The following is a 72089-nucleotide window of genomic DNA, read 5'->3' as shown; positions in this document are numbered from 1 at the left end:
TGGGCCCTGTTCCCTATGGGCCCTGGTCCCTAGGGGCCCTGTTCCCTATGGGCCCTGTTCCCTATGGGCCCTGTTCCCTATGGGCCCTGTTCCCTATGGGCCCTGTTCCCTATGGGCCCTGTTCCCTATGGTCCCTGGTCCCTATAGGCCCTGTTCCCTATGGTCCCTGGTCCCTATGGGCCCTGTTCCCTATGGGCCCTGTTCCCTATGGTCCCTGGTCCCTATAGGCCCTGTTCCCTATGGGCCCTGTTCCCTATGGGCCCTGTTCCCTATGGGCCCTGGTCCCTAGGGGCCCTGGTCAAAATGACGTTATGTCGTCTCATGGACACTGGAACATTTGAGTCACAAGCTCATTTGATTTGATGGTGTTCCTTTATCATTTTTTACTAAAGTGAATTATAGATTTGTACGATGCTTCATCTGACTGTGATATGAATTCTTACTGGTATAGATCTTTATGTACATTACGGGATCCCCCTATGTAAGATACAGCGACTGAATTAAAATGGTCTTTCGCGCCCAGAAGAAAGAGCTGTGTTGGCCTCGGGCGTGTAGAGAATCCTATCTATGATTTATCAAGCTGCACTCATGTGACATTTCAAACTGAGAATTGATATCAGACCTTGTCTTTACCCCCAGGTCATTTCCTCAAAGTAGTCAGCAGATGCTTCTCTCAGATATGCTTTTCCTCTCTGGTCCACTCAAAGGTTGCGTCCCAAATGGCACCCTTTTCCTTATTTAGTGCACTCCTTTTGACCAGGGCCCATGGTGCTCAGGTAAAACGTAGTGCACTATATAGGGAACAGGGTGCCATTTGGGACGAAGACAAAGACGAGCCCCCATCCACAAAGCAAACACGTACTCCTGGTTAACATGATGCCACAGACAGCTGCAGGACAAATACAATCTGCACACACACACACACACACACACACACACACACACACACACACACACACACACACACACACACACACACACACACACACATACACTTAAGCAAGCCACGCACATACACACACGTACCACAACCTCTAATATTTACAGAGCCAATGACCAGAGGCTGGTAGGCCATGAGTGAGGGTTCAAATTAAAGTCTTAATTTCCTAATTACCAGGTCAGCGGGGTAGGAAGTGGATCTTATAGATGTGGCGGCCATGTTTTTGTTCTCTAATGCAATTGGTAGAGCTGACATGCGCCCCGCCATGACAGCTGCCCGCTAATCAGAGGACATCACATGTTCCCTGCTCTTCCTGTACATGTTAAAGCACTTCAGAGAAAGGGTTGGTCTGTGTCCTGGGGGATGGCACACTGTCAAAGCTGGAGTGGATGAGACTGGTTAACAGCCCAGAGAGACCGACAAAGAGAGACAGAGAGAGACAGAGACACAGAGAGCGAGAGGGAGAGAGAAACAGAGACAGAGAGACAGACAGAGAGACAGACAGAGAGACCGACAGAGAGAGACAGAGACACAGAGAGAGAGAGAGGGAGAGAGAAACAGAGACAGAGAGACAGGCCATGTGCAGCTCATCTGATTGACCCTACCTCCCCCGGCAGAGCAAAGGTCACGTTCATTAGGAACTAAATGGGAGGAATAGTTTAAAATGGAAGAGCATTGTCCAATAAGAATTTCTATTTCCATTTTCGTTTGACAAATGCTTTTGCTCTGTTTGCATTGCTTTCAAGACCTATGCTTATAAATTTGAGCAGCACAAATCGGTGGCATAGTCTCCAGTTTAGTAACAAACCACTCAACCCAAAAAAATCCAGAGCCCTTCCAAGGATCTTTGGATGGCGAGTAAATGGAAAACACATTAATAAATCTAAAATGAAATGACAGTACCACTAAGGTTTGAATACAGGCTTTTCCAACAGTGTGGGAGATATGGACTTTATGTAGATAAAACATGTGCTTATTATGCCTCATTCATTTCCATGTATGTCTCCCTCCCAGCCTCTCTCCTTCCCTCTCTCTCTCTCCCTCCCTCTCAGCCTCCCTCCTTCCCTCTCTCTCCCTCCCTCCCAGCCTCCCTTACTACCCTCTCTCTCTCTCTCTCCCTCCCAACCTCCCTCCCTCCTTCCCTCTCTCTCTCCCTCACAGCCTCCCTTCTGCCCCCTCCCTCTCCCCCTTTCCCCCTCTCTCCCTCTCTCCCAGCCTCCCTCCTGCCCCCTCTCGCTCCCTCCCTCCTAGCCTCCCTCCCTCTCTTTCTCCCCAGCCTCCCCTCTCTCTCTCTCTCCCTCTCTCTCTCCCTCTCTCCCTCCAACCCTCCCTCCCTCCCCTCCCCTCTCTCCCCCTCCCTCCCAGCCTCCCTCCTTCCCTCTCTCTCTCTCCCCCGCTCTCCCTCCCTCCCAGCCTTCCTCCTTCCCGCTCTCCCTCCCTCCCAGCCTTCCTCATTCCTGCCTTCCCTCTCCCCCTCCCTCCACATGGGTATTCTCTCCCTCTAGGAGAAACTCCAGCCACCCTGTGTGCTGCTGCCTGACAGCGCTCTGTCAAATCTAGCCCTGTCTTCTTTCTCTTAGTTTCCATAGAAACGCCCGGTTGTGGAAAAGTACAAGTGAACGGATAGCATGAAAAGAGCAGTACGAAGAAGACAAACACGGGCAACAATAATTAGTTCGGGGCTGTGCACGCCGCGATGCGAGATCTGCCAAAAACGGCAGGTGGAGGAAGGTTCTGGGGTGGTTTCACTTTACAGTGAAATGTTGTTGCGCTTTCGGACAGACTGTAACCAATGGACTATTTTGACCTTCCAGATTCAGTGATATTTTATTTAACATGGAGTACAGCTATGAAATGACATGGTCAGTTATGTCAGGGTTTTGTCTCATTCTTCATCTCAAAGACTTGGGAAAGACGGCTAAAAAAACAGTCCATGAGTTTACGATGTTACTATATGACTGTATTTAGGGCATCTTCAGAAGTCGGGAGGCACTAGGGACATAATCATTAATAATGAATTTCAAGGCCCTATTTCAAAGCGTCCTGGAGAATTCTGATCAGACATTCACAGTGTTTATCCACCGCTGCCCAACTCTGAGGGATACAGGAGGCTGAATGGAGCACCGAGCGGTGGAGAGATACCTCTCTGTGATTAACTGGTTTGGTCTGGCCATCAGCGGCCCTCTGGAGCTCTGCTCGCAGATCTTCGGTGGTGCCTCGCTTGAGTGGCCGTGGCGGCAGGTGACGAAAAGCACTGTGAGGTGTGTGAGAGGCTGATTACATGCTCCCTGGTTTCTCTGAGAGAGAGAGAGAGAGAGAGGCACATAGGGAGACTAAACGCTCCCACCCAGGGACATGGTGACATTGAGAGGATCTCTCTCTCTCTTCCTCTCTCTTCCTCTCTCTTACTCTGGCATATCCCTCTCTCCCTATTCTCTTATTTACTTTCTCTCCCTCTTGTTTGCTCACCCCCACTCATCCCAAAGCGTCATCTCTCCATCTCTTTCCCTTTTCACCCTCCCTCTCTGTCTCTCTCCCCCTCTCCCTCCTCCTCCCTCTCGCTGTGTCCCCAACCGGCAGACTCACTCTGGGTATCACATGGGCAGCCATCAGCACTCTGAAGTGCCACACACATTTTCCCAAAGCGGTGTGAATGAGATCATTGTCCTTCACCCCAATGCTGCAAGCGGAAGAAGACAGGAGGGTATGGGAGGGGTCGAGAGAAGAAGACAGGAGAGTATGGGAGGGGTCGAGAGAAGAAGACAGGAGGGGATGGGAGGGGTTGAGAGAAGAAGCTAGAGGGGATGGGAGGGGTTGAGAGAAGAAGACAGGGGGGATGGGAGGGGTTGAGAGAAGAAGACAGAAGGGGATGGGAGGGGTTGAGAGAAAAATCTAGAGGGGATGGGAGGGGTTGAGAGAAGAAGCTAGAGGGGATGGGAGGGGTTGAGAGAAGAAGACAGGAGAGTATGGGAGGGGTTGAGAGAAGAAGACAGGAGGGGGTGGGAGGGGTTGAGAGAAGAAGCTAGAGGGGATGGGAGGGGTTGAGAGAAGAAGCTAGAGGGGATGGGAGGGGTTGAGAGAAGAAGACAGGGGGATGGGAGGGGTTGAGAGAAGAAGACAGAAGGGGATGGGAGGGGTTGAGAGAAGAATATAGAGGGGATGGGAGGGGTTGAGAGAAGAAGCTAGAGGGGATGGGAGGGGTTGAGAGAAGAAGACAGGAGGGTATGGGAGGGGTTGAGAGAAGAAGACAGGAGGGGATGGGAGGGGTTGAGAGAAGAAGACAGGAGGGTATGGGAGGGGTTGAGAGAAGAAGACAGGAGGGGATGGGAGGGGTTGAGAGAAGAAGCTAGAGGGGATGGGAGGGGTTGAGAGAAGAAGCTAGAGGGGATGGGAGGGGTTGATAGAAGAAGACAGGAGGGGATGGGAGGGGTTGAGAGAAGAAGACAGAAGGGGATGGGAGGGGTTGAGAGAAGAATCTAGAGGGGATGGGAGGGGTTGAGAGAAGAAGACAGGAGGGTATGGGAGGGGTTGAGAGAAGAAGCTAGAGGGGATGGGAGGGGTTGAGAGAAGAAGACAGGAGGGTATGGGAAGGGTTGAGAGAAGAAGACAGGAGGGGATGGGAGGGGTTGAGAGAAGAAGACAGGAGGATATGGGAGGGGTTGAGAGAAGAAGCTAGAGGGGATGGGAGGGGTTGAGAGAAGAAGACAGATGGGGATGGGAGGGGTTGAGAGAAGAAGCTAGAGGGGATGGGAGGGGTTGAGAGAAGAAGACAGATGGGGATGGGAGGGGTTGAGAGAAGAAGACAGGAGGGGATGGGAGGAGTTGAGAGAAGAAGACAGGAGGAGATGGGAGGGGTTGAGAGAAGAAGACAGGAGAGGGTGGGAGGGGTCGAGAGAAGAAGACAGAAGGGGATGGGAGGGGTTGAGAGGAGAAGACAGGAGGGTATGGGAGGGGTTGAGAGAAGAAGACAGGAGAGGATGGGAGGGGTTGAGAGAAGACAGAAGGGGGTGGGAGGGGTTGAGAGGAGAAGACAGGAGGGTGTGGGAGGGGTCGAGAGAAGAAGACAGAAGGGGATGGGAGGGGATGAGAGAAGAAGACAGGAGGGTATGGGAGGGGTTGAGAGAAGAAGACAGGAGAGGATGGGAGGGGTTGAGAGAAGACAGAAGGGTTGGGAGGGGTTGAGAGGAGAAGACAGGAGGATATGGGAGGGGTTGAGAGAAGAAGCTAGAGGGGATGGGAGGGGTTGAGAGAAGAAGACAGATGGGGATGGGAGGGGTTGAGAGAAGAAGCTAGAGGGGATGGGAGGGGTTGAGAGAAGAAGACAGAAGGGGATGGGAGGGGTTGAGAGAAGAATATAGAGGGGATGGGAGGGGTTGAGAGAAGAAGCTAGAGGGGATGGGAGGGGTTGAGAGAAGAAGACAGGAGGGTATGGGAGGGGTTGAGAGAAGAAGACAGGAGGGGATGGGAGGGGTTGAGAGAAGAAGACAGGAGGGTATGGGAGGGGTTGAGAGAAGAAGACAGGAGGGGATGGGAGGGGTTGAGAGAAGAAGCTAGAGGGGATGGGAGGGGTTGAGAGAAGAAGCTAGAGGGGATGGGAGGGGTTGATAGAAGAAGACAGGAGGGGATGGGAGGGGTTGAGAGAAGAAGACAGAAGGGGATGGGAGGGGTTGAGAGAAGAATCTAGAGGGGATGGGAGGGGTTGAGAGAAGAAGCTAGAGGGGATGGGAGGGGTTGAGAGAAGAAGACAGGAGGGTATGGGAGGGGTTGAGAGAAGAAGCTAGAGGGGATGGGAGGGGTTGAGAGAAGAAGACAGGAGGGTATGGGAAGGGTTGAGAGAAGAAGACAGGAGGGGATGGGAGGGGTTGAGAGAAGAAGACAGGAGGATATGGGAGGGGTTGAGAGAAGAAGCTAGAGGGGATGGGAGGGGTTGAGAGAAGAAGACAGATGGGGATGGGAGGGGTTGAGAGAAGAAGCTAGAGGGATGGGAGGGGTTGAGAGAAGAAGACAGATGGGGATGGGAGGGGTTGAGAGAAGAAGACAGGAGGGGATGGGAGGAGTTGAGAGAAGAAGACAGGAGGAGATGGGAGGGGTTGAGAGAAGAAGACAGGAGAGGGTGGGAGGGGTCGAGAGAAGAAGACAGAAGGGGATGGGAGGGGTTGAGAGGAGAAGACAGGAGGGTATGGGAGGGGTTGAGAGAAGAAGACAGGAGAGGATGGGAGGGGTTGAGAGAAGACAGAAGGGGGTGGGAGGGGTTGAGAGGAGAAGACAGGAGGGTGTGGGAGGGGTCGAGAGAAGAAGACAGAAGGGGATGGGAGGGGATGAGAGAAGAAGACAGGAGGGTATGGGAGGGGTTGAGAGAAGAAGACAGGAGAGGATGGGAGGGGTTGAGAGAAGACAGAAGGGTTGGGAGGGGTTGAGAGGAGAAGACAGGAGGGTGTGGGAGGGGTCGAGAGAAGAAGACAGAAGGGGATAGGAGGGGATGAGAGAATTGAACCGAGAGGAGGAGAGGGGTGCGGAGATGAGAGAAGATGAGTGAAACAAGGGAGTAGAGGACAAGGGAGAGGAGAAGGGGAGGACAGAGGGAAAGAGAAGATAGGAAGGAAGGGATCGACAAAGAAGAGAGGAGAAGGGAGGGAGGAAGAAGAGAGGGCACCCTGTTCACTACCTACTGGCCACTGTTTAGAGCCCTGCTAATAGCAGACTGAATGTATCTCTATGGGGGAGGCTTGGCCTCCGTCCCAAATGGCACCCTATTGTCCCTATCTAGTGCGTTACATAGGGAATAGGGTGCCAGTTTGTACAGCTGGTCCTCATGATAAGGTTTGGTGGTGGAGGCTGGAGCCATGGCCCCTCATTAACAATGAGCAGTCTTATAATCTCCCAGGATTCAGTCTGCCACTGCTGTTACGAGGGGACAAATACTCTTCCCTTGTCCCTTTGATGAGGTTTCACCCCCACTTCCCACCCACTTCCTCTAGGCCTAAATACAGTGTGGGGGGGGGGGGGGGGACATGTAACCATGTTGAAACTTTGAAACTCTGCCACATGGACAGGTAACTGTAGCAATGTGTGTTTGTGAGGCAGACTGACAATGACAACTAGAGAGAAACAAGGACAACTAGAGAGAAACAAGGACAACTAGAGAGAAACAAGGACAACTAGAGAAAAACAAGGACAACTAGAGAGAAACAAGGACAACTAGAGAGAAACAAGGACAACTAGAGAAAAACAAGGACAACTAGAGAGAAAAACAAGGACAACTAGAGAGAAACAAGGACAACTAGAGAGAAACAAGGACAACTAGAGAGAAACAAGGACAACTAGAAAGAAACAAGGACAACTAGAGAGAAACAAGGACAACTAGAGAGAAACAAGGACAACTAGAGAGAAACAAGGACAACTAGAAAGAAACAAGGACAACTAGAGAGAAACAAGGACAACTAGAGAGAAACAAGGACAACTAGAAAGAAACAAGGACAACTAGAGAGAAACAAGGACAACTAGAGAGAAACAAGGACAACTAGAAAAAAACAAGGACAACTAGAGAGAAACAAGGACAACTAGAGAGAAACAAGGACAACTAGAAAGAAACAAGGACAACTAGAGAGGAACAAGGACAACTAGAAAGAAACAAGGACAACTAGAGAGAAACAAGGACAATTAGAAAGAAACAAGGACAACTAGAGAGAAACAAGGACAACTAGAGAGAAACAAGGACAACTAGAGAGATACAAGGACAACTAGAAAGAAACAAGGACAACTAGAAAGAAACAAGGACAACTAGAGAGAAACAAGGACAACTAGAAAGAAACAAGGACAACTAGAGAGAAACAAGGACAACTAGAGAGAAACAAGGACAACTAGAAAGAAACAAGGACAACTAGAAAGAAACAAGGACAACTAGAGAGAAACAAGGACAACTAGAAAGAAACAAGGACAACTAGAGAGAAACAAGGACAACTAGAGAGAAACAAGGACAACTAGAAAGAAACAAGGACAACTAGAGAGAAACAAGGACAACTAGAAAGAAACAAGGACAACTAGAGAGAAACAAGGACAATTAGAAAGAAACAAGGACAACTAGAGAGAAACAAGGACAACTAGAGAGAAACAAGGACAACTAGAGAGATACAAGGACAACTAGAAAGAAACAAGGACAACTAGAAAGAAACAAGGACAACTAGAGAGAAACAAGGACAACTATAGAGAGAAACACAAACCCTTGTGTGTGAACAAGTAAACAAAAGCTCATTTTTGTTTTCATTTATTTTGACAATATAGTCAATTTTGACATTGCAGCTGTCCTTTCCAAGGGGAAATTGCTCAGTTCTGCCTTCAGGACAAGACAACCTGCATTCACGCTAGGCTAGCTACTAGCATCCCCGCTGGGCTAGCTACGATCAACATTATCTCCCACCCTATCACATACAGAGCTATATCAAACATGGCTAGCGCCGCTAACCTTCTGTGCTGAGCCTCTGTTTATGACAAGCCTTCTGTGCTGTGCCTCCGTTTATGACAAGCCTTCATTGTTCCCAAATGAGAGTTTATCAGATGACTGACAAAAAAGCCACATGACTCCTGTTGGTTTCTGGTTTCTCTGAAACGGGCTTTGAGTTTGTGTCAATGTTTCTTACTGTTACCGACTTAGCACGCCAAATAACATTAGTACTCTACTTCCTCCTGATGCTATTCCTTAGCAACAATCACTTTTAAGTCCCAGAACTAACCAATATCTACCCATAAATAAAACAGTAATAACACTTCCTGGTATTTTTCACGAATGAAGCAGACAACAACAAAGCAAGAGGGACCAGAAAGCCTTGCCTCAGGCTGTCCTCTGTCCACTAAGTGTTTACCCTGAATACAGGACACAATGTCATTGGGAGGGACGTATTACTCATTCCGCTATCATACACTCATAATGTATCTGTATACACTGACAAACCACAGAATTACTGTTGCATCCGCTCCTGTGCTGAGTCATAGCAGCCTAATGTTTATTGACTGTTCATTCAAATTCCTGTCCTGTGGCTCAAAAGTTGTAACACTGATTAGGGTCGATTATCTTGGGGGTCTGCAAAAGGAGAAAGCAATGATGCAGGAAAAGCAGGGCAGATTTAGCAGCAATGGGGTAGGATTACTTCCCAGCAAAAACAGTATCTGGTATTGTTCAAGGTCGAAGTTCATATATTGTCGCCGAATGTTATGAACCGTAGTTACTAATCACAATACATGCACTGACTGTACTGGAGGTTGGTTTCGTGGTCAACACAGCCAAGCTAAACCACAGGAGGTTGGTGGCACCTTATTAAGGAGGATGGGCTCGTGGTAATGGCTGGAGCGGAATCGTTGGAATGGCGTCAAATACATAAAACATGGTTTCCAAGGGTTTGATGCCATTCCATTCGCTTTGTTCCAGACATTATTATGAGCCCTCCTCCCCTCAGCAGCCTCCTGTGGGCTTCACATGCCCAAAGGCGGGGTTCGAATCCCCTATGTGCCAGTTTACAACTGTCTCCCCTACCTGACCACCTGTCCTCATTTCTGATCTATCTAATAAAACCAAAAATACATTTGCATACTGATAGATAGGGTTGCAAAATTCTGGTAAATTCCCCAACATTTCCAGGTTTTCCAGAAATCCTGGTTGGAGGATTTCCTTCTTATTTCCTCAAGGACAGGTCCTTTTTCTCTCACAACCAGAAGCTGAGAGATGTGGAGGTGTATTTCCCAAGATGTTTAGGCCTACAGAGATGGGAGAGTCAATCATCTGAGAATCTGTTGATGTGGAGAACCAGTCAAGCCAGGCCTGACTGCTGTCCGCACTGTCAGTAGCAACACTATGAGTTATAGCAGCTATCTCTGTCATGAGAATTGTCAATCCCAATGACAATAACTGACAATCAATAGCTCTGACCAATCCCCGAGGTTTGTAAGACCATGGGTTTAATAATAATTAGTCAAAGACTCAGCTTATGCAAAAAGATAGTACAGTTTATTCATGAGAACGTTCTGAAGTTCATTATACAAAGACATCCATTTTATAGCTGCGCAAATACTTCCACACAAACAGTAGAAATCGTACCATAGGGAACCTTCTGTCTGTCTATGATGTTGATGATGTATTTCCATCATACCAAAAGATGGAACAATGAAGCATTAAGGTGCAAAACACACGAGAGGTTTTTTGAAAGGCAGTCGTGAATAAACAATCTAATTCATGCAGTTCCTGCTTCCACCACAGACACAATTTTTCCCGCAAAGTGCACAAATTTCCATATACACGCACGCCATTGAGAGGACACAGTCATTACTCGGTCAGTGGGTGTGCTTGATAGATGTGATTTTACCACATGAATTCACAGGTGCGCTGGATTACTCTGCCGCCCCTTGCAGGTTTTCAAGTGGTTTATTAAAGCCCTCCGAAGGCTTAAATGTCAAGGATAATTTAATTGGGTATACATCCAAAATTGCACCCTATTCCCTATGTAGTACACTACTTTTGACCCTATGGGCCCTGGTCAAAAGTAGTGCACTAATAATGCTAAATTCCTGTATTTTTTCAGTTGTGACACAACCTGGGTAAGTTTAGTGTCTTTAATTACAGTGTGACTCTCCCGGCTTTAGGATGGAACAACTATTTATAATTTAAGTTTTCAAATGTCAGCCGTGCCAAGTTATAGGGTTTGTCCCAAATGGCACCCTATTCCCTATGTAGTGCACTGCTTTTGAACAGGGCCCACTAGAGATTCTGGGTTCGAGTCCAGGCTCTGTCGCAGCCGGCCACAGCCGGGAGACCCGTGGGTGGCGTTTGGCCAGCAGGGATGTCCTTGTCCCATCACGCACTAGACACTTCAATGGCGGCACAGTGCATGCTGACATGGTGTACAGTGTTTCCTCCGACACATTGGTACAGCTGGCTTCCGGGCTAAGTGGGTATTGTGTCAAGAAGCAGTGCGGCTTGGTTGTGTTTCGGAGGACGCACAGCTCTCGACCTTCGCCTCTCCTGAGTCCGTATGGGAGTTGCAGCGATGAGACAAGACTGTAGCTACCAATTTGGATACCAAAAAATTGGGGGTAAAAAAAATACAATAAAAAATAAATAATAATCTAATAGCTAAATGATCCATAGTATGACCATCATAAAACAACTCCATATATTAGCATAGTAAGCCCTCCCACAACAGCTTAGACCCCTAGAGGTTAAAGGAAAATCCCACCCCAAAACTATTATTCAATTGCTGACATAGTCCCAAAATGTGTTGCTTGTCAGCAATCAGGTTTTCAAGATATGTAACCTTCAAAATATAGAAATCCTCCCTGTATGATGCATTTAGCATCATATGATGCTTCGTTTTGCATCATATAACTCAAAACGCATCGTACAGGGAGGATTTCTGTTTTTTAAAGGTTACATATCTTGAAAACCTGATTGCTGACAAGCAACACATTTTGAGACTAAATCAACAATGGAATAATGAAACAAATACCAAAAGATTGTTTTTGGGCTGGAGTTTTCCTTTAACGGGGAACAGTCAGCAGTTTGAATCCAGAAGTGACACAATCTATATTCCACTGTGTTGTGAACCCTTCGAGTCCCTTTTTCCTTGAATGCAAATCGCAGCTAAAACGTTAGTTGCCAAAGCACTCAACACATCACTGCATCATTTCCATCACAATTTGCCTTTGTGTTTCTCATTTGCTTGTTTTTAACGGATGTATGGATGACAGGACAAGATAATTACAGTGTAAGGACAGCAAAAGAGGAAGTGTTTGGTTCAAAGACAGGGACTACGTCCCAAATGGCACCCTATTCCTTACACAGCGCACTACTGTTCACTAGAGCCATATGGGCCCTGGTCAAAAGCAGCACACTTTATAGGGAATAGGGTGGCATTTGGGACACAAGCTGGATCAGAGATAGGTTTGTTGGAAGCGTACTCCCAGGTGCAGCACTGACCTTGTGAGGGAAGTGAGGAGGAGGCTAAGTTTACTTTGGCAGACGAACTGAGCCACCCTACCTCTGTAATCAGAAGCAGACAGAATCCGCCAACTGCCTCCGTGTGTGTGTGTGTGTGTGTGTGTGTGTGTGTGTGTGTGTGTGTGTGTGTGTGTGTGTGTGTGTGTGTGTGTGTGTGTGTGTGTGTGTGTGTGTGTGTGTGTGTGTGTGTGTGTGCACTTCTCCTGATAAACCCTTATTTGTCCCCGCTTTGCTGAATCACCACTTTCCTACTTGCTGACAACAATGGAAATTTGAGGAGGAAAAAATCAAACATTGTCAGGTTTTCCTACGCGACCGTGGCTGTTGGTCTCCACAACAGCCTGGAGAGAGCACACAAATATGCCGCCGCCACACATACAGTATATTTACACTATATATACACAAATGTTTGTGGACACCTTTTCAAATTAGGGGATTTGGCTATTTCAGCCACACCGTTGCTGACAGGTGTATACAATCTCCATAGACAAACATTGACAGAAGAATGGCCTTACTGAAGAGCTCAGTGACTTTCAACGTGGCACCGTCATTGGATGCCACCTTTCCAACAAGTCAAGTCGTCAAATTTCTGCCCTGCTGGAGCTGCGCCGGTCAACTGTAAGTGTTGTTGTGAATTGGAAACGTCTAGGAGCAACAACGGCTCAACCGCAAAGTGGTAGGCCACACAAGTTCACAGAACGAGACCACCGAGTTATGAAGGGCAGATCGAGTAAAAATTGTCTGTCCTCAACTGCAACATTCACTACCGAATTCCAAAATGCCTCTAGATGCAACGTCAGCACAATAACTGTTCTTCGGGAGAAGGAATAATGGTCTGGGGCTGTTTTTCGTGGTTCGGGCTAGGCCCCTTAGTTCCAGTGAAGGGAAATCTTAACGCTACAGTATTCAATGGCATTCAAGACGATTCTGTGCTTCCAACTTTGTGGCAACAGTTTGGGGAAGGCCCTCTCCTCTTTCGGCAGGACAATGCCCCCGTGCACAAAGCGAGGTGCATACAGAACTGGTTTGTTGAGATCGGAGTGGAAGAACAAGACTGGCCTGCACAGAGCCCTGACCTTAACCCCATGGAACACCTTTTGGAGGAATTGGACTGTGGACTGTGAGTCAGGCCTAATCGCCCAACATCAGTACATTCAGGGGGACCAACTCCGTATTAATGCCCACAATTTTGGAATGAGATGTTCGACAAGCAGATGTCCACATATTTTGGTCACGTAGTGTATATATGTTTGCACATAACATTTGATGTTTTGTTTGGCTATGGTTTGTATCACTGGTGATACTGGCACTGTTGAGTGCAGAACATGGGGGAATACAGTATTCTGTACATCACTGTGTTTATCACCATGCATCTTACATTCTAAAGAGCTCACAGGATGGAAATGAGAGAGATGTGCAGCCCCACATCAACCACATTAGGATCTCATCTCCCATGACCTACAACATAACCTGAGCCATCTTCATTGCAGAAGGATAATAAGCTGACGAGTAGAAATTCTACTATATCCTCTTGGCTCTTTGTCTCTTATCCTGTGGAGTTTCATGGAGTTGTCAGGGCAGCGGTGTATAGTCAAGGTGACATTCCTGCCCCATAGAGATAGATAGAGGACTTTTTTAGTGCCCAAAATCCTGTTTTAGACGCAATAAAAGGGACAGATACAACGATGCGATGTCTATCTAAGTCTATGTCCTGCTCCTATCGCAGGCGTCCTGCCCTAATCAGTGAAAAGAGGCAACAGCTGAGCTGATTGACCTCCAGTGTTGCTGCTGCTGGGTGGTCTGGGAACAGGTGCCGGGTGGGTGGGGTGGGGGGGTGACACAGGGTCAAAAGAACTCAGTTCACCCCAACATTCCTCAGGAATCCTGGGTCATGTTCATCTGGGCACATGACGGAAAAATCTTTTAAAACATTTTGCAACAAATTAAAATGAGTGTTCCTTATTGGACAAGTCCAAGTAGTCCCTCACTGTTTCAGTCCTTTCTTCTGTTTGGTAACTAATAAACACAACCCTGCCTTGAGGTGGCAGAGGAGAAACATTGGCTTTTTTTAAACAAGCTTTTACTCACCCTGTTAGTTAACCCATGACATGAAGGACCAATCAATCAAATGTATATATATGGGGCAAAAAAAGTATTTAGTCAGCCACCAATTGTGCAAGTTCTCCCACTTAAAAAGATGAGAGAGGCCTGTGTACCTATTTTCATCATAGGTACACTTCAACTATGACAGACAAAATGAGAAAAAAAAATCCAGAAAATCACATTGTAGGATTTTTTATGAATTTATTTGCAAATTATGGTGGAAAATAAGTATTTGGTCAATAACAAAAGTTTCTCAATACTTTGTTATATACCCTTTGTTGGCAATGACAGAGGTCAAACGTTTTCTGTAAGTCTTCACAAGGTTTTCACACACTGTTGCTGGTATTTTGGCCCATTCCTCCATGCAGATCTCCTCTAGAGCAGTGATGTTTTGGGGCTGTTGCTGGGCAACACGGACTTTCAACTCCCTCCAAAGATTTTCTATGGGGTTGAGATCTGGAGACTGGCTAGGCCACTCCAGGACCTTGAAATGCTTTTTACGAAGGCACTCCTTCGTTGCCCGGGCGGTGTGTTTGGGATCATTGTCATGCTGAAAGACCCAGCCACGTTTCATCTTCAATGCCCTTGCTGATGGTAGGCTTTGTTACTTTGGTCCCAGCTTTCTGCAGGTCATTCACTAGGTCCCCCCGTGTGGTTCTGGGATTTTTGCTCACCGTTCTTGTGATCATTTTGACCCCACGGGGTGAGATCTTGCGTGGAGCCCCAGATCGAGGAAGATTATCAGTGGTCTTGTATGTCTTCCATTTCCTAATAATTGCTCCCAGAGTTGATATCTTCAAACCAAGCTGCTTACCTATTGCAGATTCAGTCTTCCCAGCCTGGTGCAGGTCTACAATTTTGTTTCTGGTGTCCTTTGACAGCTCTTTGGTCTTGGCCATAGTGGAGTTTGGAGTGTGACTGTTTGAGGTTGTGGACAGGTGTATTTTATACTGATAACAAGTTCAAACAGGTGCCATTAATACAGGTAATGAGTGGAGGACAGAGGAGCCTCTTAAAGAAGAAGTTACAGGTCTGTGAGAGACAGAAATCTTGCTTGTTTGTAGGTGACAAAATACTTATTTTCCACCATAATTTGCAAATAAATTCATTAAAAATCCTACAATGTGATTTTCTGGATATTTTCAAATTTTCAAATTTTGTCTGTCATAGTTGAAGTGTACCTATGATGAAAATTACAGGCCTCTCTCATCTTTTTAAGTGGGAGAACGTGCACAATTGGTGTATATATATATATATAAATAAAAGACCCAGAAGCACAGTGGCTAGGAACAACTCCCTCAAGGAAGAAATCTTCATGGGAGCATGATCATTGCAGCCCACTGATCAATGGCTAATTGTAATTAATTGGCTGAAACTTTCCATCACCTGCATGACACAGAGTCAACTGTGTCAGAATGATTAGTTAACATTCAGGTCAATCTTCCATATAGGATGCAGTAGTTGTAGTAAAACTCACCTATATCCTCCTTTGGTCTCACCTTATTGTCCAATAGTTACTTTCTATCATTACAGCTCTATAGCACTAAGGCACCTGGAATTTGTAAAGAAATTCAAGACACGTATACAATAATGCACATTACCCATCTGTACAACAATGCACATTACCCATCTGTACATCAATGCACATTACCCATCTGTACAATAATGCACATTACCCATCTGTACAATAATGCACATTACCCATCTGTACAATAATGCACATTACCCATCTGTACAATAATGCACATTACCCATCTGTACAATAATGCACATGACCCATCTGTAGAATAATGCACATGACCCATCTGTACATTAATGCACATTACCCATCTGTACAATAATGCACATGACCCATCTGTACAATAATACACAGCTTGAAGACTCACTACCTCTCTCACTACTGTAAGTGGCTCTGGATAAGAGCGTCTGCTAAATGACTGGAGTAAATGTCATGTATTGATTACTGTACATATGGTATAATGGTATGTTAATGATAAATAATAGTGTAGCAACCAGAATATGTCATCCTAAACTTCCTGCTAATATGTCATTTGAATTAGCTTCTCTCCATTATATAACTGTGAGAGTTCCTGTATGGTTGAAATTCGCTTAGCAAAGTCCTTTCCTGTTTCAACACCTGTATCACCATCCACACAAAGAGAAAAGATAACGAACAAAACCCCTGAAGGTGATCTATCCCTCAGCCTCTCTAGCCACAGAGAGAGAGAGATAAAGAGAGAGAGATAAAGAGAGTTGCTAATCTACAGTATCTACCTTCCTTCCACCTACGCAGAGCATTGCAAAGAGCAGGGAGAAAACAAAGTCATGAACAATCTGGGTTCCATTCACTAGACTGATGAGCAGGTGTACTGTCATAATGAGCACAAGGAAATTCACAGGACAGAAATTCTACATTGTATTTTTTAGATCCACATTGGGTTTTTAGGGAATCTTGAGAAGGCTAGATTTACACTGCCAATAAGTAAATATAAAATGAGACAATATGTGTTTAATCAGTGCAAAAATGAGGAGAGCTCTTTAAAAAAACAGTGTTGGCAATAACCTACATTATCCTTACTAAGAACTAAGTACTGAGTGTACTGAAAACATCACTGCAATAACCTACATTATCCTTACTAAGAACTAAGTACTGAGTGTACTGAAAACATCACTGCAATAACCTACATTATCCTTATTAAGAACTAAGTACTGAGTGTGCTGAAAACATCACTGCAATAACCTACATTATCCTTATTAAGAACTAAGTACTGAGTGTACTGAAAACATCACTGCAATAACCTACATTTTCCTTATTAAGAACTAAGTACTGAGTGTACTGAAAACATCACTGCAATAACCTACATTATCCTTACTAAGAACTAAGTACTGAGTGTACTGAAAACATCACTGCAATAACCTACATTATCCTTATTAAGAACTAAGTACTGAGTGTACAGAAAACATCACTGCAGCTCATATGACAATCAATACTTATCTAGGCGCCAATCTTTGTTGGGAGTCATGTGAATGACATTCCAGACCTAACAAACCAATTAAAGTGAGGAAGAAGAGTGGGAGAGGGCAGAAGGGCTGGGGGAGGGGCTGTGTGAGAGGGGCTGGAGCTGGGTGAGAGGGGCTGGAGCTGGGTGAGAGGGGAGAAGGGCTGGGGGGGAGGGGCTGGAGCTGGGTGAGAGGGGCTGGAGCTGGGTGAGAGGGGCTGGAGCTGGGTGAGAGGGGCTGGAGCTGGGTGAGAGGGGAGAAGGGCTGGGGGGAGGGGCTGGAGCTGGGTGAGAGGGGCTGGAGATGGGTGAGAGGGGAGAAGGGCTGGGGGGGAGGGCCTGGAGCTGGGTGAGAGGGGCTGGAGCTGGGTGAGAGGGGAGAAGGGATGGGGGGAGGGACTGGGTGAGAGGGGCTGGAGCTGGGTGAGAGGGGAGAAGGGCTGGGGGGAGGGGCTGGGTGAGAGGGGCTGGAGCTGGGTGAGAGGGGCTGGAGCTGGGTGAGAGGGGCTGGAGATGGGTGAGAGGGGAGAAGGGCTGGGGGGGAGGGGATGGGTGAGAGGGGCTGGGGCTGGGTGGAAAGGGCGAAGGGCTTGGGGTGGGTGGATGGGGCTGGAGCTGGGTGGGAAGAGGAGCTGTGTAAGATGAAGTTGCCCCTTAACGCTGATCTTGGGTCAGTTTGGCATTTTCTCCACCAATGCTTGCGGTTAGGATTGGGGAGGCGAAGCTGATCCTAGATCTGTACCTAGATTAAACTTCACCTCTGAGCCAGAGGTAGGTGAGCCAAGTAGACAAGCAGAGCTTGGAGTCAGCCAACTGTTTGTTGCTACCCAGACTTTTTAATTTTACCCAAGCTGCCCGAGTAGGGAGGAGGGTGGTATAGAGGGGAACTGTGGAATCCCAACCAAGTGCAGTGAGAGACCAAGAGCGGCCCATCGACACTCTCTTGTCTGTCAACATGACTTTATCATCGGTGAACTCCAGCACCTGGCCCAGCCAACGGCCACAGTGCTCAGGTGGTGTCAGCACACCATCAGAGGACGCCTGTCACAACTGGAGGCCTCCAGGGTGGATGGTGGTTGTCTTACACAGTGTCCCAGCCTAGCACCTCCTTCATGGCTTGATGTGGCTTTGAGCAGTCAAGAGGGCATGCACAAGTGCCGAGTGGTGCAGTTATAGAGTCGTCTCCCTTTTTGGCAGCCCCCCCCCCGCCAACATGTCATGCGGATGAGTAGAAATGGCACTGTCATCCACATTTTTCACCCCCTGTAGTATAAATGAGTTAGCTTAATCGAGAGAGGCAGGGAGACACGTGTGTTGTCGCGCCACGGATGGCAGTTTGTCTCAGTCTGAAGGCTGACGGTGAAATATTATTCTCAGAACAGCAACAGCTTCTAGATTTAGCCCAGGAAATAGGGGTGAGAAGTTCACTGGCTGTTGAAGGGTTGAGACAGGCAACACTACACACAGCTATTGAACACACATCTGCTGGTGATTTAAACGGCACATTTTCACCCCGCAAGCTGTTTCTATGCGCTACAGAGCAGGAAATCACACGAGGTGCTGTTCATTTGAAATGGAATGTATATTTCAGAAGTATGAAAATAGCTCTCACATCAAAATAAAACCCAAACTGAATAACAGTAACTTTGTAAAAAAAAAGGACCCATGTGTTAAGGACAACCCTGACACACCTGGGGGTGGTGTGAGGGGGCAACTCAACAGTCAGTCTCAGCATAGCTTCCTCAGGAAAGATGGTGATGAATTTTTAGCCTAATGACTTGCTCTTGGCAAAACTGGTTGAAAATAAGTCCTTTTGGACACTTTTGCCATTGAAAGGAAATGTTCAACCAGTTTTGCTCACTAGGATACCTTTCTATCAGTTCCCACTGAAAAGAACTGCAGTTTCTGATCTGTACAGATGTAAGACTCCCAAAAGAATATGCAGCGTTGACACACGTTGCTTCCTAAAGTCAAACCATATTCCATAGTTGTAATGCAAAAGGGTGCCAATATCTGGCACGATGATAATCACAAAACGTGAGATTTATGGAGAAATCAAACAAATAAAAGATTTGTCAACATTTCCTTCATCATTGAAGCATCCTGCCATTTTTACAGTCAACTACACTTGGGAGGAAAATGCAACTATACCGTATAAGTCTTTGGTTCAATAAAAGAATGAGGATGTGTATCATGGCCACAGATTTACAATAGGATGTGCTACTCACACCTCTAGAAATAGTAGAAGGGAAAGGAAGGGACTCTGGTACATCCTTAAAGGTGTAACACAATCAACCATCCCACCAGGATCACAACGATACTGAGGCTTATGTCCAATCATAACAAAACATTAGACTGTCCTACGGAATCTCCAAGCATAGCTTTCAGTTTCAACTCCAGCAACAACCACACTGTACATTAGTCAATGACACTGTTAAGATAAAAACATATATACACAATCTAATAAATAAGAAGGGGTGGCAGAGAATTGCCCGTTAGAATACAGCTGTTTTCACTCGTGCTGTAGCAGAGGCCTAAGCTTTGTCCATCAGTGTCCATCTGTCTCAAATAAAGAGTCTCTAATGAAAAATAGGACTGAGAAAAGACTGCTGCTGTTGTCGGGACCGAACAACAGTTAAATTATGAGATGTTTTCTGCGGGGTGTGACGCTCCTTTTGTGAGGCCGGGCAGATGCAGCAGGAGTCCATCGATCCCTCCTCTGAATGTCCAATTAACCTGCGGATACAATAAATTAGACCATCTCAGAGGTGGCAGTGCATGACACTAGGAGAAGAGGAACCTCTGTAGGCTACACCTGAACATAAATAGCGTGGCTTTCTTGAGCTGCGTTTAAACACGCAGCCCTATTCTGATCTTTTGCCCAATTAATGGGAAAAGATGAGAATTGGTCTGCCTGTGTAATCGCAGCCTAAATGGCTCCAAAGAATGTTTAGAAGACAGTGACAGCACTGACAGTGTTTGAACCCTTACTCTAAAATTAATATAATATTAAACCATTTCATTAAATATTAGTTATTTTTAGGCACAATTAAGTGCCGATGGTAACTGTACCATAATATGCCTACCAATAATAATAAATTGTAGCCTAATAATAGTGAATAATAAAACATTAAAACGTAATTAGGCAAAAAGTAAAGACCTATAATATTTGCATTGGCAAATGTAGTGTATTTTTTATGTAAGAGACTGTAATTGAGGAGGCTACAAGCATCTGGAACAATGCATGCTTATTTAACAGCATCAAAGCCTCCCCTGCCGACATCGCCGCGCGTAAACCCATATTTATGGGGTAGGTGAGCCTCATATCCTGAGCCTTGTGTCAAATATCAAACGTTGCCGGGGAATGTATATCCAAGCAATTTCCCCGCAGAGGATTTCCACTCCTAAGCGGCTAAGTAGTAATTAGTAATCAAGCCTGCTAAGACCTCTCTCGGATGTCTTACCGCACGTCGAATGTCCGAGGCGCAGGTCACGCAACGTTTGGAGAGCTCCGAATAATTTTCTGTCCTGGGAGCTGAACAACGAGGAGCTGCTGTTTCTGTCTGGTAGACTTCACCGCCAGGATGGCCTGCCTGTTTTTGTATTGCACCATCTGCAAAGTTATCTCGGCGTTCCAGCCCTCGTCCTGTGGACACCTGAAATCGATCTCCTTGCCCTCCGACATGACCACGGTGAAGTAGATGTATTTCCCTTTCCTCTCGACGCAGTCCACAGTTTTCATGTTGGAGAAGTGCAGCTCCTTGACTTTGCCAGTGTCTCCGCCGCCGTGGTGGTTGTAATGGTGCGGGTGGTCGTGCTGCTTCGGCGGGTGAAGCAGAACCCCGTCCTCCGTGAGGACGCAGTGCTTCTTCTTCCACAGCTGCAGCAAACCGTCGCTTCGCTTCTCCAGAAGCCCCTCTTTCAGCACCTTGCCGCCGTTCTCCAGCATCTTGAGAAAACGCCCCAATTTCCTCAGCAAATGCAAACACTTCTTCTTCTCCTTGCCCGTAGAGGTAAAGGCATCGGATGCTGAAATGGTCACTGCAGTGAGTGGGTTACTATGTGCTGTGGAACTCGTGGATGTGTGTGCAGGGTATTTGATACTAGTCCGTCGGCAGCGGTCGCTGGTGTGACTGATACGCACAGTTTGATTGGGGTTTCTCGAGCTTGTGGACCGCCCCCTGAGTGACATCCAGCGGAAAGAGGACTCGTGTGTCAGAGGGCCTCTCCAGCACAGTGCAGCGAGGATCAATGATATATTGATAGTATTTTGGAAATCAAATGGGCCTATACAATTGAACTAAGAACTCAAGGCGAGTGAATTTCTTGAGTCAAGTAGACAATGCCTTCAGAAAGTTCTCAGCCCTTGACTTATTCCACATTTTGTGTTACAGCCTGAATTCAAAATGGATGAAATTTATATTTTTCCCACACAACACCCCATATTGACAAAGTGAAAACATGTTTTTAGAAATTTTAGCAAATGTATTGATACATTTATTAATAATGAAATACAGAAATATTGCATTTGCATAAGTATTCACACCCCTGAGTCAATACTTTGTAATTCAGAAGCACCTTTGGCAGCGATTCCAGATTTCAGTTGTCTTGGGTATGTCTGTACCAGCTTGCACATCTGGATTTGGGGATTTTCTCCCATTCTTCCTTGCAGATTTTCACAAACTCTTAAACTAGACAGCAATCTTCAAGTCTTTCCACAGATTTTCAACGGGATACAAGTCTGGGCCACTCAAGGACTTTCACATTCCTGTTCTGAAGCCGTTCCAGCATTACTTTGGCTGCATGATTGGGGTCACTGTCCTGTTGGAAAGTAAATATTAGCCACAGTCTAAGGTGGTTTCAAGCAGGTTCTCATCAATGATTTGCCTGAATTTGGCTCCATTCATTGTTCCCTCTATCCTTACCAGTCTCCCAGGCCCTGCCACTGAAAAGCATCCCCATAACATGATGCTGCCACCACCATGCTTCACAGTAGGGATGGTGTTAGAAGGGTGATGAGCTGTGTCTGGTTTTCTATAGACATAGTGGTTTGCATTAGGCCAAAGAGTTTCATTTTTGTCTCATCTGACCACAATCTTTTGCCTTACTATCTCAGTCTTTCACATGCCTTTCTGCAAACTCCAGGCATGCTGTCATGTGCCTTTTTCTCAGGAGTGGCTTCCATCTGGCCACTCTCCCAAAAAGCACAGATTGGTGAAGTGCTGTAGAGACTGTTGTCCTTCTGGCAGGTTCTCCCATCTCAGATAAGGAACTCTGTCAGAGTGGTCATTGGGTTTTTGGTCACCCCCCTGACCAAGGTCCTTCTTGCCCGGTTGCTCAGTTTGGTCGGGCGGCCAGCTCTAGACAGTTCCATATTTTTTCAATTTCCTAATTATGGAGACCACTTTCCTCTTGGAAACATTCAACACTCTAGAAATTGTTTTATACTCTTCCCCAGATATATTCCTCATCACAATTCCATCTCAGAGATCTACAGACAGATCATTGGACAGCATGGTATAGTTTCTGCTCTGATGCACTGTCAACTGTGGGACCTTATATAGACAGGTGTGTTTCAGGTTTCTTTCTAAATCATGTCCAAACTATTTAATTGACCACAGGTGAACTCCAAGTTATAGTGACATTTCAAGGATGATCAAAGGAAATCGGATGCATCTGAGCTCAATTTAATGTCAGAGCAAAGAAGCGTGAATACTTATGTAAATTCAATATTTCTGTATTTCATTTTCAATACATTTGCAAAAATTTCTACAAACATGTTTTCACTTTGTCATTATGGGATATTGTGTAGATGGGTGAGAGAAACTATTTAATCCACTTTTAATTCAGGCTAACAGGACATGTGGAATAAGCCAAGTGGTATGAATACTTTCTGAAGGCAGAAAGTAGCATAATGTATTTGTGACATGTTTCATACAACCTGTAGAATGCTTGGCTCTCATCTCTCCACGAGAAAACAATCTGTAGAACGCTTGGCTCTCATCTCTCCACGAGAAAACAATCTGAAGAACGCTTGGCTCTCACCTATCCACGAGAAAACAATCTGTAGAACGCTTGGCTCTCACCTATCTACGAGAAAACAATCTGTAGAACGCTTGGCTCTCACCTCTCCACGAGAAAACAATCTGTAGAACGCTTGGCTCTCACCTCTCCACGAGAAAACAATCTGTAGAACGCTTGGCTCTCACCTATCTACGAGAAAACAATCTGTAGAACGCTTGGCTCTCACCTATCTACGAGAATACAATCTGTAGAACGCTTGGCTCTCACCTATCCACGAGAAAACAATCTGTAGAACGCTTGGCTCTCACCTATCCACGAGAAAACAATCTGTAGAACGCTTGGCTCTCACCTCTCCACGAGAAAACAATCTGTAGAACGCTTGGCTCTCACCTATCTACGAGAAAATAATCTGTAGAACGCTTGGCTCTCACCTCTCCACGAGAAAACAATCTGTAGAACGCTTGGCTCTCATCTCTCCACGAGAAAACAATATGTAGAACGCTTGGCTCTCACCTCTCCACGAGAAAACAATCTGTAGAACGCTTGGCTCTCACCTCTCCACGAGAAAACAATCTGTAGAACGCTTGGCTCTCACCTATCTACGAGAAAACAATATGAAGAACGCTTGGCTCTCACCTCTCCACGAGAAAACAATCTGAAGAACGCTTGGCTCTCACCTATCTACGAGAAAACAATCTGTAGAACGCTTGGCTCTCACCTCTCCACGAGAAAACAATCTGTAGAACGCTTGGCTCTCACCTCTCCACGAGAAAACAATCTGAAGAACGCTTGGCTCTCACCTCTCCACGAGAAAACAATCTGTAGAACGCTTGGCTCTCACCTCTCTACGAGAAAACAATCTGAAGAACGCTTGGCTCTCACCTCTCCACGAGAAAACAATCTGTAGAACGCTTGGCTCTCACCTATCTACGAGAAAACAATCTGAAGAACGCTTGGCTCTCACCTCTCCACGAGAAAACAATCTGAAGAACGCTTGGCTCTCACCTCTCCACGAGAAAACAATCTGTAGAACGCTTGGCTCTCACCTCTCCACGAGAAAACAATCTGTAGAACGCTTGGCTCTCACCTATCTACGAGAAAACAATCTGTAGAACGCTTGGCTCTCACCTCTCTACGAGAAAATAATCTGTAGAACGCTTGGCTCTCACCTATCTACGAGAAAATAATCTGTAGAACGCTTGGCTCTCACCTCTCCACGAGAAAACAATCTGTAGAACGCTTGGCTCTCACCTATCTACGAGAAAATAATCTGTAGAACGCTTGGCTCTCACCTCTCCACGAGAAAACAATCTGTAGAACGCTTGGCTCTCATCTCTCCACGAGAAAACAATCTGTAGAACGCTTGGCTCTCACCTCTCCACGAGAAAACAATCTGTAGAACGCTTGGCTCTCACCTATCTACGAGAAAATAATCTGTAGAACGCTTGGCTCTCATCTCTCCACGAGAAAACAATCTGTAGAACGCTTGGCTCTCACCTCTCTAGGAGAATACAATAAATGGGCACTTCCGTTGAGCTGTCATCTGGCCCTTCATTTCAGTGGTGAGACCGTAGATACTGTGTATGTATATGTGCTGAACAAAAATATAAACACAAAATCTAGTGTTGGTCCCATGTTTCATGAGCTGAAATAAAATAACCCAGAAATGTTCCATACTCACAAAAAGCTGATTTCTCTCAAATGTTGTGAACAAATTTGTTTACATCCCTGCTAATGAACATTTCTCCTTTGCCAAGAAAATAAATCCACCTGACAGGTGTAGCATATCAAGAAGCTGATTAAACAGCATGATCAGCACCTTGTGCTGGGGCAATAAAAGGCCACCAAAATGTGCAGTTCTGTCACACAGCCACAGATGCCTCACCACTGCCCAGTCATGTGAGATCCATAGATTAGGGCCTAATGACTATTTCAATTTACTGATTTCCTATGAACTCTTGCTTTTATATTTTTGTTCAATATACAGAGTATATGAAACATTAACACCTGCTCTTTCCATGACAGACTGACCAGATAAAAGCTATGATCCCTTATTGTCACTTAAATCAGTGTAGGTTAAGGGGAGGACACGGGTAAAAAGATTGAGACATTGTGTGAATGTGTAAGACATTTAACTGCCTTTCAGCGGGCTATGGTAGTAGGTGCACTAGTTTGAGTGTCAACTGCAACGCTGCTGGGTTCTTCACTCAGTTTCCACTGTACCAACGGTCGACTTTTAATAGATTCAATAGAGAACTTGTAAGCATCAGTCCACACTACACCTACTGTAGTCTGTACATATGACAAATGAACTGGTCATCTCAATGAGCTACACAAAGTGTCAGAGCTCAGTGTTTAAATATCAAGCAGCTCATGTTGAAGAGACACTGCAGAGACAAGGAACAAACGCAAAACACGTTTAACCAATTTATTCATGAATATACATACAGTTATTGAGTACATTTAGTATTTGTAGCATAGCATTTAGCTTTGACAACAGCTGCTCAAGGAGTCAGACAGAATCCAGTCGTCCCTAGAACAGTCCAGACGTAATCTCCTGACTGCAGCAGTACTCCCTAGAGCTCCACTAGCGGCAGCAGCGAGGGCGCCACCACCCAACATACACCGACATGACTGTTTCCACTAAAGGAAAAGGTGGGTGGGCTTAAGCTACTTCCTTTTATTTCCATTCCCTGACTAAGTATTGCTCTTACATGCTTCAGTGTGACCTGCTGGGTGGGGTTGGCTACAGAGGGCGGTCAACAGACAGGACTTCTACCAGAACTCATTGCCACCTTTCCTTCACAGTGATAAATTAGCCGTATGCTCAGGGACCAGACAGGCACGAGCTTAACCTCGAGAGTTACAAGGCTCAAAAGCCACAACCACATGCCAACATAAGCCTGAATTTGGTCGTTTTCGTCCTCGGAAGGGAACCCGTTGCGAACCTATTGCTATCAGAGTACACAAGTCAAGTGGGATTCCCAAATGAAAGAGTAATGCACTTGGGAGAATCATGTATTACAGGGAAATGTTTCATGGCGCAGGAGAAAGCCCACAGGGCATCGTCAGGGCGCAGTATGACAACGGCCACCTCCAAAGTACTGCTCACTTTGATTTGCACACGGGCTACTGGACCGACAGCCAACCATAGAGGACACCACTGATACATGACTAAGTAGTACAAAGTGCTATAGAAAAAGACAAGTAAACTGTAGGCCTAACAAGAGCCTGAAGCAGATTGGGCATGGGGTGCCCCCTGCTGGCGAAACCGTGGAACTGTCCCTCGTCAAATCATCTGGAATGTTAAGGAGTGACTGGACAAGACCAAGATGCGTGCTGGAGGAAAAAACACTCCCTTAACACAAATTTAAATTCAGAAAGAACAGTAAGTATTTAATAGAAACCAATAAGTTGCAGACTCAGCTCATTAAATTTAGCAGCTAACACATGGTTCTGTTTCTTTAACAAATCAGACCACGTAGTCGAGGTAATATTCATCCCAAGAGAGCATTCAAACGTCCAATGCCTGTCAGTCTGCAAACTGGAATGTTTTAGAATGACAACTTGATTCAGCCCAAACAAGTGGCCAATAACCACTTTCCCTGCTCTAAATGGCATGCTTGAGTGGCCAAATGTGCACAGCGATTCAAAGTTTTTCATTAGCCATGACTAAATGCAGGGTTTTGCTCTGACCGTGCTCGAGGCCCACTAATACAATGACAAAAGAACTCCAACTCACAACCTGAACTGACCGGTAACTTTGGTAGCGCGAGGGAAAAGGAATAGGTTAGCTTTCTCATCACCTGCCTCAATGCAGTCTAACCACAGCTGTTGTCCAAGAGCAATACAACAAAAAACTTCACAAGAACCCAAACTAGTTTAGCAGTGAGAGAAACAAGATCATGCTTTCAGGGAGTTTGTGGCATTCTAACTATTTGTACAGGGGGGTGGGGGTCTAGTAAAATACTATGCATATCGAGACACTGCTCACATTATATTAGGAGGTTTTTGTAACAAAAATCTTGAAACCCTTTATTTATTTTTTTTATTTCTACCAAGAAAAATACAAAACATTATAAGGCGTAAGTAAGTGTTTTATTTGAGAAGCTGTTACAGTGCAGTTGATCCTCAAAGCCACAGCCTTCACTGCTGCTTGCACTCGGCTGGGGGATTTGCGTCTTTCTGCAAGAGACCAAAAGAGAGGACGTTATAGAGCTGAACTGAGAACCGAACATACACACTAATCACCCTCTCACACACACAGGTTTATGCTTCAGACATTTTTCTATGTCCATTTGAGACAAACACTGACAGGGTATAGGGCAATGTCATCCTGGCACTTAGGCTAGAGACTCCTGAACAGTGACCCAATAATAATCCATACTAGTATGTTCTTAAAGTATGCCACTGGGGGAAAAAGGCAATGTGCGTTGGTATCAGACCAGTGTTGGGGGGGTGAATACTACCCATACTACCCAAATTCAAGGTCCAAGACACCATCAATGGAGATGGGAATGTGGAGGTGAATATTCAAAATTTAAATATTAAACTTTAAAATGTATTGAGAGCCTTCACTACTGCTGCATAGAACCCCCACAGTGTAAATGCACTAACCCGTAGTGCTCATAACAGTGATGGGGAGGGGGGGGGGGGGGGGTGCACCACTGATGTCCTACAGACGCCTTTCTTTCCGTGGGGAGGAAAACTAATAATCTATTGGCAGCAATGCAGGGAGCGGGCCATAAACAGACCTACAGGGGTCAACAGCTCTCCAGGACAGAGGGGTGAACCTGAACTTCAACTCTAGTCAAACATTCACTTAGTCGTGCATCGATGTCAGTGGGAGACAGAGTGAAAATTCAACTGAAGTGGAAGTTTGGATTCACCCCACGCAGACGTAACAATTCAGGCATGTCCAATGGGAGAAAGACAATTAACAAGCATCCTTCCAGATGTAGACTACAGTCTCTGGAGTACAAAAGTGAAGAATGAGAGCATGAACAGAGCGATGGCTTAAGACTCAAAAACATCAAAATCCACAAAACAGGTGTGGCAAACGATCTATTATTCTCCAAAAGAATGTAGATATTGGTGTCACAAAATATTTTGTACAAAGACAAATAGGGTCAAATTGGAGGAAAGTTTAACTAGCTTCAACATACAGAAGAGAAAACTCAAACGCATCACCCACTACAGTTAGAGGGAAAAAGAAAAAAGCCACTATGTTAGTTGTAAGTGCAGGTGGAGGGGGGGGGGGGGGGGGGGGGGGGGTGCAAGGAGATTGAGGAATGGAGGTGTCAAAATGAAAAGGTGCAGGAGGGAGGCGGGGTGCGGTAAGCTGACAATTCACAAGCTGTACCTACCAGGAGAGGGTTATTTTCTACAGACATCACTTAAACCTAGTGAGGAAAAATTTAAAGAGTATAGCTGACAAAAGGTGCCATGTGATTGGAGATGAACATTAATGAATTAAAGGCAAAAAATAGGCAGAATACAGAATTCAAGAGGCTTTATACAGCAAAGAGAAGGAGTACTGTTCCCATTCACCCAAACAAAATCAAATAAAGCTTTGGCATGCAGAGCTATGAACCTAAAAGTCAAAACCTGAATAGATTTAGTATCCGATTCCAATTTCCATGCAGTCTCAGTTTAGCAAGGATGTAGACAGCAAGTAGAAACATGCTTTCAAGGCATTCCATTGAAAAGAAAACGTGGAAAAACACATTCCCCATGACCAGACGCTCACAAAAGGGTATTTGATTAGGTTCTTGAAGTGATATTGAGACCATTTAGAAATACCACTCTTTACCATCACTCTCATTCTAGAAGTTTCCAGGACACAGAATGAGACGAGTCCTGGACTAACGCCTCGATCACACCGATAGCGTCATTGAGCAAAATGTTATGCAGCATCATTTTGATGTGCAACAAAAGTTCAACATTCACCGTCTGCTACCAGTTCTGTCAAGCCATCTAACATACATTCCATAAATCCAACGTATCCACCACACAGAAAGCACTGAAACATTACTGCAAGGCCAATGCAGCGTGCCACTGGAAATAAAATGTACTTGTGTACCAAAACACAAATGTAGACTGCTTTATAGTCCAGGACAAGCCTTAATGTGTGTCTGGAAATCCAGCCCTTACACAGGAGGCAAGGGGACAGGGAAACGGTTCGGAAGGCTGTGTGTTCTGAGGCGACGTGGGATGCAGTAGTATATAGACAGAGAAATCCATCATGGCGGCTGGTGTTCATGATGCATTTGGAGTAGCGGTACACATTCTATTCTGTATGTTGAAATCTGATACTTCTGATCATTGGTCTCACATTAGGTCATGACAACATCAACAGTAAGCTCTCCCACCCACCTTGGGGTCATAGTCAGGGTCATTCTCCTCCTCTCCCTCCTCCTCACCCTCCTAGGAGAACAAAAGAGGAAACTGTTAAACACTGAGACAGACAAACTAGCTAAGGTCAATAACAGGAGTGGGTTAGTGAGGACCATGGCTAAGGCCAATAACAGGAGGGGGTTAGTGAGGACCATGGCTAAGGTCAATAACAGGAGTGGGTTAGTGAGGACTGTGGCTAAGGTCAATAACAGGAGTGGGTTAGTGAGGACTGTGGCTAAGGTCAATAACAGGAGTGGGTTAGTGAGGACCATGGCTAAGGTCAATAACAGGAGTGGGTTAGTGAGGACTGTGGCTAAGGTCAATAACAGGAGTGGGTTAGTGAGGACCATGGCTAAGGTCAATAACAGGAGTGGGTTAGTGAGGACCATGGCTAAGGTCAATAACAGGAGTGGGTTAGTGAGGACCATGGCTAAGGTCAATAACAGGAGTGGGTTAGTGAGGACCATGGCTAAGGTCAATAACAGGGGTGGGTTAGTGAGGACCATGGCTAAGGTCAATAACAGGAGTGGGTTAGTGAGGACCGTGGCTAAGGTCAATAACAGGAGTGGGTTAGTGAGGACCGTGGCTAAGGTCAATAACAGGAGTGGGTTAGTGAGGACCATGGCTAAGGTCAATAACAGGAGTGGGTTAGTGAGGACCATGGCTAAGGTCAATAACAGGAGTGGGTTAGTGAGGACCATGGCTAAGGTCAATAACAGGAGTGGGTTAGTGAGGACCATGGCTAAGGTCAATAACAGGAGTGGGTTAGTGAGGACCATGGCTAAGGTCAATAACAGGAGTGGGTTAGTGAGGACCGTGGCTAAGGTCAATAACAGGGGTGGGTTAGTGAGGACCGTGGCTAAGGTCAATAACAGGAGTGGGTTAGTGAGGACCATGGCTAAGGTCAATAACAGGAGTGGGTTAGTGAGGACTGTGGCTAAGGTCAATAACAGGAGTGGGTTAGTGAGGACTGTGGCTAAGGTCAATAACAGGAGTGGGTTAGTGAGGACCATGGCTAAGGTCAATAACAGGAGTGGGTTAGTGAGGACTGTGGCTAAGGTCAATAACAGGAGTGGGTTAGTGAGGACCATGGCTAAGGTCAATAACAGGAGTGGGTTAGTGAGGACCATGGCTAAGGTCAATAACAGGAGTGGGTTAGTGAGGACCATGGCTAAGGTCAATAACAGGAGTGGGTTAGTGAGGACCATGGCTAAGGTCAATAACAGGAGTGGGTTAGTGAGGACCATGGCTAAGGTCAATAACAGGAGTGGGTTAGTGAGGACCATGGCTAAGGTCAATAACAGGAGTGGGTTAGTGAGGACCATGGCTAAGGTCAATAACAGGAGTGGGTTAGTGAGGACCATGGCTAAGGTCAATAACAGGAGTGGGTTAGTGAGGACCATGGCTAAGGTCAATAACAGGGGTGGGTTAGTGAGGACCGTGGCTAAGGTCAATAACAGGAGTGGGTTAGTGAGGACCATGGCTAAGGTCAATAACAGGAGTGGGTTAGTGAGGACCATGGCTAAGGTCAATAACAGGAGTGGGTTAGTGAGGACCATGGCTAAGGTCAATAACAGGAGTGGGTTAGTGAGGACCATGGCTAAGGTCAATAACAGGAGTGGGTTAGTGAGGACCGTGGCTAAGGTCAATAACAGGAGTGGGTTAGTGAGGACCGTGGCTAAGGTCAATAACAGGGGTGGGTTAGTGAGGACCGTGGCTAAGGTCAATAACAGGAGTGGGTTAGTGAGGACCGTGGCTAAGGTCAATAACAGGGGTGGGTTAGTGAGAACCAGGTGAAGAGACCTAGCTAGCTAAGGCCTTACCTCGTCATCAGCCTCCTCTCCCTCCTCATCGTACTGCAACAAGAGGGGACACCAGTGTTAGGGGAACACATGTGAAGGCCAGTGGCTTGGTTCAGAGGTCTGGGACAGGGATGAGGCCATTACACACAGGCTGTGGTGGGTACTCACATCATCATCGTCATCCTCGATGGCCTCCCCCGTGAAGTACAACACAGCCCTGGGGACGATACGCTCGCGGATGAAGTGGCCGATCTCAAAGTCAGCGGCGAGGACAGCCTCAGAGTCCTCATCCTGGAGGGGCAAGAGTCACCGGCACGTCAGTCAGAGCTATGAGACTCACCATTCGGCCACACCAACTTTAGTCGAAAGACCACACTGTACCAGTGGTTGAATTGGAACACAGCCAAAATGTTCTACTGCTTGAGTTCCGGCAAAATTATATTGCACAAAGAGAAATACTGAGTTACGGCAACAAAAATAAATACCTGACCTCACTTCAGTCCACTTCAAGCATTACTTACCAGATCTCCACTTTCAGGGACATCAGGCGGGGTGAAGAAGTTGAAAAAGGAGTCGTTGGGGACTGTCTTGGTGACTGTCCTGACTGTGCCACGCCCCTTGTGCTTCTGCTTCTTCTTGATGGTCTTCAGGGTGATGTTCTTGCCCTTCGTCCAGTCGATCGTACAACTGCAGGGCGAGAGCGGTGGACACCAGGGTTACCAGGAGACCAGACGCAGGACTAAACACGCCAACCAATGACTAGAGTGTAGATGTTGCTTTGAGCCCTAAAGGTTAAGATAAGCCAAAGGTGTTAATAGAACCCCGTCAACATGATGCGTTGTTAGAAAGGACCACTTATTTTGACAAACCGGGTCATTCCTCACCCATGTCTTAGTGTTAGAAGGTAGTCTGTTGTAACTGACCAAACAAGCTGACAACAGAAGGGTGCATAAACCTGAGTATCTTATATTAATTCAAACGTAATTTAAAAGGAGAGAATTTTTAATTAACTCCATCTACTGACATGACCCTTACACCCCTCATGAAACAAACATTAGTGCCTGCAACAACTGTCCCAGAGCTGAAATAACCAAGAGACATGGACAAGACTCTCAGCTTTGGATCTCTAGTTTGATCTAGCATCCTTCCTTGTCCCAGAGGCTACGATGAGCAACTAGGGGGTTTACTAAGGATGCGCCATAGGATTAAGAATCCTAATTGAATAGGATCTCTATGGGACAACAAGGAGCAGTTTGACGGAGCGTCTTACCCTGTGCAGCCCATGATCTCAGGCCCGTCGAAGGAGAAGGGGTCGTTCTCATCAGGCTCAGACCTCATCTTGTAGGTTTTTGTCAACAAAGTGTTTGTGAAGAACTCATTGGGCTCAAAGTTGAATTCTAAAGAAAAGCTCTGGAGAGACAGAAAAAGAGCAAGAAAGAGTTGAATATTGGGAACAGTGGGAATACCCAAGATTCATTGGCTTTCAATACATTGATAGAACGGTAGAGAATTGCATCAGCAGAGCAGTGCGGTGCACAGACCTACCATGGGCTGGCCAGGGTCCGAGAATTTGACTTTGATATCTTGTAAGTGCTTGAGGATGGGTTCATCATGTTCCTGTAAAACATGAACAGCAGCTTGAACATTGGTATGGTATCAAAACAGAAACACCTTACCGTTGTACTGGTCTTTCTGGCACCAACACCAAATTCTCTTTTCTTACGAGCACAGATTTAGCCGACAGCCGTTTCATTGAGGAACGTTTAACTTCCAATACCTGTGATGTGGTCTCACCTACCTCAAATACACTGACGAAGTCACTCTGATAAGAGTGGCAATTAAAATCAGTTTCCCAACTTTAGCCCCCCCAAACAGCACCTTCTTGCTGAAGCCCGGGACAAAGTCACCTGCTTCAACTCATTGAGGGCTTGTCCAGGACTACAAGTGTGCTGTATGTATACACCATCTATTTTTAGGGGTGAAATAGCCTCATCAAGCCTGTAGGTGGTGATGAAGCCTCATCTTTAGGGAGCAGCAGCAGTCGTCTGCTGACCTACTTTCCTCTACTGCTCTCTAGTCTCTTTTCCTGCTGACAGTCCTCCACTCCCTCCAACACTCTGCCCGCCTACCTGCAGCATGTCGCTAAGCAGGTCGACGTTCTTGAAAACCGTTAGCCAGAACTCGGGAACGCCTTTGGGGTCCTCCTTCTCCTCATCCTTCTTCTCTTCTTCCACCTTGGCCTTCTCCTTCATCTCCTCCTGGAAGAAACAGGCAGGAGGAAGATCAACAAAAAAGGGGATTTAATGCACCATTTCACAGATGCCTATAAACAGAAAAGATACATGAGTCCCTGGTTAAAACCTCTAAATAGTCTATATATAATGTACACCTAGCACATCCACCATTACTGGAACCAAAACAGTCAGAACCCAATAAGTCAATCATGGGTACACCCTCCTGGTCCTGTCATCATGACCAGACAGTTAGAGGTCCCCAGGTTAGATTAATAAGACACGCTGAGGCACCAGACAGTAGAGGTCCCCAGGTTAGAATAATAAGACCTGCTGAGGCACCAGACAGTAGAGGTCCCCAGGTTAGAATAATAAGACCCACTGAGGCACCAGACAGTATTGGTCCCCATGTTAGAATAATAAGACCCGCTGAGGCACCAGACAGTATAGGTCCCCAGGTTAGATTAATAAGACCCGCTGAGGCACCAGACAGTAGAGATCTCCAGGTTAGAATAATAAGACCTGCTGAGGCACCAGACAGTAGAGGTCCCCAGGTTAGAATAATAAGACCTGCTGAGGCACCAGACAGTATTGGTCCCCATGTTAGAATAATAAGACCCGCTGAGGCACCAGACAGTAGAGGTCCCCAGGTTAGATTAATAAGACCCGCTGAGGCACCAGACAGTAGAGATCTCCAGGTTAGAATAATAAGACCCGCTGAGGCACCAGACAGTATAGGTCCCCAGGTTAGATTAATAAGACCCGCTGAGGCACCAGACAGTAGAGATCTCCAGGTTAGAATAATAAGACCCGCTGAGGCACCAGACAGTAGAGGTCCCCAGGTTAGAATAATAAGACCCGCTGAGGCACCAGACAGTAGAGGTCTCCAGGTTAGAATAATAACACCCGCTGAGGCACCAGACAGGTAGAGGTCCCCAGGTTAGATTAATAAGACCTGCTGAGGCACCAGACAGTAGAGGTCCCCAGGTTAGAATAATAAGACCTGCTGAGGCACCAGACAGTAGAGGTCCCCAGGTTAGAATAATAAGACCCACTGAGGCACCAGACAGTATTGGTCCCCATGTTAGAATAATAAGACCCGCTGAGGCACCAGACAGTATAGGTCCCCAGGTTAGATTAATAAGACCCGCTGAGGCACCAGACAGTAGAGATCTCCAGGTTAGAATAATAAGACCCGCTGAGGCACCAGACAGTATAGGTCCCCAGGTTAGATTAATAAGACCCGCTGAGGCACCAGACAGTAGAGATCTCCAGGTTAGAATAATAAGACCCGCTGAGGCACCAGACAGTAGAGGTCCCCAGGTTAGAATAATAAGACCCGCTGAGGCACCAGACAGTAGAGGTCTCCAGGTTAGAATAATAACACCCGCTGAGGCACCAGACAGGTAGAGGTCCCCAGGTTAGCACCAGACAGTATAAGTCCCCAGGTTAGATAAGACATGCAGGCATGGAGTCACCTGTACCTGCTTACTTACTGTCAACTCTTCCTCCTCATCAGCCTTCCACTCACACTCCTCCTCTGTGGGCTCATAGGCTGCTTTAACTATGTCACTTCGCTGGAGGGAGAGAGGGGGAGGAAACCAGTCAGTTCCTGTAAAGCCAACAGCCAGGAGGCCAGAGCAAAAACATTTAACAAAAAGCCCAGAACAGTCATGTGTTTAAACCAAGATAATGGACTAGGGGCTGAGGTGCCTAGACAGCAGTTTGGTCACACAGTCTGCATGTGTGAGCATCCCAGCTTGACCCCACCCCATTTTCTCAGCTCCATCTGCATCCCTGGAACAGGCTGCAGCTCTTTAGTCAGAGGATTCTGCTAAATCCCAGTCCGCTCCAAAGAGGGGACGGGGGGTAAAAGCTTGTCTGTCAGCATTGGATAGGCACCAGCAGGAACTACACATGGGCAGAGGAGTGACTGATCAACACTATATTGAGAATACTGGGGTGTATTCATTAATAAGAAAAATTTGGTGGGTGCTTACATTTGTACTATTTCACAAGATAATTAATATGCATGTGTGAATTGGAAATTATGTTCTTTGGAAACCCCGCCCACAGCAAATAACGTTTTGGACGCACACGGGACGAAACATGGAGGGACCTACCTGCATTTGGCCAAAAAGTGGCTCATTTTACTAAGGTTTGCACCAATGAAAACAACCCAAGCATAAAGTGCCCAGTCAAATGCAGCTTAGTTATAAGGTACAATGAATGGGAGATCCTATTGATACAAGGAACAGGGGTGTTCCTACCTTGTCGAAGAGGGGTTGGTAGAGAGCGGCGTACTTTCTCTCCAGTTCATGGACCTCTTCGTAGAACTTGGCCTCAATGTGGGCGCATTTCACTTGTAGGTTCTTTAGGGCGTTGACCCGTCTCTTCACTACCTTCGGTAAGCTGGACACGGGGAGAGAAAAAAGTCACAATCCCACACGGTGAAAGAACATCTTGACTGTCCAACGATGGTGTACATTACAAGATACTGGAGCCTCAAGCTCTGACAGCGGGAATAAACATCAACGAATGACAAACACTTACGCATGCATACGGACGCTTTTATGCAGAGCAACACCGTGCCGGGGAGAATGACTGCAGGACCTAGTATCCTCGGCTAGGAATTCAACCATAGGACCAGGAAGTAGAGGACTACTTCCACTGACATTCTAAAAACTAACGTTTTACGTAATGGCCTGGTCACCTCAGCCCTGGCGTTACGCAACCACAGCCAAGCCCCTCTGGCACAGCACCCCACTGAGGGGACGCTAGGAGATCTGAAGTACTGGCATCCACTGACAGGAAAAAACATTAAGGGACCAGATCCACAATAACTACACAAAAAAAAATGCAGAAGTGCTCACTCATCACAGCCACACGCTCCAATTGTGAGGGCACAATTAATCCGAGGCCAGAAAAACCACAGCCACTTCCATTAATCAAGATGGCAGAATATCCCGCGCTGCAATGCTTTGGTACGACATTGGGCCAAGAATCCCATGCCAAGAGCCGTTTAAAAACGGCATCTTTCTACACAGATTTTAGGGTGTCCACCCACTCTTTCCTGAGTGGGTGAAAACATGCTTTGGTGGTGATAAGATGTCCCTTATGTTATAAAATACATTGTACCAAGAAATTATTCTTCATGTTCTGAATCCTTGTGTGGGGTCTTTCTATAACATATTCAGAAAGTCAGGTGTGGAAAGCGTTCCACAGGGATGCTGACCCATATTGACGCCAATGCTTCACAGTCGTCAAGTTGGTTGGATGCCTTTCAGGTAGTGGACCATCACCGATACACAAATGGTGTGAAAAACCCAGCAGCGTTGCAGTTCTTGACAAACCGGTGCGCCTGGCACCTACCATACCCCGTTCAAACGCACTTAAATATTTTGCCTTGCCCATTTAGCCTCAATGGCACACATACCGTGTCTCCATTGGATTTAACAAGTGACATAAGGGATCATAGCTGTCACCATGTCAAGCTGTCATGGAAAGCGCAGGTGTTCTTAATGTTTTGTACTCAGAGCTCTGTTGACACTTCAGTGATGTATATCATTGTCTTCCCTTCTAAAAAAGAGGAACTTCAACTTTTGATTTTGGATCTGTTTTGCCTTTTAGATAAGGAATAAGAATACATGGACAGGGAGACCTGATCCTAGATCAGCAACGCTACTCCGAGAATGATACATAGGGCATCAGTTCACATTTTAGGACGCTGGTTTTTGAGACTGATGCGGAGACCACTTTTAAAAACACATTTCACTGCAACACCAAATCAAGAGGTGCACAACTGGGTCCAGAACACCTAGTGCCTAGGCATCATGTATGTGTGCCATAGCTCTTTTGTGAAGTCATTGGCCAAGGAGTCAATTCCAACTCATTTGCATACTAAAGGACAACCCAGCACAGAGCAGACCTAGAGGACTACAGTTATGGGACATTGCTTTGAAGGGGAATGCAGCAGCTTCTCATCACTGTAGCAGTGGCCTTCTTTGAATACTCTTAACTAGGTAACCTTCCTTGAGGAAATCCCTGAATGAAAAGCATTACCTTCGCATACCCAATCACGCACAGATAAGTGATTACCTCAAGGATGAGAGAACCAGAGGATGAACCTTTAATGCATCATTTTGTCAACCTATACTATAAATAGTGGCTGAAGTTTTGGTCAGTCGACCTTAAAATCAGAGCAACGGAGTGTGCAGAAACGTTCAGTTTTCCCTCTAGCACCTTCAAAAATAGGTTTTGGGTGTAGGTTAGATTCAGCTTAAACTACCAGTACTCATTTCCCACAGACATGTCAGAGGGATGTACCAGCGAATTGAGGACAGAACCAGAAGACAAGGAACATTCCAGCACCGAAGACATAGCACTGGCCTTGTTATCCCTCCATAACATACATACACACACAGGTACAGGGAGAAAGATTGCATGCCAAGAATGGAAGTTTTGAAAGTATTATATATAAATAAGACCACTACCCCAGTGAGAAGAACTTCTGTTGGAGCCTTAACATCTAAAGCAGGGCTGCATAACTAGGCTAGTCCCCCAGAGCTGCAGAGTGGGACAGAGTCAGGCTATGGCCAGTCACAGGAACACTGAGGAACTCGGACAGTGGCTGAATGCATCTACATCACCTCAAGTCAACTATTTCTGACGAGTACATACAGGACCCCAAAACAGAGTGGGTTTTCTGATGTACAATCTGTTGTCCATCCAACTGAGAACACCCATTGAAAAATGATTGTCTCCATCCAGAATCTGTATGGCTGAAGCTTGTGTCTCTCCTGGTTGGGGTTCTCACCTCTCCATGTATCCTGACGGCGAGCCCACCAGGCCGTCCAGCCTCTCCTGCAACGCGGCCAGAATCTGTGGGTTCTGCATCATCTGCACGGTGAGCTGACGAGCTGAGGGGAGACGGACAAAGCCAGGCACTACCATCAGACACAGACAACCATTCATAGCACCAGACCCCATACGGACAGATACATTGACGGAAGAAGGGAGTTCTGCATAAGAAATTCTAAGGGGGGGCAACTCCAAGTATTTTTAGGTCAACTAAGGACAGACAAAGTTACAAAAATAAATCTAAATCAAATAGAGGGCTGGGTTGCTGGTCAACAGGTTGCTCCCTTCACTTGTCTCCTTTCCTTCATCTTCACTGATCTGACAGTATTGGACAGGTGGAAGAATGCTACTGCCAAAACGCTGCCACCCGTCAAGCCTCTTCAGATTGGTGCAGACGAATGAGAGGACACAAGAAAAGGAAGTCACTTCACACTATTGACACAGAGCCCCGTGTTTCCTCCACAGAACACCTGACAAACTAGGATGCAATGTTCCCAGAGAGCGACCAGGGAGACCGCAAAGGGTATACTGTTTCTTCCAACCCTGAACCAGTTCCAAAATAATGACATTTCTATTTGAGAAAGACGGTGATAAAAATGTGCTTAGTGATCAACAGTCAGTTGGTCAGAGTGTCTGAGCCTCTGCTTGAAGACTCAGGTTCGACGCGAGCCCATAGAGGGAGCATTATAATCAAAGTATTCCCTTCCACCAAACAGGAGTCAACTTATTCCTAAAAGCTGTTAAGAGACATTTCCAAAGCGGAGAACAAACGCTTTGCCCATGGGACAAGGCAGCAGAGGGCTGCTGCATCATTTACATTCAGCAGGTATACTCTCCCTGCCTTGATTTACCTACACCACGCTTCAACTCCTTACGCCTCGGATTTGAGGGCCCTGCTGTGCCTGTCCCAACAATACCCCCCCATTTCCCTAAAGTGCTTAACTGTTGAGCAGGGTCTATAGTCAAACGCAGTGCACTATAGAGGGAATAGGGTGCCGTTAAGGACGAAATGGCCAACTCCTCGGCTGAGTGACAACTCTAAGTGCTGCGGCGGAGCGGGGACAGGGATGAGTGACAACTCAGTGCTGCAGCGGAGCGGGGACAGGGATGAGTGACAACTCAGTGCTGCAGCGGAGCGGGGACAGGGATGAGTGACAACTCAGTGCTGCAGCGGAGCGGGGACAGGGATGAGTGGGACGGCAAAATGTTCTGAATGCGTTCTAGACAAGGGACAGTTCTACTGATGACGAATGTCATTACAGACATCGGACGATAATTAGGATATTTGTTAGGCTCTGGCCGCATGAAAGCCTCTGTCAAGTGTGTGTGAGATCATTGTGACATATCACTGTGGTGGGAGACGATAAGCATTGCTGGGCTATAAATACCTGGGGCAGAGAGACATCTAATTCAGTCTACAAAGGACTGCCAGTTAAACCTCTATAAACAAAGCATGATTCTAAATAATTTGTGGACAGGTAAAAACATTCAGATTTCAAACCTAGACAATGTGGGCACAGAGGATTTTAATTAAACTGTCAACCTAACATTAACTGACCAGCAAGCAGAGGCTCATGACAAACTGATTCAGATTTCACTGTTGGTTGTTCAGTTGAAGTCAAATCCCCGGTGGGAACAGACATTAACGTTTAACAATCCCAGTCGCTTCCTCGGCAGGTAGTGCTGAGCCTTACCTTTGCTGTTGACGTCCTCTCCAGTCTCCTCCTCTTCCACGTCCTCCACGTCCTCCAAATCTGCCGGGTCCAGCTCAGCCTGGTCCTTACTGCACACACAGACACAGAGACAAATCAGTCAAAACAGACACCTGGAGCTTATTCAGGAATGAAATTTTACAAAAGCAATGTACTGTTTAGATGGTATGTGATTATATCGATTGTGTAGAATAGGGAAACTCAACTCTAATTACTTTGATACAAAAGAAGGGGTGTGTCAGACAATACTAATACATAGAGGCCTCCACACAGTACCTCTGACAGACTAGGAGGCAATGTTCCCAGAGAGTGAACAGGGACACAGCACAAAGGGTATACTGCTCCCCTGCCTCACTGAAGTTTCATCTAACACTGGATTTAAACACTGTTCATACTGATCCATGAACCAGGTTCCGAACCAGTGCAAAAATAATTAAATTTCTATCTGAATAAACCCCTGATCAACATAATGTCAAACATGTGGCGTCAGGCTACAATGCTAGTCATGGGGTAAAATAGGGTGATGCTACCCCTAGACACTGATCTTGGGTCAGTTTTGCATTTCTCCCCCCACTAGTGGTTAACTTCATTGTGATAGGGGGCAGTATTTTCACATCCGGATGAAAAGCGTGACCAAAGTAAACTGCATGTGTGTCAGAAGCTAGGACATGCATACAATTGGTAGATTAAGATAAATTAAGAGTTTTCTAAAACTGTTAAAATTAATGTCTGTGTCGATAACAGAACTTATTTGGCAGGCGAAACCCAAAGGACAAACCACCAGGGAAAAATTGAGGTCACCGTTTTCAATTGGTTTTCTATAGTAAACTATATTTATGAGGTTCCTGGTTGCAGTTTCTATGGCTTCCACTAGATGTCAGTCTTTAGAAATTGGTTGATGTTTTTCTTTTGAGAAATGAAGTAGGGCTGTTCATTGTGAGTGTCAAGCCAAGTGGACTCTTGTGTGACGACCGTGAACTGGAGCTCACTCCACATTGTTTTTATCCGCTATTGAACACAATATATTCCGTCTTAAATTTGATCAATTATTTACATTTTTGGATATCTAAGGTTGGATTAGGAAAGTTGTTTGAAATGTTTGGACCAAGATTACAGGTAATTTATTAGATAATGTGTAGTCATGTTGGGCGAGTTGGAACCGGTGTATTTCTGAATCAAGCGCACCAAATAAATGGACATTTTGGGGATATAAAGAAGGACATTATCAAACAAAAGGACCATTTGTGATGTTTCTAGGGCATTTTGGAGTGCCAACAGAAGATCTTCAAAGGTACGGCATGAATTATATCATTATTTCTGATTTTTGTTGCACCTGCCAGGTTGAAATGTGTTTTTCATGTGTTGGTATGTGTGGCGCTGTCCTCAGATAATAGAATGGTTTGCTTTCGCCGCAAAGCCTTTTTGTAAAAATCTGACATGGTGGCTGGATTAACAACAAGTAAAGCTTTATTTTGACGTATTGCACTTGTGATTTTACGAAAGTTAAATATTTATAGTAATTTAATTTGGCGCTCTGCAATTTCACCGGATGTTGTCGTGGTGGGACAATCCGAAAGAAGTTAAGATTGGGTGAGGGGAAGTTGATGCTAGACCTGTATATAGGGGAAACTTCACCCAGAGACTCCTGCAGTCAGTCACGACTGTATACAATAAGGCAGATGAAGGGATAAACAGTTGACTGTCTGTCTGTTCCCTGTGGTTTGAGACAGCCACAGGCCTGCTGGACTAGGGCCAAGGCCCATTACTCAAACTCAGGGAGGCGTTTTGAGTGGCTGGAGGGAGCCGGCGTAACCCAAGCCCAGCCATGGCATCCCAAGCAGCCCAGGCTGAGTAAACAGCCACATCGAGCCACAGCCCAGCGAGGAAACGTCTCCGCAGTGTGATCGACAGCTGGCCATCCTCCTCTGCATCAGATACCAGGGGAAGAGGACTGACTCAGCTCTGCGGACGTATGGACCAAGCATCTCAGAGTAAGAGTGCTGATCTAGGATCAGGACCCCCATGTTATTATATTAACTGTGCTCTAAAATGTAAACACTACTCAGACACTTGATATATACACCCACCAGTGTCTAATATTTGACGGCTACTAGAAGCCAAATTGATAAAGGATAATGGCATTCCTAAACTGCATGTGCATTGAACTCATGTCATGATTTCACCCAACACTCCTGTGCCATTATCCAAATTGTTTTTGGTAGATGGATGTCTTGGGTGAACAAATCAGACTGCTTGGCTGCATGATTAGTTTCCTTTCTAACCAAGAGCTCCACAACGATCCTGAACCTGACAGGTTAGCGTGCTGATGGGGGGCTCGTTCTGGAATACCCTGGAGGTTTGACCACAAACATTGGCCTGAATTGGGGAGGGGTGCCACCCACATGGACTTAAACACACATGCATATTTCTGCCTAAGACAAGAAGCTGCACTTGAGGTATAAAACTAAAAAAGGTTGCTTTAGCTTTCCTTTGTGAAACGTTATGCTGCGGTGTGCACAAATGAATGTGACAGTTTTTTTTTTGAATTTTTGTTGTTGTTGAATTTTACCCCTTTTTCTCCCCAATTTCGTGGTATCCAATTGTTGTAGTAGCTACTATCTTGTCTCATTGCTACAACTCCCGTACGGGCTCGGGAGAGACGAAGGCTGAATGTCATGCGTCCTCCGATTCCCAACCAGCCGTACTGCTTCTTAACACAGCGCGCGTCCAACACCGTGCACCTGGCAACCTTGGCTAGCGCGCACTGCGCCCGGCCCGCCACCAGAGTCGCTGGTGCGCGATGAGACAAGGAGATCCCTACCGACCAATCCCTCCCTAACCCGGACGACGCTAGGCCAATTGTGCGTCGCCCCACGGACCTCCCAGTCGCGGCCGGTTACGACAGAGCCTGGGCGCGAACCCAGGGACTCTGATGGCACAGCTGGCGCTGTAGTACAGCGCCCTTAACCACTGCGCCACCCGGGAGGCCAATGAGACAGTGTTAACCAACATTTCAAATCCAGGTTGGCTTCCTGGCCAGGCTACACACCATAGCAGGTACAGCCAAAATGACAGTGCACGGGACCTCAACACACCTCCAGGCAAATCAATGACAACAGGGGTAGGGTAATTAGGGCCCTATTAAATCTCCAATGCAGAGAACACGGATGGAAACACTGAATCCAGACATTAGGGGAATCAACAAAATTCAAACATTTATTTAAATGAGTTGGGAATCAACTAAATTAATTGAAAATGAATTTGCAGAAGTTTATCATAAGACATGAACAGAATACATCTGAACTTTCTTAAAGGCAATGAGAACTTCCCTTCTCAGTATGTGCAGTTCGCGTATCTACCACTTTGTAGCTGTTAGCAATGATGATAATTAAAAGTACTCTAGTAGACACGGAAAGGCTTTCCCAAGAATACTCTAAATGAAATGCTAACCACAAAGTAGCATATGCTGACCTGGCAGAATCATACTATGATTGCCATCAATCCAGTGGGTACTTGTTTTGCAAACTACCATCACATGTGTGACATAAACAAACACAGCTAATCAGCCTTTCGGCTAGATGAACATTGGACTTAAAAGGCTAACACCAAGAAATGTAAAGAAATCAATCTGAATTGATAAGGCCCTAGGTAACGATGCAGAGGTGGGATTGTTTTAGTATAGGACACTTGTGCAATAAGTGTCTTTCCTTGCTGCACAGAACTCAGGCTGCACAGCCAATCAAACGGAGAGGATGCACTTACTTGTCCATGTCTGCCATCTTAGCCAAGTCTCGAGTGATGCTGCTGGAGGGAAGGGAAGAGAGTTAGACAATGTATGATACATGCTACTTTTGACACAATTGTTAATTCACAGCAGGAAATACATATGTTCAATAAACAAAGGGCTTCTGGGAATAGATTATTTATTGAAATAGGCCCTAATGACTTATTTACAAGACTAGCATTACATCGTCTTGTTTGATGGAAGGTTTACAACAGGCAAATAATATCATACCCTTAAATTCAATACAGTTGAGGACATCTCCCAGTGTGTAGAAACTGACATTAGGAGCTTGTGAACGAACTAAAGCACCCACAGGAGGGCTGAACATCTGATTCCAAGCACTCTGCCTGCTTAGAGCAAAATGGCCACCAACTGTAATCCTACCTCAGTTTCTCCTCCCACTCCCAGATGAAAACAAAAAAAGGGCTGCTTTTGGCTCCCTGTCATGTTGGTTAGTGAAATGTGCATGAAAGAACTCCCAGGCGCCCAGCTCACCGACAGCCCTGTTAGCTGTGCTGAGGCATTAAGTAACATAAGCCTTAGTTAAATCGTCCTACATATCTTAACCTCTTGCCCATCTCATTTGGTTTGGGCAGAGATAATCTGTGCTCCGCAGTGTGCCATGGGCTGGGGCTTTGGATGCAGGCGACACTGGGGCTGCCATCTGATAACAGCACCAAAGCAAGGCCCTGTTTAGACATGTGTACCCCCCCTATAAACTTCCAGGCATGGAGGAGAGAGCAGAGGGGGACTGGAGCTATGTAAAACACCTAATCCTAGAGGGGGCAGAGACCGCAGCTAGTAGTTCCAGTGACCCTTAACACAATTGAAGAGGTACACAGCTGGACCAACTCAGACTTGCACTTTGACCATACAGGCTGTTATAGAGGCCATCACATGAAGGTTGACAATTAAAAGCCATTAGTCACATCACATTAGGCATTGAATTAGACTCCAGACCCCCCCTGGGGGGAGAATGTTTACCACAGGGTTAGTACACATGGAGAAACACAAGAGCCAGATCAGCTTTTCCTCACACCAGTGTCTGATGCAACCACAGCAGTGACCAAACCTCCAAAGACATAAGGCATTAGGTGATGATTTGCTGGAGGGTTCTCCTTACCACTGTGGTATTAGGTTGATGGTGGTCTTCAAATGGGCTTTAAAAAAAAGCGGTGAGTTAAATAAAAAGTGGCTGGTATCCCCAAAATGTGGTGAACTCGACTAATTACAAAATTATACCACATCTTAATAGCTGCCAGGTAGACATCATTTCTGGCTCCATGGAATGAGTGAAAACAAATTCAAACAATATTCTATTGGACAAGCTCTGTCTCCAGCAGAGATTTCCGTGCAGCTCAATCAAAGCCAATGTGAAGGCAAAGTCTCTCACTTGAAAGATACTTGAGAGAAAAATGTCCCCTTCAATGTTTACTACATAACCTTCACTGTACTTAGAGAGTGAAGTATGGGGAAATGACATGTTATAGTGCCAAATTCATCGCAGACCAAGGCTGTTGTGCGATAAATCAGTATAGAAGGTTTACTGGCCTGGTTGGAGAACAATGCTACAAAATTAATAAGTGTCAGGGAAACTTAGCAACAGTTTAACAGTGCTGATGTAGACCTGGCCTGCAATGTCTGAAATGCACGACTGTCTCCATCTTTCAGCAGCTCCTCTTCTCTCCCTCACCTTCCTAATGGCCTGTGCCCATTGGTTAAGAAGCGCACAGGCTGCCCACCACTCACCTGCAGCAGTTTAAATAGGCCAACTGAAAAGCTGTCCAAAAATCAAATGTTAAGCAGCTGAAAGGGAGATTACCGGGCAGAGGGACCAAAAAGAGGATAATTCCAGGCCTAAACTTGGTCATTGAAATTCCAAAACGGCACACTGCACTACCGTAATGATATTGTTGAAAATGTGAACCAATACCATTTGGATCGACCTGTAAAACACCATGAGATTCACATGACGACGTCTGACCAGCGAACAGATCAAACATTCCCCACCAATAGCCAATGCGAGAGCTCTTAATAGCCATAAAAAGCTTGAGAATAGCAACAGCAACATTCAAAAACAGACAATGACTGCATTTCAGTCTGACATTGATAAAGTGGATTTCCTCTGATGAAATAGATTTAGGATGATCCAAACTGCATCTGAAACAGTCAACTAGGCATCCCACTAATGCTTTAGGCATGTTACATCGACGTGTAAAGAACGCACCACTGTCAGAGGGGACTAGAATCATAACTCGAGATAGTGTTGGGGAATAGTGAACTACATGTATACTGAACAAAAACGCAACAATTAACGATTTTGCTGCGTTAACAGTTCATAAGGAAATCAGTCAATTGAAATACATTATTAGGCCCTAATCTATGGATTTCACATGATTGGGCAGGGGTGCAGCCATGGGTGGGCTTATGCCCACCCACTGGTGAGCCAGGTCCAGACAATCAGATTGAGCTTGTCCCCCACAAAAAGGATTTGTTACAGACAGAATTACTCCGTTTCATCAGCTGTCCAGGTCTCATCCAATCCCGAAGGTGAAGAAGCCCGATGTGGAGGTCCAGGGCTGGCCTGGTTACTTAAACATGGTCTGCTGTTGTGAGGCTGGGTGGACATACTTCCAAATTCTTTAAAAATGACCATGAGGTGGCTTAAGGTAGAGAAATTAACATTCAATTCTGGCAAAAGCTCTGGTGGACATTCCTGCAGTCAGCATGCCAATTGCACACCCCCTCAACTTGAGACATCTATAGCATTGTGTTGTGTGACAAAACTGCACATTTTAGTGGCCATTTATTGTCCCCAGCATTTAATCAGCTTCTTGACAAGACACCTGTCAGGTGGATGGATTATCTAGGCTACCTGGGGCAGCAGGTGGCCAAAGCGTTGGGCCAGTACCTGAAAGGTTGCAAGAGGGAATCCCTGAGCTGACAAGGTAAAGAAAACTGGTGGTTCTGCCCCTGAACAAGACAGTCAACGTACTGTTCCTAGGCAGTCATTGTAAATAAGAATGTGTTATTAACTGTCTAGCCTAGCTAAATAGATACAAATCTAGGCAAATGAGAGATGCTTACAAACAGGGATGTAAACAAATCTGTGTATTTGAGTGAAATAAGCTTTTTGTGTGTATGGACAATTTCTGGGATATTTTATTTCAGCTCATTAAACATGGGACCTAAACTGTACAGGTGTTTATATATTTTTGTTCAACTAGTAACTTAGCATTTTGCAGTAAACTTCCAGTGTTAGTAATTGATAGCATGGGCAACTATTTTAAGAGTAGCTTCCAACACTGTCAGCGAGTTGTGTTTCAGCAACAGTTCCAGGAATACCTTTCAATCAATTGATTACCTAAACTCTACATGACAGTTTCACAAAGGGGTCATTAGTACTCAAATTGATGGGGTCATATTAATGCCATGTGATAATGAGTAGCAGATGACTGCCTCAAAACACACAATGACAAAAGACAAAGCATCTGAGACGTTCAAACATCAATACCGGAACAGCCATCATCCATAGCACAAAAATAAGCGGTTCAATTAAAAAATAAATAATAATTCGGAATTATACCATTAGGGCCTTTTCTCGCAAACAAAAAATGTAATGTCGCCTTAGCAGGAGTCATCAGGACCAATATCGATTCTACAAGTTGTGACAATAGTTGGTTCATCCTCATTTCTTGACAAAAGTTAGCCATACAAATCACAGCCAGGTAGGATGTAGTAGTCAAATACACACAATCTAGCTATAGGCAAAAGCTAGCTTAAACTGTGGCTAGAATGTCTAATGAATAATTTTTAGTTATATTGCAATGATAAGCATTGGCAGAAACAAAGGCAGCTTTAGATGTGATAACAGCTGAAACATTGTTATTGTATGAGTGTAATTCAATGCATTTTTCACCAAAAGTGAAAATAGCAGATCTTCAGTGACTGAAATCCCCCAATGGTAGTTACACATACATCCCTTCAATGAGCCTTTCAAACCCAGCGACCACGTGTTGCATGCTCAAGGCAAGCTATGAGCAATGGCTCTCACCCACAAAGAAAGCCGGCCAGCCAGCTAGCTAGCTGTAAAGCAGCATATGCATTTAACTAACCTACCACTGAAACGTACAAATTACACAGCTCCGTGGAATCTAGCTAGTTAGCTACCACATGCACTATAATGGATACATTTGCGGTAACGTTAACTAACTGGTTGTGCAAGTTTCCAGCTAGCTAACTACTTCGCCAGCAAGTCAACTAACGTTAGCTAGTTACAGCTACCTAGCTAACGTTAGTTTGGCATACGCACTTTTATTGGGCAAGTACTCAAGTGACAGTCCATATTTGATTGGCAACGTGACCTGCTGGGCAAATATTGGAAACCTCAAATAATATTAGACCAAAATAAGAGAACCGTTAGCTAGCTATGTGGCTATCGAAATTAGCCAGCCAACTACAAACATGTCAAAAGTCAGGTGAAAAGACGGAGACATACGTCCCATTTTAGTGTGTAGCCTGCTAGTTAGCGGTATAGCTCGAACAGTGATCAGACACAACTTGTACCCACCACATCTCCGTCCCATCACTTAACTACCCTACATAAAGGCTAGTCAATAAATAAGGTCAGGTCTAAATAAAAAAGACACGACATCCGATAAAACCAATAACTGAATGATGCAAATTCTGATGATTTGTCACGAACGTTATGGCGTTTGTATTTACAATACAACGTCTCGAAAGGGCGGAAAATTAGCCATTTTCGTCATCGTGCATGTAACGTTAGCTAGCTAACGCATCATGGTGGAGCCTCTCGTCTCTCAATGGCTGCTACTAGCCATCCGACTTAGTTAGCTGGCAAGCTACCGTCCTATTCTTCCCGACCACATCCACACAAATATTTAGTTCAAGACGATAAGAACAACCCCACATTCGTACCCATCTAAGAGTACAATATATATATATGCGCCACTTTGTTGTATTGCTAAAGTCCAAGCTAAGGTGATTTCAAGTCATTCTCTTACCTTTAGCTGGCGGCTTGACTAGGTGGATCTACGCAGTGAAGCGGTCGCAAAGCAAAAGACTCCGCTCTTATGGCGGTAAAAGAGAGAACCATCCCGCCGCTTGCGCTCATTTACATCTTGCGTCATCACGTAAACCAGGGTAACGTTAAGCCTATGGGAGGGGCCGGTCAAGAATATTTGATGAAGTGTTCTGTCACCATCGTCATCAGATATGTCTAGTCATTCCACTCTAAAACAATTTCTTCTGCAATTATGAATATTTGCATCATATCTTATGTCACCATGCCAACCAGACCATAGCAACGTGCAATTTCCCTGGGTCCCAGACAGTATGGTCCAATTAGAACAGTGATTGTCTTGGGGGATTAAAGCAAACCATGACATGTATTCACCTAGACTTGTCTTGAATGCTGGTACCATGAGTTGATATGAATCAGAAATAGCCTTTGGTCATAGAATTGATCCTCAAAAGGCTTCATTTTGATCACCGGTTAAGCCAGGCCCAAAGGCTACCTGTTTAACCGATGTGAGCGTTGTCCTGCCCAGAGGCCCAGGCTTTTGTGATACTGTCAATTAGAAGCTTGTTTCTGCAGCACATGCTCGAGTCCCCAATGCAACGTCCACGCTGCCTGCTATACTGGTGGCAGCAGTGTGATTTGTCGTTCTCTTACACATCGGAGAAGCTGCTCTGTACGGAAGGTGGACACTTCACGATAGAGTGAATACTGACTTCCCACAGCCTGTGAGGAAGGATAGTCCGTGGTGATGATCATCCTAACCCTAGCAACACCATAAGAGTTGTTAACTCATGTAGAAAACAAATATAGCATCGTTTGCTCGTTTGACTCCAGACTCAGTTTTAGGCAACATGTGAGGATTACAGTGTGAATCATACATCAACAAGAGGCCTATAGACTGACTATTATTCACTAGGCCCAACAAAGATTCTACACTGAGAGCAGTTTTAGATAAAAGTCATAAGTGTGATCCAAATCTTCCAATTGGCGGAAGTCTTTCCCACATGTGGGTTCCTGTCAAAAACACTTCCCATTCATACAGACACTTTACAACGCCTGTTGCGCAATACAGCATAACAGATGGTTGTGCATTCATTAGTTATTACTCAATAATTGTTTTGAGTGTTTTAGCTCCAACAACAGATATTGTATATGAATATTTCTGACTATTGCACCCATAGAGATCCTATGTATATATTCATGAATTATATCATCTCTATGGTTGTACCTGACTGTAGTTGTTGTCAAGTGATCCTGCTTCCTTATGTTTAAGAAGAGGATCATAGCAATTTAAGTATTAATAGAATGATCCCTTGGAGCATACACTTTACTCTGACATTTATGTTTTATGTTGTGCACAGTTGGTAGCATCATGACTCATGATCATGATAAAACTGCCATGGCCCCAAGACAAGGGGCTCCTGATGTGGATATTCACAGTGAATGGCATTGATGCCAATACCCACGGCAGGTAGCCTAGCGGTTAGAGCGTTGGTACAGTGACTGAAAGGTCGCTAGTGGAGCTAACAAGGGGGAAAAAATCAATCGGTGCCCTTGAGCAAGACATTTAACCCTAATGGCTGGCTGTGACACCATTATCCGAGGGTGTCTCAGGGGGCGTTTGAATTTGAAAAATAAAACACATTTCCTGAAACAGGACAAAAATAAGCACCGACCAAATCATTTATTTGTATGATACAAATCATTACTGGTGCCCATTAATCAATTGTAGAGAATCAGAAGTGTTAGAGATTTGCCTAGTTAAATAAAGGTTAAATAAAAGTAAATAAATACCAGGACCCATTCAGTGTTTAATAAGTCTATTTATTATTTCAAAGTGACAAAGTAGAGCTTTATTCAAGTGTATTGTATATCATGTTATTGAGTTAAGTAAATTGGATCTTTACAATTCCTGGGTAGTGTTCGTTACGGCATACAACAGAAAACGTTTTCAAAATGTTTTGACACGGAAATCAGAGTTTCCTATTGAACAAGTCCAGGTTGTCCCTCCCTGTTTCAGTCCATTAAGTTGAGAACATTTCATCTTTAAAACTCATGGGTAGTGTTCATTAGTGCATGCAACGGAAAACGTTTCAAAATGTTTTGACACGTTAAAAAAACAGAAATCGTGTGACACTTTTGGTATACTGTTTACCACATTGTCTCAGCAGATAGTCCTCTTAGACAACCTCTCATAAGTAAATAGGGTAATAAACACGCTGTTCAAGTCCCCTTATTGCTCATCTTGATGTTGTTTATTTATTTTTTCATTTATACAGGTAAGGCACTTAAGAACATATCATTTTTCACAATGACAAAGTTTTAGCTTTTCTATTGTAAATCAGGTACAGCGTTCGAACAGATGACAATAGTTTCAAAACACAACCTATATAGAAAGGGATATTAAATATTGCCGCATTCAAGTGCTAATCGGAACTAGGAAACTCTGACTTGCTAACTGGTTATAGTTATACACGTGCCGCGATCAACCAGTTAGTTAGCAAGTCGGAAATTTCAGAGTTTCCTAGTTCCGACTTAGACATAACGAGTATCCAATCCATTGTGTTGTAGTCAATGCATGACATTCACTCCATCTGGGCAAAAACAGTTGGAATCAATGTTGTTTCCACATCATTTCAACAATAAAAATCCAATGTGACAACGTTGAATCAACGTGGAAAACTGATAGAACTTTTTTCACCCAATTTTTTACCTTAATCCAAAGACATGGCAATTTTTGTTGTTATTGAATTAACGTTAGTTCACAACTCAACCAAATGAAAACAAGACGTTGAACTGATGTATGTGCACAGTGGGATGGCCATGTGAATTTTGTCATTTCAGAGTAGGCTACTCCTGTAATATTAATTGGGATTTGAAGCAACATGAAAAAAACAGTTAGACAAAAAGGAAGTAATGTGTATAAAAAACAAGCTGGTTTTGTGTAATTGGAGAACAAATATGGTATATGTTGGGTGAAAGAAAAAATGAGTTTGCTATTGCATCAATACCCATATAAATGAAGGAGGTCTTGTAAATGCTATTCCAAATGTCTCGGTTCTTTCGAAGCATAGTGTTTCTGGCAACTGCTCACACTACTGATACCTGGTACAGGTAACTCACACTACCTATCAAGTTAGAAGTGTATTCCTAGGCCCGCTTTGTTCCCAACACAGTGACACTGACCTGGATGAGAGGGAGAGGGAAATACACACAGGGTAGTTAGTGCAAATGCATTCAAGTTGAACATTTCCGTTTCACTGTGACTATGCATTATTAACAAAGGGACTTGAAAAAGGGAAGAGATAAGCGAGGTAAGTTTTGAAGCCAATTATGTATCGCAAAAGGATAACGCCAAGACACTCAAATACGACTGCTTCAGTGGTGACGTGATTTTCAGTCGTACTTACTATGATAAGTACTATGGAACTATGATAAAATTGAGGTTTTATTCCAAGTATTTTGACTTCCACATTTTAGCTGAGTGGATGAAAGTTCAAGCGTCAGTGGGTGGAGCTTACAGTGGGATTCCCATACACAATATTGCTAGTTCGAATCCCGGTGTGGTTTAATTTGTTTTCTAATCTTACTCCAACCCTTAACCTGGTTTCTAATTTTAACCTGTAACATTTCTTACCTAAACTTAATCCAACCCATATAACCTAACCCAATTGTAATTACTTGTCTAAACTTAGAACATTTATTGCCTGAACTCAACCAATCACAAGATGGAAAATTACAATCTGCAACATTTTATAGAAAACGAGTATTCACCTAAATGGGAGGACCCATGACATAACCTCTGACCTGCCAATGAGCACGTACCCCCATGGACGATTCTGGTCATTGTTGGTTGCACACACAAATGCTGTGGAAAAGCACATACCTGGAAACATAGAAGTGAACGCTTGATTAGTGATGGTGCCTTGGAGTCTGGGGGATCTGACAAGATACACCACATTTAAAGGTTGAGAGCTCTCTTCATTTTCGAGAGGGGAGACGATTTCCCTTGTACAGTATATTTCCTAAAAATCCCCTCACCTGGAAGTCTAATGGTACCAATATACAGCACCTTCCAGCTGTTAGTTCCATTCAAACCTTCCAACATCCCAACATTCAAACCTTCCGGTCAGTTCCATTCCAACCTTCCAGTCAGTTTAATTCCAACCTTCAGTTCCACTCAAACCTTCCATTTCAACCTTCTAACATCCCAACATTCTAACCTTCCAACATCCCAACCTTCCCGTCAGATCCATTCCAATCTTCCAACACTCCGACCTTCTAACATCCCCCCTGTAGTTGTGAAATTCCAACCTGACAACCCTTTGCACCGTAACACAACATACTCAAGAAGCACTGTTAATACCACTGGCCACAAAAAAGCCTAGGCATTTCTGGATCCATGGCTAAATGACTTGGTCTTAGGAAGGCAGCAGTGTTCCACTTAGCCATCCACTGCCACATTATCACACTATGCTCAGAGTCGTATCAGACTATTTCATATGAACTGTCTGCACAGCTACAATAGAAACTAGGTTACATTTTGTATTTTAAAGAACAGATGCAAAAACCTACCCATCCATCTCATCAACTATAAAGCTGTTCTCCAACCTTTTCTCTCCTCCCATAGGCTTCCTCTTTCTCCTGATCAGGAGGGATAAAGGGAGCAGATAAACTGGGAGCTGCAGTGATTGTGACTCACAACTAATTAACCATTATGAAGAGCATGTTGAAGCACCATTAGGAGAAATGCCTTCTGACTGGAGAACCAGGGCCAGTCGGGCAGAGAGGCATAAGAATACATGAGTGCTCATCAGATGGCAAATTGCTATACCCAGGCTCTACCTCTCACACCACCGCACCGTCAATTGATTATTTAACCACACAACCATATAGAAATGGGACCGTGGTGTTTCAGACCAATTGAAGGCATCTGACTCAGTCACAGGCTGTGTCCTAAATGGCAGTATGTACCCTACATAGTGCACTACTTCTGATCAGAGTCATGGCCAAAAGTTGTTTCTAAAGTTTAATGACCTGCATTAACAGTTCAGACAGATGCCGACTTCCTGGCAACAAGGTGTACATTTAAAATAATGTCTCGACAGAAAGCAGCCAATGGAAAAATACCTCTTCCAGCATCAGGACCACCCTTAGCGGAGTTGGAAACAACCGGATGCATCCGGTTTTCAGGGATACAGCTAATTCAACCAAGCTTCATTTCCCACTGAAAAAAACGGATGCGGGAACTCCACTCAGATGTCTGTTTACGCCTGTCTTTAATAACAACTGAGGTTAATAACCTAACGTAGCAGGCGTAAAAAGACCCCTGAGCGGAGTCCACACTTCCATTTCTTTCAGGGGAAAAGAAAGTTAGGTTGAAAATACTGTATCCCTGAAAACTGTAAACATCCACTTTCTTGGGACCCGGGGAGAGTGCATTGGGACAGATATGGTCTGTTTGGGTGCCAGCTGTTCAAGACAATATCGAACAGGTAAAGGCCTTCATCACCTTGCTTTATTATACAACGGAGAGAGAGAGAGAGAGAGAGAGAACCACTTGAACCCTAGGAACACTGGTCCAGACTGCAGAGTTGGCATAATCAATATTTACCCAATAACAACCGTTTAATCGACTCTAATAGAAAGATAATGTAGCTATCGTCATTGGTGAGGGAACATGACTGTGACTTTAGAGCACATCATCTCATTGAGGGCTGGCAAGGGGCCACACCAGAGCACTTGAATGAATATTGTATTTTTGGTTGACAGGCTATTTTTTGTAACACTAAAGGAGAGAGAATCCTTTCTTAAGCCTCCACACTACAGACAACCAGGCTATAATCTAGCCTATCACATAGACTTCAAAACCCTGACTGGAATGCTTCCTCTCTCCGCTGTTAGAGGAGATAACATATACTGATGCAGGGTCTAAATTTGAGCCAGTTTGTTACAGCAGGAAAATAATCCTGCAGCAACTGGAAATGTGAATTATGTGGATTGTAATTAATGGACATTTTTGTAGGGGTTGATTCATTTTTCATAAGGGAAAATCAAACTTCAAGAGTCTTTTTAAACTTCAAATACACTACAAGTTAAAAATGTCCTGCATTGCAGGAAATCTATCTTGCAACAGAGCGATTAAATTAAGATCCTTCATCTATAGACAGCCAGAAGATGTAATTGTCATGACTCATGCCAGTCGCTGTCTCTGTTTAACACTTTGTGGGAGCTCCCACACTTCTCTTTTTCCTGCTCTCGCCCAACCTGTGGCCCATGACCAGGGGGATGATGACACGTGCCTTTGCTGGACGAGCTGGTACAGCAGGGGGCCCAGGAAGGCGGGCGAATAGGCATCCGAGTTTGTTTAATCACCACTGTCATTATTAGCTCGAGGGTGATAGCACCAGCTCTACAGTGTGAGAGACACTAAAGGAGAGATAGTTCGGGAATGGCTGTATGCCAGAGGAGGCTGGTGGGAGGAGCTATAGGAAGACGGGCTCATTGTATTGGCTGGAATGGAATAATGGAACGGTATCAAACACATCAAACATATGGAAACTAACATGTTTGACTGTTACATTTATTCATTCCAGACATTATAATGAGCCTATCCTCCTATAGCTCCTCCCACCAGCCACCACTGCTGTGTGCATACTGTATATCTGTGGGAATGCTCTTTTTGAGCAGTGAAGAAAAGAGACAATTGGCTTGATATTAGTGTGATGTATTTTTAATTATCACTTGGCACAGGATCACACAAAGGCTCTTCCTCTCCATTTTCCTCCCCTTTCAGATTATTATATAAAGGCTCACGAAAAGTTAATACACAACTTATTCCAGACACTTTGTTTCTTAACGCAGATGCCTTGGACTTCTTCCGATTGGCCAAAGCCACTCTGTAAGGAAATGGAGTCATATCTGGGGAAACACCAACACCACAAACCACTGTTACATTGAACAATACCATCTTTAACCAGCTAAAGGATGTGTTCCAAATGTCCCCTTATTCCCTATATAGTGCACTACTTTGGACCTGTTGGCCCTATGTCGCACGTAGCAACACGCCAATGTTAAGTGCGGCACGCGTTGACTTTTCAATGCTAATTTGCCTCCTCCGAATGGCTTTGCTGACAGTCAGTGATGAACTTAATCCACTTGTCTCCCGACACAGAGGATTTAGGGCATGCTCTGTTGTCTATCACAGCAGTACAAAGACATCTGTGAATTGGAGACTCATCTTGCTGTCAGAAGGGCACTCTGTCAGGCAGACACACTAGCGAAACCATGCACACAGTATGAGTTGAATGACTTGTTGTTCTGTTGTTTTCTGTGTCTGTGTTCTATGTCCCTTCCAAACAATAAATACTATAATATTTGAGTAATTGTTTTTATATGAAATCAATATAGAAATTAAAGTACATCTTAAAGGGATACTTGGGGATTTTGGCAATGAAGCCTTTTATCTGCTTCCCCAGAGTCAAATGAACTCATGGATACTATTTTTATGTCTCTGCATCCAGTGTGAAAGAAGTCGGAGGTAGTTTCATCAGCCAATGCCAACTAGTGTTAGCTCAATGACTGGAAGTCTATGGTATCTGCTAGAATGCTAACGTTAGTGAGCAACTTCCTTCAAACTGCACAGAGAGACATAACAAATGGTATCCACGAGTTCATTTGACTCTGGGGAAGTAGATAAAGGGCTTCATTGCCAAAAATCTGAAGTGTCCCTTTAGTAACATATACCATTTAGCAGTTGCTTTTATCCAAAGCAACTTATAACAGTGAGGGCCTTTTTGTATGGGTATGAAACCAAATATTCTAGCGTTGCTAGTGCCATTCTCTACCAGCTGAACCACACATCTTCAGGACAGAGGACCAAGTAATGACGCTGTATCAGGACAGGACAGAACACTACTGGTCTGGAATCATCACATCTGAGAGCTGATGCACACACTCCTCAACACAGATACTCAGGGGGCACATGGTGGCTGGCTGCCTAGGGGAGAGAATGCTGTGCTGGCATAATGGGTCGTGACCTTCGAGTATCCTGTGTATGCACACACACGCTCTAAAGGAGAGGAAGAATAGAGGGAGGTTTGAAAGAGGAGAGGAGTGTGAGAGAGAAAGAGGTAGAGAGGGAGCAGAGGAAGCTGGCATCAGAGAGCCTGTCTGCCTGGCCTTCCCAGCTTACACAAGAGACTTGATAGATTCTTAACTAGGCTATAGCACATGATGTAAACCCTCATTACATAATGCCCAGTGAACATGTTTTTGGGAGGCAGAACAGTGACATGCAGATCTAGATGGGTCAGAGAGGGGGACAAACCATGTCCCTGTTACAGAGAGATTTAAGCCTAAACATGGACCCCTCTCACCCCCTCCCCCCAAATAATCAAGTAACATCTGGAGAGCTGGAGCAGTTAGATTCCCATAGGAACTCATCTGGGTTTTGAGATAAAGACAGACAGAGACACAGACACACACAGAAAGACAGACAGAGAAAGGCCGACAGAGAAAGAGAGACAGAGACAGAGAGAGAGATACAGAGAGACAGACACAGAGAGACAGAAAGACAGTCCTCCCTAACAGCCTGATCACAGTGAGAACAGGACATAAACTCTTCCACCTCTGTCTTGACAGCCCTTAAAAATAGATGTGCCTGTCACACCCTGATCTGTTTCACTGTCTTTGTGCGTGTCTCCACCCCCCTCCAGGTGTCGCCCATCTTCCTATTATCCCCTGTGTATTTATACCTGTGTTCTCTGTTGCCAGTTCATCTTGTCTTGTCAGGTCTTACCAGCGTTCATTCTCGCCTTCCTGTTTCTTTTGTTCTGTTTCCTAGTTTTTCCCGGTTCTGACCATTCTGCCTGCCGTCCTGTACCTGCCTGACTCTGACCTGATCACGAACCTTTGCCTGCCCCGTGTTTGCCTGCCCCGTGTTTGCCTGCCCCGTGTTTGCCTGTCCCGTGTTTGCCTGCCCCGTGTTTGCCTGCCCCACTATTCTTCTTCCCCCTCTGCTTCCCTCTCACCAAACACTTCTGTAACCCTTCTGACAGAGACAGGTTTTCATTAAAGTGTTGTGCAGCCAAGTATGTCCATCCCCGCTGGCCCCTAACCGATCAGCCACATTCAGCTGAAAGTCCAATTCAATTAGACCATGAAATACAAGCTCTCCAGAAATAGATTTATATTTGTATATTTTCAAAATGTAACAAAACCTTTCTTACAATACAGAAGAAATACAACCAGTACACAACCTGACCATGACATCATAAAAGATGTCACTGCAACTCGTTTTACCTGCTGGGATGCAGTCCTCCTGACCCCCGACCTCCCTGTTTGATGACTTATTCATGTGTGTGTTCACCACCTCCCTGCCAGCGTGGGGTGAGGGGGGGTCCATATGCCCACAGAAAACACCTCTATCTAATTCCATCCAAATGCAGGAGACAAAGGCTGTATATCATTACACTGTCATGGTTTCCTCTTCTCGCCTGTCCTTAATGATCACTAAATCAGATGAAAGCAATGGATAGACTCCCACCCTTTGGCTTTCACCTGTCATGGTTCTTACAGATCAGTGGTAATGAAGGGAAGGAGATGAGGAGAGGAAGCAAATTGAGTTTTCTTGTGAAGGGAGTAACTACCTATCCAACTCATCCCCCAATATCACAGTGAGGTGATAAGTGATTGTTAAAGTATCAGAGATGACAAGTAAACTCAACTTTCCATCTCCCCTAAAATAAACTCATTGTCATTTTGTGGCAGCCATTGACATTGTCACTCTACCTCTGCATTTCCACCACTCTCCTCTCTCACAGTACAGCAGTAGTAGCATGTATTGTTAGCTCCCAGTCATGGACTGAATTGTATACCAACGATCTAAACTACACTTCCATTTCACAACAACAATACATGAGGTGGAAGATATAATGCAGCCAGATGAGAGGTACAGTGAGATCTGTCCAGTACTCTGTGTCCTCAAAAGTCCCTGGTCTCCACATCAGGTACAGATGTAGGGTCTTAACTTGAGCCAGTTTGCTACAGCAGGAAAATAATCCTGCAGCAACAGGAAATGTGATTTACTTATGTGAATTTTAATAGATTTGTGTAGGGGATGATAGGTTTTTCATTAGGGCAAATCGAGTCTGGCATTGCTAAGTTGAATTTTAGAAGCCTTTTTAAAACTCAAAAACAGCACAAGTTTGCATTTTGTGCTGTGCATGAAAATTGTCAGCAACAAAAGAGTTATCAAATTAAGATCCTACATCTGTGTAGATAGAATCTGTGGGGCCACTGTGACCCTTGGCTGGCCCTGGGCCATGCAGGCTACCTACTCCCTCTGGCTCATATTTCGCCAACCGTCGTACAAAAATGAATATGACCCTGACCACCAGCTCGTCCAATAGGCAATCATCCAATTTTATCTTCATTCTAATCTATGGCTCATTTTGAAGTCCTCCAGACTCACTGTTGTGATACTGAAAGTTACGTGGTTCGACTACCCTTAATCACATTTTTGGAAAGCTTAACAAGACAAAAAACTAAAATATCATTGCTTTCAATTGGCAGTAGCTGATTGGTGGAGGCAGAACATAAAGGAAAGAGCAGCTTCCTAGATGTATGTTTCAAGGTTTCAGCATGGCCCGCTTCAAATTGCATGGGATTTGTTTTCTCTGTATTTGCGTCCCAAATGCTTCTTACAGATCAGTGGTAATGAAGGTAAGGAGATGAGATATGGCAACTGCTCGGCATCTGACCGTAAGGCACTACAGAGGGTAGTGTGTACAGACCAGTACATCATTTGGCCAAGATTCCTGCAATCCAGGACCTATATACTCGGCAGTGTCAGAGGAAAGCTCATAAAATTGTCAGAGACTCCAGACACCCAAGTCATAGACTGTTTTCTCTGCTACCACACGGCAAGCGGTACCGGAGCACCAAGTCTAGGACCAAAAGGCTCCTTAACAGCTTCTACCCCCAAGCCATAAGACTGCTGAACAACTAATCAAATGGCCACCGGACTATTTACATTGACTCCTCCCTCCATTTGATTTGTACACTGCTGCTGCTCGCTGTTTATTATCTATGCATAGTCACTTCACCCCTACCTACATGTACAAATTACCTCAACTAACCTGTACCCCTGCACACTGACTCGGTACCGGTACCCCCTGTATATAGCCTCGTTATTATGTTATTGTGTTACTTTTTATAATTTTTTACTTGAGGTTCTTTTGTAAATATTTTCTTGAACTGCACTGTTGGTTAAAGGCTTGTCAGAAAGCATTTCACGGTAAGGTCTACACTTGTTGTATTCGTCGCATGTGACAAATAAAGTTTGATTTGAAATGGCACCCTATTCCCTACATAGTGCATTACTTTTGACCAATCCAGGGGTTAAAAGAATAGAGACAGACATGCTAGTCTTTAATCCAGGGGTTAAAAGAAAAGAGACAGACATGCTAGTCTTTAATCCAGGGGTTAAAAGAAAAGAGACAGACATGCTAGTCTTTAATCCAGGGGTTAAAAGAAAAGAGACAGACATGCTAGTCTTTAATCCAGGGGTTAAAAGAAAAGAGACAGACATGCTAGTCTTTAATCCAGGGGTTAAAAGAAAAGAGACAGACATGCTAGTCTTTAATCCTTGGGGTAAAAGAAAAGAGACAGACATGCTAGTCTTTAATCCAGGGGTTAAAAGAAAAGAGAGACATGCTAGTCTTTAATCCAGGGGTTAAAAGAGAAGAGACAGACATGCTAGTCTTTAATCCTGGGGTTAAAAGAAAAGAGACAGACATGCTAGTCTTTAATCCAGGGGTTAAAAGAAAAGAGACAGACATGCTAGTCTTTAATCCAGGGGTTAAAAGAAAAGAGACAGACATGCTAGTCTTTAATCCAGGGGTTAAAAGAGAAGAGACAGACATGCTAGTCTTTAATCCAGGGGTTAAAAGAAAAGAGACAGACATGCTAGTCTTTAATCCAGGGGTTAAAAGAAAAGAGACAGACATGCTAGTCTTTAATCCTGGGGTAAGAAGAAAAGTACCACATCGGCTGGTCCGGGCTGGGTGTTGTCTTCCCAAGCCATTGTGGTGGAGCAGACGCAGCCTGACATCACTACGTCAGTGGTTTCCCAACTTTCTTTGTGCCATGTGAAATTTTGTTAATGGGCAATTCAACGGTAACAGAATGATGCTCAGATTTTTCACTTTAAAATGTATGCCAAACAAAAACCAATGATTGTGAAATTAAACAAACCATACAACTATGCACAAGGATGACTTTAAACAATTTCTGAGTAAAAAATCTCAGCATCATTCTGTTCTGTGGAATTGCCTTCATGTCTTCTTAGTATAACAGTTCCACCCTGTTTGTTACATAAAGATATGTAGAATATATAAAGAATATGACCTCTTTCGCATGACATCTTGACCTTGTTATGAAAAAGTAACCTGGTCTCAGAGCATTCTGTATAATTCTATATGTAAATTCGAGACACTTCATTTAGTATGATATTTTACGTTTCGTATGGAATGTTTAAGTTGTGGATGTCCATCACCCATTTCTTATATTATGTTACGAAAAACTATTTGTATTACACTGTATATTATGAATTTGGAAAAAAACATATGTTACGAATTTGCAAAATGTACTTTATGATACTTCATGTTACGAATTCAAGCTAAGTGGCTATGTGGCTAACATGAGCTAGCTGGCTAAAGTTTGCTAGGCTAGGGTTTAGAGTTTAGGGTTAAGGAGAAGTTTAGGAGTTAGGTTAAAGGGTTAAGGTTAGGGGAAGGGTTAGCTAAAAGGGTTAAGGTTAGGGGAAGGGTTAGCTAACATGCTAAGTAGTGGCAAAGTAGCTAAAAAGTAGTAAATAGTTGAAAAGTTTCTAATTAGCTAAAAAGGGTTGGGCGGTATCCAGATTTTTATATCCTCATACCATCTTTCTCTCACACCAGGATTTATGGTATTGCCAGCTTAATACACAGGGGGGAGCCAAAGAACGCAAAAAAGCCCATCATGCGTCTATTATCAGAACGCTAACAAAATTAGCACAAGTAAGAGCTCATTTCCAAGGAGACTGCTAGCTAAGTATGCTAACGAGCTGAAACTAAAATAAACAAATTGCAAAGACAGTCAATCCAACACATAAAGTTATAAATACAGTATATAGGTAGAAGCTATCAAATGTCCTTTTTGGTGAGTTTGGACATTTACAAGTGAATGTGAATGACAAACATTGTGCAAATGAAGAAAGTTTTGTTGCATGCTTGTCTGAATGAAGAACAGTACTGTGTACACACTGTGTCTGTGTGGAGTCTGGGAGTTGCTAGGGCAAATGGCCTGCCTGCTTTGCGCCAAGAAGATATAGGAGGAGCAGATGGGCCTAGAATTGAGAGGAGAAACAAAATGCAAGGAAATCAAGCTGCAGTGGCAGCTGCACAGTCAACTAACTCATCCAAAGGGCTTTGACATCTCAATCAAGACAGAAAGCTAACACAATATGATGCCCTGTGACCTTATCAATTTAGCCACTTACTTAGACAACTAGCAAGTTAATCTTAGGGGTCGCCCTAACGCAGAATTCTTTGTTTTTCACACAGGAACAGAAGACAAACCACATGCGAAATATCTTGCTGCGTTTTATAAAAAGCAGACCTAAAATGCTTTTTCTTGGAATTTCAGCTCGGCATCTAACTAATTTTGTGCTTCAGTTGAACTTCTCCATTGGGATGAGAACTCCCAAACTGGCATTCTATCAGCAGACAGCACTCTGACTGATGTGGAGCTACTGTTCTCCAGCATTCTATCAGCAGACAGCACTCTGACTGATCTGTAGCTACTGTTCTCCAGCATTCTATCAGCAGACAGCACTCTGACTGATGTGGAGCTACTGTTCTCCAGCATTCTATCAGCAGACAGCACTCTGACTGATGTGTAGCTACTGTTCTCCAGCATTGTATCAGCAGACAGCACTCTGACTGATGTGGAGCTACTGTTCTCCAGCATTCTATCAGCAGACAGCACTCTGACTGATCTGTAGCTACTGTTCTCCAGCATTCTATCAGCAGACAGCACTCTGACTGATGTGTAGCTACTGTTCTCCAGCATTCTATCAGCAGACAGCACTCTGACTGATGTGTAGCTACTGTTCTCCAGCATTCTATCAGCAGACAGCACTCTGACTGATGTGTAGCTACTTTTCTACTGTCCTTTAGTGGTGTAGCCAGCTTACTTTTATCCTGTAAAATACAAGATTAACTTGAAGAAAAACATGAAGAAATGAAGCTGGTTACATTCTTTCTATGATAAACATTCAAAAAAAGACCTTGCTTTTTCATTGTAAGTTCATTTACTTGTGTGGCTGCCAGCCAAATAGTGTTGCATTTCTGTTGTCATCTGATGACAATGAAGCTGTTTTCTGCCGAATGTGTTGCACTAATGTATTTTCTGCGAAGGAAAACTATAGCTGCACGTACCTGATCACTCTGTTGAAGCAAAAAACCACGGTTGACTTTCAAAATAAAACACGACCCCTGTCTATACACAGCTGGACTCACCTGCTCCAGCTTTCTTCCGTTGTGCTATCTATAAACACGTGACTGGCTCAACTGTTCTGGAGAACCATGGTAAGCTTCATAACGTAAAATAATGTGCCAAGTGAAATGAAGGACACAATCTGTTTTAGCTCCTAATGTATTGCAAAGTTTACTGCACATATTGACTTAAAAACTGGACTGGAAAAATACACGTTTTCTTGGTTGTATCAGAGACCAGTTGGATGTAACCTGGTTCTCAACCAGAAAAATTCCAGTACAAACTGACCAGGACTCGCCAATGGGTTTGGACCCATCATTTTGAAACCAGAGACCAGTGCCTCTCAACTTATAAAGTCTGCTTGTGCCAAGTTAGAATTACAATGCCCAACCTGGTGGTAACCTGCCAACCTGAGGAGTAGAGGTGTGAAACGTGTGTGTTTTACTCTGGGAATAAAACTGAGTATCAGGTGCTAGTTCACCTTCTCGAGGCTAACTCAACTCCCTGGCTGTACTATCAAGAGGCACTATTAGGCAGAGGGATTGAGGCAGGCATGGAGAGACCTCCAAAGCTAGGGGAGAGGAGAGCTCTCCCATTCCAGTGCACTGATAACAAACACTGCTTCCCACACAGTCTAGACTCTCCTCTCTCATCGTTCCGTTGACTCACTCTCCCACATTATTCTCCTTGTACTTCCTCAACTCTGTCAGAAACAATATGGCCTCCTCTCCGATGAGGGCTGTCGATGTGGGCGTCCAGCTTATTCACAATGCAGAGACATCTTGTTCTACCCAGACATGAATGACTGGAAAGATGTGGACGGATGATGACATCATTGTGAATTAGTGATTATGTTTGTGAGCAGGAGGTCATGCAGAGAGAATAAGATTTACCTAACTCCGGCTCTGTGTTGTGGGGATTGGGGAACACATTTTTCCCCCAATTTGTTTTAGCCAGTAAGGATGCACCACAGGTAGCTCGGGTGCCAGTCTAAGAAATGTTCCCTCTGAAAGGGCTCTGAAAAATACATCTCCGGCCTGCACCAGGCTGCACCACAAGTATCTCTTAAAACAAAAATTGACAACTGAAAATAACATCATATTTTTTGGGAGATTAGAGGCCCTGTCTGACTAGACAACAACAACATGTTCTGGGTCTGAATAAACATCAGAACACACGTTACCGTTACCCCTTCAAGGTAACATCCTCCCATCCACAGCAAATGCAAAGGGATCTGTTCGAAGCAGTCTGCAGCCAAGGGGAGGCTGCTCCTCTCCAGACACAATGGGTAGATGATTGTCTGCCGATTGTGGGACGTCAAGGAGTCCATGAGAGGGAAACGATGGGGAGAAAGTCAAGAAGAGAGGAGGAGAGGAGAACCCACAGCTCGTGACGAGGACCAAAAGACCCCTCAAAAGCTTCTACCCCCAAGCCATAAAAATGACCCCCCCCCCTTCCCTTTTCGTACACTGCTGCTACTCGCTGTTTATTATCTATGCATAGTCACTTCACCCCCACCTACATATACAAATTACCTCAACTAACCTGTGCCCCTCTACACTGACTCGGTACCGGTGCCCCCTGTATATAGCCTCCACACTGACACGGTACCGGTGCCCCCTGTATATAGCCTCCACACTGACTCGGTACCGGTGCCCCCTGTATATACAGTGCCTTGCGAAAGTATTAGGCCCCCTTGAACTTTGCAACCTTTTGCCACATTTCAGGCTTCAAACATAAAGATATAAAACTGTATTTTTTTGTGAAGAATCAACAAGTGGGACACAATCATGAAGTGGAATGACATTTATTGGATATTTCAAACTTTTTTAACAAATCAAAAACTGAAAAATTGGGTGTGCAAAATTATTCAGCCCCTTTACTTTCAGTGCACCAAGCTCTCTCCAGAAGTTCAGTTTAAAGCCGGATTTGGATACAAAAAGATTTCCCAAGCTTTAAACATCCCAAGGAGCACTGTGCAAGCGATAATATTGAAATGGAAGGAGTATCAGACCACTGCAAATCTACCAAGACCTGGCCGTCCCTCTAAACTTTCAGCTCATACAAGGAGAAGACTGATCAGAGATGCAGCCAAGAGGCCCATGATCACTCTGGATGAACTGCAGAGATCTACAGCTGAGGTGGGAGACTCTGTCCATAGGACAACAATCAGTCGTCGTATATTGCACAAATCTGGCCTTTATGGAAGAGTGGCAAGAAGAAAGCCATTTCTTAAAGATATCCATAAAAAGTGTTGTTTAAAGTTTGCCACAAGCCACCTGGGAGACACACCAAACATGTGGAAGAAGGTGCTCTGGTCAGATGAAACCAAAATTGAACTTTTTGGCAACAATGCAAAACGTTATGTTTGGCGTAAAAGCAACACAGCTGAACACACCATCCCCACTGTCAAACATGATGGTGGCAGCATCATGGTTTGGGCCTGCTTTTCTTCAGCAGGGACAGGGAAGATGGCTAAAATTGATGGGAAGATGGGTGGAGCCAAATACAGGACCATTCTGGAAGAAAACCTGATGGAGTCTGCAAAAGACCTGAGACTGGGACGGAGATTTGTCTTCCAACAAGACAATGATCCAAAACATAAAGCAAAATCTACAATGGAATGGTTCAAAAATAAACATATCCAGGTGTTAGAATGGCCAAGTCAAAGTCCAGACCTGAATCCAATCGAGAATCTGTGGAAAGAACTGAAAACTGCTGTTCACAAATGCTCTCCATCCAAACTCACTGAGCTCGAGATGTTTTGCAAGGAGGAATGGGAAAAAAATTCAGTCTCTCGATGTGCAAAACTGATAGAGACATACCCCAAGCGACTTACAGCTGTAATCGCAGCAAAAGGTGGCGCTACAAAGTATTAACTTAAGGGGGCTGAATAATTTTGCACGCCCAATTTTTCAGATTTTGATTTGTTAAAAAAGTTTGAAATATCCAATAAATGTCGTTCCACTTCATGATTGTGTCCCACTTGTTGTTGATTCTTCACAAAAAAATACAGTTTTATATCTTTATGTTTGAAACCTGAAATGTGGCAAAAGGTCGCAAAGTTCAAGGGGGCCGAATACTTTCGCAAGGCACTGTAGCTCGTTGTTCTTATTGTGTTACTTTTTATTATTACTTTTTATTTTGGTCTACTTAGTAAATCATTTCTTAACTCTTCTTGAACTGCACTGTTGGTTAAGGGCTTGTAAGTAAGCATTTCATGGTAAAGCCTACACTCGTTGTATTCCGCGCACGTGAAAAATGAAGTTTGATTTGATTTAATTTAAGAGGAGGAGAGGAGAACCCACAGCTAGTGATGAGAGGAGGAGAGGAGAACCCACAGCTAGTGATGAGAGGAGGAGAGGAGAACCCACAGCTAGTGATGAGAGGAGGAGAGGAGAACCCACAGCTAGTGATGAGAGGAGGAGAGGAGAACCCAGAGCTAGTGATGAGAGGAGGAGAGGAGAACCCACAGCTAGTGATGAGAGGAGGAGAGGAGAACCCACAGCTAGTGACAAACAGTGATATCCTCATAGAATAACCGTAGAATGATAGTAATTCTATTTCTATGGGTCCTCCCATCTCTTATCGCTGAAAGAGGGAGACGAGATACTGCATCACTACAGAGTAGAGCTGGGGGTTATCACTGTATCACTACAGGGTATAACTGGGGGTCATCACTGCATCACTACAGGGTAGAGCTGGGGTTATCACTGCATCACTACAGGATAGAACTGTGGGTTATCACTGCATCACTACAGGGTAGAGCTGGGGATATCACTGCATCACTACAGGGTACAACTGGGGGTTATCATTGCATCACTACAGGGTAGAGCTGGGGTTATCACTGCATCACTACAGGGTAGAACTGTGGGTTGTCATTACATCACTACAGGGTAGAACTGGGAGTTATCACTGCATCACTACAGGGTAGAGCTGGGGTTATCACTGCATCACTACAGGGTAGAACTGGGAGTTATCACTGCATCACTACAGGGTAGAGCTGGGGTTATCACTGCATCACTACAGGATAGAACTGTGGGTTATCATTACATCACTACAGGGTAGAACTGGGGGATATCATTACATCACTACAGGGTAGAACTGGGGGATATCATTACATCACTACAGGGTTGAGCTGGGGGATATCATTACATCACTACAGGGTTGAGCTGGGGGATATCATTACATCACTACAGGGTAGAACTGGGGGTTATCATTACATCACTACAGGGTTGAGCTGGGGGATATCATTACATCACTACAGGGTTGAGCTGGGGGATATCATTACATCACTACAGGGTTGAGCTGGGGGATATCATTACATCACTACAGGGTAGAACTGGGGGATATCATTACATCACTACAGGGTAGAACTGGGGGATATCATTACATCACTACAGGGTAGAACTGGGGGATATCATTACATCACTACAGGGTTGAGCTGGGGGATATCATGACATCACTACAGGGTTGAGCTGCAGGATATCATTACATCACTACAGGGTTGAGCTGGGGGTTATCACTGCATCACTACAGGGGAAATAGATTGGCCTCCTCCTAGCATGTTTCCACCTTTGGGGACCCAGGAGTCAAATGATGAGGGAGGAAGGGAGCAGTCAGGCTGTTGGTTGGTTGTCAGCGTGAGAAAAAGCTACGTGAATCAATGGTTGGACAATGTCATGAACCCTACTACCCCGTCACTGTATCCTGGTGGCCAGATCTGTTGGTGCTTTAGCCAACTCCTCTGTTTGTCACAGCTAAACACTCAAAAGAGGAGGTTGGCTAAAGCACCAACAGATCTGGCAACAAGGCTAACTGCATGATGGATAACTGTCAGGAAACGGGGCCATGCCTCCCAATATATATATATATATATATATATATATATATATATATATATATAAATCAGTGACAACCATTTCATTGTGCACAGTTCAACAATCAACAGTAATTATTAGTAAATGTCACTGGTTAAAAGGTCACGGATCCTTCCAGAACTTTCATTACGCACACCTGTCACCCTATTCCCACTGATTAGTACTTGTATAAGTGTGCCCTTTGGTTTCCATTGGGCTGTCCATTAATGTTCCCATGTCTGCTGATGGTGTGAGTACCTATGCATTGGTGCAGCTGTTATGCTGCGTGCTTTATATATTGTGTATTACGGGTATCGTCCCGTGGCGTTCAACAAGGTTTACCCTCGCTCTTTTGGTTGGGTACAGCCCAGTGTTTTTGTATATGTGTTTGTTTTGGGTGTATTAAAAACCCCTATTGTGTATTCCTCCGTCTGTCTCCAAAACCCTTTATACCAGCGTGACACAAAGTAGTCAAAGACGAAGCATTTTCAAAATGCCCAAACCCCTAATGGGGTCAAATAAATCAACTAAATGTAATGTAACTAAAAGACACTGGTGTAACTGGGTTGAAGTTAGGGTCTCCTGCATGCCACAAGACTGAGATAAAACCTTACCATTAGCTTGGGGAACTATTGCAAGTCTTCAGTTCTTAGGCAAGGCATCACTGGGGTGTCGTTCACCAAACCACCTCTGTTACATAAGGAAGTACACGATCACTTTCTTTAATTTTAGCACTGCTAAACATTTAAATATACATTTACTGAATGTTTTCCACTGGCAGAGCAACACAAATGAAAGATGACATGAGAGAACAGGGAGACAACTGGATGCGACATACACACACCCCTAGTCTGTGTGACAGGTCTATCCTGGTGGGGCCAGAGAGCAAAAGTAAAATGAATAGATGAGGCGGTTCACTCCCTGTACCCTGTCCAAAACAATAGGGCAGCAGTACGGTCCAGGGAGTCCCAAATGACACCCTATTCCCTCCTATTCTCCCTATGGGCCCTTGTCAAAAGTAGAACACTACAGTATATAGGGAAAAGGGTTCCATTTGGGACTCAGACCATCTGAGCCACAGAGATGTCATTTGGATCTTAACACACTGTTTTTATTTATCCTAGCTGCCTGTCCTGTGCTCTGTTTACATGTGGGGGAAAATATAAATCAGGTAACCTGAGACGGCTAACATCAGGTAACCTAAGATGGATATCACCAAGTAACTTGAGATGGCAAACATCAGGTAACCTGAGATGGCAAACATCAGGTAACCTGAGATGATTAACATCAGGTAACCTGAGATTATTAACATCAGGTAACCTGAGATGATTAACATCAGGTAACCTGAGATGATTAACATCAGGTAACCTGAGATGACTAACATCAGGTAACCTGAGATGATTAACATCAGGTAACCTGAGATGATTAACATCAGGTAACCTGAGATGATTAACATCAGGTAACCTGAGATGATTAACATCAGGTAACCTGAGATGATTAACATCAGGTAACCTAAGATGATTAACATCAGGTAACCTAAGATGATAACATCAGGTAACCTAAGATGATTAACATCAGGTAACCTGAGATGATTAACATCAGGTAACCTAAGATGATAACATCAGGTAACCTAAGATGATAACATCAAGTAACCTAAAATGGCTAACATCAGGTAAGGGGGGTACATTTTTTTAGAACAGAAAGTAACATTACCTTGGTTTCCCATTGAGGAAGAAATGTGTTATCTAGTTTTCGAAATACCATTTGTTTTGTTTATAGATAAAAAGCTAACAAGAGATGGAGAGTGGAGCTTATTGATATAACAGAAAGGTCTATGAGACAATACCGGTATAGAATGAGACGATACTGGTATCGAATGAGACGATACAGGTATAGAATGAGACAATACTGGTATAGAATAAGACGATACTGGTATAGAATAAGACGATACTGGTATAGAATAAGACGATACTGGTATAGAATGAGACGATACTGGTATAGAATGAGACAATAAAGGTATCGAATGAGACGATACTGGTATAGAATGAGACGATACTGGAATAGAATGAGACGATACTGGTATAGAATGAGACGATACTGGAATAGAATGAGATGATACTGGTATAGAATGAGACAATAAAGGTATCGAATGAGACGATACTGGTATAGAATGAGACGATACTGGTATAGAATGAGACAATACTGGAATAGAATGAGATGATACTGGTATAGAATGAGACGATACTGGTATAGAATGAGACAATAAAGGTATCGAATGAGACGATACTGGTATAGAATGAGACGATACTGGTATAGAATGAGACGATACTGGAATAGAATGAGATGATACTGGTATAGAATGAGACGATACTGGTATAGAATGAGACAATACAGGTATAGAATGAGACGATACTGGTATAGAATGAGCTCATCAGGTTTTGAAAGAAATGTTGAGCTTCAGAAGCAGCCCTTCATTGTGCCCACAGAGGGCTGAAACTGACTGAAACATATCCAGCTAATCAGTTTGCTTGCCAGAGAAGAATAGACCTGAATCCAACACATATTCTATGTCCCAAATGGTACACTCTCCCATAGGGATCTGTTGAAAAGTAGTGCAGTCTATAGGGAATAGGGTGCCATTTGGGATGCACATTGCATACACAGTGAGCGGTGGTGTGAGTAAGTGCCAGTAGCTGTACAGAGGGGGTACCACCACGACACCATCCCATAGCTGTTCCTCTGGCTAAAAATAGCATCCGGCTCAATGAGATTTACAAAACATGCGGTCATCCAATGTAGGATTCCACTCATCAAACCTCACTGTAGAGGGAGGGAATTGAGATGCCCCTGTCAGGCAGAGAGAGAGATAGAGAGAAGGGAGAAAGACAGATAGACAGACAGAGAGAAAGAAAGAGAGAGGGGGGAGAAAGAGAAGGGAGAGAGAGAGAGAGAGAGAGAGAGAGAGAGAGAGAAAAAGGAGGGAGGGAGGGAGGAGTGCAGTGTGGGTGACTATCTAGCTGTATGGTCTAGATAGAACTGTCCGGCAGTCGCTGCATTGAATGCTCTGTGCATGTCTGTGGTGGGCCGGGGCAGGACTAGTAAAATGGAGTAATGCTGCGCTAATCCTGCTCTGAATGAGAGCCTCGCTGCAGCAATTCTTTTATGTGCTGGCGATCCCACAGGGGGATAAATACACTGCTGAGCCAGCTCCCCGCCCCAAACACCAACGCAAACGCTGCAGATTACCCCTCTCTCTTTTATGTTGGTTAAGGGCATTCCTGGCTTTGGAGGGAGAGGGGGGGAAAGGTAGAGAGGAAGGGGGAGGGCGCACCCCTGTCGAATGAGTCAATGGTATCAGGGGTCAGATACATAAAAGATATGTGTGTGTGTGTGTGTACTGTATCCCAAAGTACTCTCCCAGCCTTTATATAGCCTTGTGTCCTTGTCGCCTGTTGTCTGTTGTGTGTTAATACAAGTAAGAACGATTATGATGCACCATTACTTGAAAGCTCCAATTCTGCCTGTCCACTGCCAGGATGCTAGCTGGCAAGGAGGATGTTAGTGGAGAGTAGAGATGAGGAGGAGAGGGGGAGAGAGTAGATATTTGGAGCAGGGAAGAGGAGAGCAGGAAGGAGGAGAGGGAGTAGAGATGAAGAGGAGGGAAGAGGAAAGGAGGAAAGAGGATGAGAGGGAGTAGAGATGAGGAGGAGGGAGGAGGAAGGAGGAGGAGAGGGGGAGGGAGTAGAGATGAAGAGGAGAGAGGGAGGGAGTAGAGATGAGGAGGAGAGGATTACAGAATATAAGGTGCTTCCC

The 72089-nt window shown here is 44.7% G+C and overlaps 2 protein-coding genes and 2 non-coding genes across 11 annotated transcripts; all 4 read right to left on the bottom strand.

The window, feature by feature from the left end:
• Positions 1-18589: 18589 nt before the first annotated feature.
• LOC110499761 (pleckstrin homology-like domain family A member 1) lies at positions 18590-21173 on the bottom strand. The gene is made up of 2 exons (XM_021576825.3): positions 20491-21173; positions 18590-19762 (listed from the first exon to the last, which is right to left on the bottom strand). Exon 1 carries the CDS (start codon positions 20973-20975, stop codon positions 20517-20519), a length of 459 nt encoding a protein of 152 aa, XP_021432500.1. The 5' UTR covers positions 20976-21173; the 3' UTR covers positions 18590-19762; positions 20491-20516.
• A 4291-nt stretch (positions 21174-25464) lies between these two features.
• Positions 25465-48982, bottom strand: LOC110499760 (nucleosome assembly protein 1-like 1). 8 transcript variants are annotated; one of them, XM_090213573.1, is made up of 15 exons: positions 48860-48980; positions 43814-43852; positions 40034-40122; positions 38296-38398; positions 35750-35891; positions 34976-35056; positions 33378-33506; positions 32794-32865; positions 32519-32658; positions 31770-31935; positions 31417-31539; positions 31270-31302; positions 29426-29476; positions 28417-28452; positions 25465-27235 (listed from the first exon to the last, which is right to left on the bottom strand). In XM_090213573.1, the coding sequence occupies exons 2-14, from the start codon at positions 43828-43830 to the stop codon at positions 28447-28449; spliced, it is 1152 nt and encodes a 383-aa protein (XP_090069699.1). In that variant the 5' UTR covers positions 43831-43852; positions 48860-48980; the 3' UTR covers positions 25465-27235; positions 28417-28446. The 8 variants fall into 8 exon arrangements, with proteins under 8 accessions (XP_090069699.1, XP_090069697.1, XP_090069695.1 ...); XM_090213571.1 differs by having other exon boundaries at positions 34964-35056; positions 48860-48967; XM_090213569.1 differs by lacking the exon at positions 28417-28452 and having other exon boundaries at positions 48860-48982.
• On the bottom strand, positions 32317-32446 carry LOC149972959 (small nucleolar RNA SNORA14). The gene has a single exon (XR_016490448.1). It is a non-coding gene; the product is annotated as a small nucleolar RNA SNORA14 (small nucleolar RNA).
• LOC118938965 (small nucleolar RNA SNORA57) lies at positions 37798-37938 on the bottom strand. Its single transcript, XR_005036359.2, has one exon. It is a non-coding gene; the product is annotated as a small nucleolar RNA SNORA57 (small nucleolar RNA).
• Positions 48983-72089: the final 23107 nt, after the last annotated feature.

The sequence above is a fragment of the Oncorhynchus mykiss genome, chromosome 21, assembly GCF_057628025.1.
Source record: "Oncorhynchus mykiss isolate SJ-2025 chromosome 21, ASM5762802v1, whole genome shotgun sequence".
Taxonomy (NCBI): Eukaryota; Metazoa; Chordata; class Actinopteri; order Salmoniformes; family Salmonidae; genus Oncorhynchus; species Oncorhynchus mykiss.
The sequence above is the reverse complement of the archived record's forward strand: the minus strand, read 5'-3'. Positions and strand labels throughout refer to the sequence as shown.

Excerpts from the sequence above, each read along its gene's own strand:
- LOC110499761 (XM_021576825.3), bottom strand. The coding sequence starts at position 20,975 with ATGCTGGAGAACGGCGGCAAGGTGCTGAAAGAGGGGCTTCTGGAGAAG.
- LOC110499760 (XM_090213567.1), bottom strand. Across the intron at positions 33,507-34,963 it reads AGTTGACAGTAAGTAAGCAG|GAGGAGATGAAGGAGAAGGC; the intron begins GTACAGGTGACT and ends TGTTTCTTCCAG. Across the intron at positions 31,303-31,416 it reads TCGAGGATGACGATGATGAT|TACGATGAGGAGGGAGAGGA; the intron begins GTGAGTACCCAC and ends CTCTTGTTGCAG.